At 39.1% G+C, this 72,089-nt stretch overlaps 1 protein-coding gene across 1 annotated transcript; it reads right to left on the reverse strand.

Moving 5' to 3' along the window:
* Positions 1–8,539: 8,539 nt before the first annotated feature.
* THBS2 (thrombospondin 2) lies at positions 8,540–58,021 on the reverse strand. Its single transcript, XM_032214808.1, has 22 exons — positions 57,721–58,021; positions 55,278–55,352; positions 50,211–50,767; positions 45,828–45,912; positions 39,614–39,810; positions 36,670–36,813; positions 34,372–34,468; positions 33,546–33,716; positions 32,587–32,763; positions 31,002–31,175; positions 29,595–29,722; positions 29,314–29,466; positions 27,595–27,813; positions 26,584–26,691; positions 25,615–25,774; positions 22,817–22,935; positions 20,060–20,294; positions 16,570–16,797; positions 14,702–14,973; positions 12,907–13,004; positions 11,401–11,540; positions 8,540–9,134 (listed from the first exon to the last, which is right to left on the reverse strand). The coding sequence occupies exons 2-22, from the start codon at positions 55,348–55,350 to the stop codon at positions 9,127–9,129; spliced, it is 3,543 nt and encodes a 1,180-aa protein (XP_032070699.1). The 5' UTR covers positions 55,351–55,352; positions 57,721–58,021; the 3' UTR covers positions 8,540–9,126.
* Between the last annotated feature and the right edge of the window lie 14,068 nt (positions 58,022–72,089).

Consider the following 72,089-nt stretch of genomic DNA (forward strand, 5'->3'; position numbering starts at 1 on the left):
TTAGCAGCGCCCTGAATTGAATACTTGGGAAAGGGAGTTGACTGCCACATGAAATTAGGTCTAGGACACAAGGCAACATGTGGCCTTATAGCTTAATACATAAGGATAACTTTGTGATCAGTTGGGATTCAGAGGGTAATTCTTATGTTTTTTAGGCATATATAATTCATATGTGGAATGTATGCATATGCTCACTCTCCCAATAGATTCCTTTATTAAAATATTGGCTTTTCTGTTGAAACCGAGTTCTCTTTCTGAGAATTTTTCAGGAATGTTCCCCGGTGGTTGTATTTACTATTAAGATGGAATGTGTCCTACATTTCAGTTATATCCTGCAGTCACTTCAGTTCCTGTGGGTTTGCTTTTGAATTATGGTGTGCCTTTGAAGTTAAGCTCTGGTTTGCCACCACTTCTAAAATAAGGTTGCCATGTGTGAAGCCCATATGGTAAATGTGCAGGACTCCAGTATAGAGAAAAAGCTGAAAATAATACAAGCGGAATTGTACTGGGCTGCAGGAGAACTTTCACTGCAATGCGTGCGATTTAAGAACAAAGTTTCTGTAATTTTCCACTTATTGAAAGGGAAATGTGTGATCCTATGAGGGATGGCTATGTTTATTGGCTCTAAACACCCTGCCACCTGAAATTGTGCCAGTAACTGGGCTGTCCAGTTGCTATAGATCTTATTGCCACCTTTATCTGTGTTTACAATAAGGCCAGTACATATAACCAGATATAGCAGTGCTTTGAAACAATGCTGCTCGAATCTCGAAGACCTCAGCATCTATGATATTGCTTTTTATTTTAGTCTATGCTGATTCTTAGTCATCCAGGTTATAATTGTCCCAAAGGTGCTTTTTTCAAGATGCAACTGGATTTCTGGACCAGAATATCCAGTTCCTTCTTGAAAAAAGCACCTTTGGGACAACTATGACTTGGATATCTGAGAATCTCCATAGACATTTAGCAAAAGACTTTGGGATGAACACCCTTCAAATGGTGCAGGATTTCCAGAAAAATTGCAAACTACAGGAACCATTTGCACTTCAGTTTGAGATGCAGACAGGGCAGACTCATCCACAATGTTTAGTCCTTGCACCTACGACTGACAGCCAGCAACAGCCAGGCCACACCTGATTGGCTAAGGCACGACATGACTGAGCGCGTGCTGTCAGACGTGTGTCCATTGGCCTCCCTCCTTGACAGCTCCGTATAAATAGCTGTCAAGCAGGGCGAAGTCCCGATCTACCACTAGCCTGTCTACTGTTCAGATCTGTTGAAAAAAGAGCTTACCTCAGGAGCCTCCTGCCTCATTCTTCTTTGGTCTACTTCACTGGCGACGAGGATGGGATCCACAGACCCTGATTAACAGCCTAGGACAGAGACAGATAATTTGTTTTTTATCTCTCTCACACTGCCGGGAAACCTTAACCGCTTGGGCCATGGCGGCTATGCCCCCGTTCGCTCCTTTTGGAATCGCTGGCGAGTCGTGGGCCGGGTTCCTGGAGCGCTTCGAGTTTTTCCTGATAGCGAACAACAGGCAGGGTTACTCACAGGCACGCAAGTACAGTTTTTTTCTTAGTGCCTGCGGTCCTGAAATGTTCGGCACGGCCCGCACTTTTGTGGCTCCAAGGCCAGTTTATGAGCTGGGCTGGGACGAGCTGATGGCCGAACCTGTGCTCAACAGTGAAGGGACACAGAGTAGCAAAACATCCTGCAGAAGGCACAGCTCTAACTCCTCAGTGAAAGAATTATTTTCCAGAGAGTCCAATTGCCTCTTGAAAAAAGCACTTTTCATTTTAGGTACTTCTTCTTATGGAATCAGTGATTGTACCACATGTAGCGCTCTCAGTTTAACTCTGAACAACCAAAATCCAGAATCTATATTTATTAAGCGAGTAAATAAGAAACATGACCAAGCCTAGAATACTAGTCCTTTTCATACTGCAGGCAGCAGGCACGATTGGGCAAAAAATAAGGAAGAGAACACATTCATGTTTTCTGTATATGTTTCAATGATTTAAGATGGCCAGAGAGGAGATTAAATTGATCGGATTGGAAAATGGTAATTCACACAGAATTCTATTAGGCAAAAAATATATTTGCCTGTTTACAATAGTTCCATTCCAGAAAGTGAAATTAAGATGGTTGAACATTTGGAAGATGATGTTTGAATCAAAATATTTTCTTTAAAAAAAAGATGGTTGAACATTTATTAACAGAATAACAGACTTGAAAGGGACCTTGGAAATCTTTTAGGCTCAGGTAGGAAACCCTATACTATTTCAACAAATGGTTGTCCAATCTCTTCTTAAAAACTTCCAGTGTTGGAGCATTCACAACTTCTGGATGCAAGTCATTCTTGTTCTGATTAATTGTTCTTAGAGGTATATTCCTACAGGGTCACATTGATGTACCCACCAGATCTGCATATTCATAAACAGGCCTTGACTTTGAACAAATCTTAATCTTGCAATCTTAATTCCCTGAATATAAATTAGTGATAATACCAACCAATTTAGAAATTCGTTATTGCTGTGATAATAAAACTGGTGAGAAGAATTACTTCATTTGCTTGCTGAAGAAATTTTGTAGGCTTACTAAATTACTTTCCTTTCATACCTTGGAGTTAAATTATGAGCTGGTCTGTATTTTCCCCCCACATTCCATTTGGCCTGCTGTATTACATTTCTTTTATAAATTAAAGTTTTGCACAATGAAATGAAAGCAGATGCTGTTAAAGATTTCTCTACCATTCAAATCTCTTATCAATTTCCAAGTTTATAATAATAAAGAATATATTGACCAAAGTGAAATGGGCTGTGAATGGATATTCTTTTCTATCATCAGATTTGATTTTCCTAAAAGATCTAGAATATATGTTTTCACAGTACATAATCTATGAAGCCAGGTTTGCTATCTCAAATAATCTTAATACTGTGGAAAGTAAAATAATTCATGTTCTATAATCACTGAATATGTAATCATGCTGAATATGTTATCATGCCTAACATTGGTTTGATATTGAGAACAGTATGACAGCACAGAACCTGTGCAATGAAAGGCTAAAAGGTGATTCGGATCCATGGTGACACAGTGGTTAGAATGCTGTATTGCAGGATAACTCTACCTACAGCCAAGAGTTTGATACTGACCAGCTCAGTCGACTCTTTCATCCTTCTGAAATTAGTAAAATGAGTACCCAGATTGTTGGGGGCAATATGCTGACATGTTGTAAACTGCTTAGATATTGCTGTAAAGCACTATGGAACAGTATATGTAAGTCTAAGTGCTATTGTTATTGCTATTCCTTCTCTTCTGGAGTCTCTATATCCTAATGCCAACTCATATTTTGGCATATAGTTTCACTGTTCTTTATGAAATTACCTTCCTTCCAAAGAACTACTTACCTGTTATCCTCTCCCCTAATCCAAATATATGAGAGACTGGGATCCCATACCATGTGCTACTTTCTGGCAATTTAAAAGGGGGGAGGGAAGTCAACTAAACCCTACTTTTGAATCCATCCTTTCCCAGGAAATTACATGGGAAAATCATACAGGGGGGAGGGGACACTCACTTAGGATAAGGGTTAGTGCCCATAAATTCAAAGTGGAAAACAGACGTTGCCAAGAGATTTATAATGCATCTGAATGTTTAGGAGAACATTGACTTTTGGAGTCCACCATTATTATGCATCCTGATAAAATACATGGGAAAATCCTGGGGGGGGGGGGTTGTCATCAAACTCACTTAAGTTAATATTAAGTCTGTATGAAGTTGGAGAGCAAAGTGGAGGTTGCCAGTGGCTTTGTTGTGCATAGGTATGTGTTGGGGCCCAGCAGGAGCCGGAGTCTGCCACCAGACTCCGACAGCAAGGGGCCCTATGAGTCAGCTCTGGAGGATAAGGAGGACCCTGGACAGGGTTCCGACTCCGAGTAGGGTGCAGAGAGGCTGGTTGGCCACCAGGAGGCACCTGAGCCTTGGACCAGTGGGGAGGAGACAAGGGAGAGTGAGCCGGTTACCAGTAGTGAGTTGTTCCTGGATGCACACCATCGAAGAGCTAGTAGGCGTCAGGAACAGTTGCGCAGGTATAGGAGATAATTGTACTCAGCTGATGGTCATTAAGCTCCTCTCTAGACTATAAAAAGACTCCTTGTGCACCCACCCCTCTTTGCAGAAGTCAACGCAGGATTGAATGTCGGAGGACATTACTGTGAGCTTGGCAGGCTGGATTGCTGCCAAGCCTTATCTGTGTTTATTGCTGCCCAAGCTTGTCTGTGTCTGTTTGCTGCCAAGGACCTGTCTGTCTGTTAATTAAATGCCGTAACTTATCTCTGGCTCAGAGTGTGTGTTGGTGTGGGATGGTGGGGGTCAGATCAGGTATGCTTAGGATGAATGTGCCTTGAGGAGAGAGCCCTAACTAGTTTCCTGTTAAAATGCATGGTAAAGTCCTAATGGGTTGGGGTTAGGTCTCCATGAATTCAGAGGGCAAAATGGAAATTACCAAGGTATGCTTAGCAGGGTTCTCACTTTTGCAGCTCATCTATACTTTTAAAATATATGGGATAATCCTATTGGGCAGCAAAACCAGTTAGAGTTAGGGGTAGGTTTCCATGAATTCTGAGAACAAAATGGAAGTCACCTATGGATTTGTACTGCGTCAGTATGCTTGAGAAAGCATTCCTTTTGTACACTGTTCTATCTTTATCTTTGCTTCCTGTTAAAATACATGAGAAATTTCCAACTGGGGGCAAAGTCACATAGGGTTAAGGTTAGATGTCCAAGAAGTCATAGAGGAAAATGGAGGTTGACTATAGATTCATAGTGCATTGGTCTGCTTAGGAGGATCCTGACTTTTGAATCCTGCTCTATCTACATTTCCTAGTAAAATGCATTGGAAAACCCCATGAGGGGGGACCCACTTAGAGTTAGGGTTATGTCTCCATGAATTCAGAAAGCAAAATGGATATCTCCAACAGACTCTTGGTGCATTAATATGCTTAGGAGGATCCTGACTTTCAGAGCCGGTCCAATCTTTGTTTCCTGTGAAATTACATGGAAAAATCCCACTGGATGGCCAACCCACTTAGGGTTAGAGTTAAATGTCCATGAATTCAGACAGCAAAATGGACATTGCCAATGGATTTGTAGCACATCAGTATGTAAAGGGGAGTTCTGACTTTTGGAACCTGTGCTATCTTTGTTTCCTGAAAAAATACATGGGAATGTCACTTTGGATACCTGTTTCTGATTGGCCTACTTAGTTTAGTTGGCTGTATTATTTTCTCTTAGATTGTTCCTGACTATTGTTTTGGGTCTCCTTTATCTGTATGTTGATTATTGATTATGTGATAAGGGACATGTGGTCTATGCCAGGGGTCTTCAACCTTAGCAACTTTAAGGAAAATGCTGGCTGAGGAATTCTGGGAGTTGAAATTCATAAGTCTTAAAGTTGCCCAGGCTGGATACCCCTGGTCTATGCAACTATTCATGAATGCTGCCCTAAAATCTGTAAAGAAACCCAAGTACTTGCATTAGTCTTGACAAGAAACAAATCTACTCTAAGCCTTGTTTAAAGGAACACAAAAAGTAGAGGCAGCCCCCTATGATAATCTCTACCCCAAGTCTCATCAAAATGAGTAGAAATTACAAGAGATGACCTTGCTACCCATCTAGATTAAATAAAATATGCAAGGTCCCATTCCGCTGCTAGCAATACAAATGGTACCAAACATTCAGTTTCAACAAAATGTGAATTCCACATTCCACAAGAGGGGCCGTTTGGGACCGTTGTCATTTTTATGACTTCAGATTAAACTATGCAAAAGTAAAGAGAACACTTTCAATGAAGCCTTTGTATAGTTTATTGTCTGCTGTTAAATGTATAAAAATGAATAAATGAGGGACATTAAATGGTGAGATTATGTCTGAGCAAACAATAAATAGTTATTTACAGTTTTCAGCAAAATAAAATGTAAGTCTTATTGATCCCCTCATGCACATAGACACACACATACACACACAAACTCCCTTCCTCAGATACAAGCACACCAGACAAAAGGAAAAGACAGACCATCATAAATAATTTACATAGCATAGGCAGTTATGATACAATCAAAATATTAACATCTTAGTCCCAGCACTGATGCCTTTTTTTTATTTAAAAGATACAAAAACATTATTACATTAACAAAGTTTCCCTCAATAATTCTTCTCTGGGACTTAACAGCAATACTTTCAATGCATTAAAAATATGATTTGCAAAAGACACCCTCAACAAACCTCATTAAAAACAACATTTAAATGTCTATTAATATGTCAAAAGAAAGAATGTGCAATAAAACCAGAAACCCCAGATTCTTGATAAAGTCAAAATCCATTGAAAACTGTAGTCAAAGCAGAGGAATGGAATGTGGCTTACTCTATCACACCCTTCAAGCAACTCAAGAGAGATTCTTGAACAGCCATTGAGATAGGGCAGCAACAGAGACACACACCCTTCCATCTCCCAGTGGCTGTTTTTCTACATTTTGATAGGAAAATATCAGATTTGCATCTACAAATTTGCTGTGACCATTCTTGGCTGCAGGCAAATTTGTGGATGATCTGAATCTTACAGTTCTTTGTTTGAATCACTTCTCTTAGTATGCCTTTGAATGGATATCAAACTCTGAGTAATTCCCAAGCCTGATCTAGCAGGGTTGGTTAAACCTGATCTTGTAGGGTTTGGTGTGCAGAAATGAACAAGAATATTAAACGTTTAAATTCTCAGTTAGCAGAAGTTTGTTCCTGGAGATGGCATCTGCCAGCTAAACATGCAATCCTCTAAACTCAGCACATTCACATGTCTACCAACACATTTTTGGTATACCATGATGACATTTTGGATTGAGACAGAAGTCCTTATATTTTTCTATATGTAAACCTCATCCATGAATCAAACCATACCAATTAAGTATATCTTCCAGAGAAAGCTTGTTCAGTTTTAAAACAACAAAAAATGAGAAATATAAGAATACTAAGTCTATAGCTGAATAACTTGTATCTGGTTAGACTAAAGGGGCCGATGGGCCTTTAGTACAGTTTTCTTGAAATGATCTATATACAGCACACATACAATAAAAATTACAAGCATTGAGGGCAATGGCAAATATCAAGGTTCCATTTTCAAGGTCTCAATGGTTATTTAATTGTTTGACAGTTCAGAGCAATTAAAAATTGTACATATGAGCAAGTACATCCATATTTTCCCATTATATCATCAAAGGCATTCATTAGCCATCTTCTTTGAGATCTTTCATTGTTAATGGACTTTCCGGTGAGTTTTGAAATAAGTTATTGGAGAATGTAGCTGTACACCACAATAATAAATAACATCAGTATCCTCATAATTGGAACTAAGTTACTAGATCTTGATAATGGCTGCATTTCTATCTTATCAGCATTTTGAAATCAAAGTGCAAGCATGTAGAAGAGATGGGAAAGTGGTTTGTGAGATGTGGCCACAAACTATTTTCACAGGAGCTTCATGCACAGAAGCAGTTGGCCTTCAAAAATTGCTTTCCTTCACATAAATATCAGTACGATGGCAATGCCTGCGTGATGTCACTGCATGCAATTCTTGCAAAGGCATACTTACCATTTAAAGCCTAGTTGGAATATTAATGTGATCCTGTTTGCCTCCTAAAATACTGGGCTGTCTCAACTCCAACTCATGAGAACTGTGGTAAAAATTCTGAAATAACCAACATTCTTCTGAATTTGTTTTGGTATAACAGAAACCAAGACATTATGTGAACTGTAGCTTCTTTCATGGAAACCAGCTGAAATATTAAATATTGATTATAAAAGAGGACTTGCTTTAATGCAAAACTCCAAGAAGATTGCTGATCTAAAAAGATGATAGGAAATTATTAATATTTGAAGAACATCTTCATGTGTTAGATGTACCATCTTCTTTTCTTGACTTAAATTCCCATAGCTTAAATTCCCATACTGCAATGTGCTCTACATGGGGCTGCCCTTGAGGAGTATTCGGCGACTTCAGCTAGTCCAGACTGCAGCCGCGCGAGCGAATGTGGGTGCACCTCGCTTCACCCACGTAACACCTATCCTCCACGAGCTGCGCTGGCTACCTGTTGATCTCCGGATACGCTTCAAGGTGCTACTTGCCACCTATAAAGCCCTTCATGGTAGTGGATCTGGGTACTTGAGAGACCGCCTACTGCTGATCACCTCCACACGACCCATTAGATCTCATCGTTTAGGCCTCCTCCGAGTTCCATCCGCTGGCCAATGCCGACTGGCCACCACACGGAGGAGAGCCTTCTCGGTGGTAGCCCCGACCCAATGGAACGATCTCCCCGTGGAGCTTCGTACCCTCACCACCCTCCAGACCTTCCACACAGCCCTTAGAATCTGGCTATCCCGTCAGGCCTGGGGCTAAAGATTGTAACCCGCTCGAATGGTATGAATGTTGCGTTTTAATCATGTACTGTCTTATATGTAAAAGTCTGTTCCCCCCTTCCTTTTGATTGTGAGCCGCGCTGAATCCCCCCAGGGAAAAGGGCAGCATATAAATAAACAATCCAATCCAATCCAATCCAGCTTCTCTCTGAGCAAATTTGGTAAAGATTGTCCTTCTGCTACAGTATATCTTTTGGACTTTGGGAAAGCAAAGCCTATCTCTCATCTGAACAAGTTACAAGGGTTTAAGAGGTGATCTTATATCTAGCCATTTCCTTCTGCTTGCTATATTGTCTGCTCCCCAAACCTTATTTCTGCCATATTTATATCTATATAATACATAATATAATTACACTTTTACATTTTATATGTAAACGTCATTAAAAAAAACTAAAACAAATTAACAAATATTTATGCCATGTTTTCAATCCACATGTCAATCTTTTTCTGCATCAGCAATGAGTTCAATGGTCACATTTAATCCAAACTCCTTGGAGGCACTTAGGTGTAGTGTTGGAGAGATCCCTCCTGGTAACAGGGTTGTATAAGGTCAAGGAAACGTAGGGGAAAAAAAGGGATTTGAAGTACTAGGATGTATAGAGGTGTCTAGGTTGAATGGCATCTACAGTACATTGCTTTTTACAGAGCTGCAATAATTCAGGCATCTGCATCAGAAAGAAGCAATTGGTTAGTACAGTGGCCACATTTGGACTATAGTACAGATAAACTATGGGTAAAGCTAAATTAACAGATAGGAATCTCATTTATTTCAATTGACCTAAAGTTCTACATAGATAATTGAGGGCTTAATTTCATTGAGACTATCCTAAAGAAGATAAAATTTGGGACACACATTTTAAACACAGTAGTTCAGAAATACGAAACATTTTGCAAGCTTTTTGTTGCCTCAACATCTTCCAAAGGAGACTTGGAGGACAAATAATCAGAATACAATAAAATGTGAAGAGTAAAAACAATTATATCTCAAGTATGTCAACAGATTAATATTTATCACATCTGCATCCTGACTTTGTCCAAGGCACTTAACGTAGGTTTTTCCTTTCAACAATATAAATTAATCTTGTCCAAGGCTGCTTAAATAAGGTTTTCCAAATCTATTACTCTATATCAGTCTATATGACCTAATATCTTCCAGATTTGTTGGAATGCAATTGTCATAATTTTTAGGCAGCATGGTCCTCAAAACTATCACTCTTGCTGTTTATACTTTTTGAAACCTATTTCTGCAACTGATTTAGAAACACATTTGACTTTAATCAACATCTGCACAATAATGAATCACACATCTTGATGTCCTCTGAAAAGCAGCCAAGCGTTATTTGCACTAGGGATAATTTTACCGCTCTATCCATAGCCTGATACATACATCTGACCTAATCGCATTTAATATATGGGAATACATGTTATAATACATAACTACATCTGCCAGTTATTACATGAAATCTGAGCCTAAATGTATATATTTATGTTATTCAACCATTAGAATATGTCTTTTCCAGGCCTCACAATGTACACAGTATATACTTTATTTTCTTTCCTCTCTAAATTGTCCTTTCTAGGGTGAGGTATCATTCAATTATATATCTTCACTCTAAGGTGGAGTTGAGGATCTGACTCTGCGCCTGGATATTGTAAGAGTTTGGGTGGGGAAAGACAAGCTTAAATTCAATCCAAGCAAGGCAGAGTGACTGATTGGAAGCTGACAGATTCCAATAGAATTTCATCTTTTGACTTGGATGGGGTTGTGTTACTGAATAAGTCTACAATTGGGAGGTTCTTTTGGACACTTGGTCCTCCTGTTAGAAGGAAGCATTAACAGGACAGCCTTTGCACATCTTTATGTCAGTTACAGCCAAATCCTGGATCCATAGGTGTGATGGCCTTGTCACATCTTATTTGGATTACACTAGTTTGTTCTACCTTGGGCTGATCTTTGAAGTCCATTTCAAAACTGCAGGTCATCCAGAGTGCAGCAGCCCAAATAATAACAGACTCAGAGCAGTTTGCCCATGATATACCTCTCCTATGGGAAAATCACTAGTTGCCTGTTGGTTTCCAGGTGTAACTGAAAGTGCTGGCCATCTTTTTTGTTTAGGTAAATAGGTAACTCCAAGACCTCTAAGACATAATTTAGTGAATTCTGCTTATACAGTGCGATCTAGAAAAAGAGCTTGTTGTGGCTGTCAACTCCTATGTTGTTGTGGCTGTCAACTTCTTTGTGGTGGCCTCTACTAGTTTTCCAGAAAACCTGACTCTTCACTTAAAATGGAGTTAATGGAAAGTTTTGAGGAACTGATCCCATGAAGGAGAGGGGTGGTGGTGATGCCAATTATAGCCATTTTTTAAAATAATTATTTAGTATAATGTCATACTGATTATTGCACTGGAGAATTCTAAGCCATTAAATAAGTTTGACTGGAATAGTATATAACACCAATTAATTAATTAATTGATGCCTACATAAATAAACCATTCCTACGTATTTATCCCATGTAGCCTATTAAGTTCTTAGAAGGCTTTGAACAGCAAAAAAGCATCCTCTCCTCCTGCATTACTAGCAGCCAATAAGAATTAGAATCAAAATCAGAATTTATCCTCAGTTGGAAAGGTGATCCAGAAATGAATAATCATTGTTGACCACAAATTAGGCAAACGTGTCACTGCAAAAGAGTCTTGACAAATCTAGCACTAAGGAATTCACATCAACTGTGTTACTGAACATGGTGGGGACTCTCTAAATATACATTTAGAAACCAAATAATGAGGATGTATATCAGAAGCAGACAATTCAACATTCTTCCTTCATATCCCCTCTCCAAGCTGTTTTCTTTCCAGAAATTGTCTAAGGAAACCGAAATGTTTGGAAACATATAATTACGATTGCAGTAATAATCTTAAATTTCAATTTACCTTTACATTCATATTTGAGGTCAGAGAAGTATACCATCTCTTGTGAAAAGACAAAAAGACCTAATCGTCCACCAGCATAAGTTGTATCATAGATCGGTCCAGAATCTGCCATTATCTGTTTTCCTTCATAGACTACAACCCTGTAAGGAGAAAAAAAACATAGTCTAAGTGAGATGCAATATTTGAGATGATAATTCATCTTTTTAGAAATGCAAAATGTTTTGAATTGAAAACATCCCATTTAAAATAGGCCCATTTCAAACTTGGAAGACTTCTAGTATGGTCAGAGTTGGAAATCCAACTTTTTCAGAAAAAGGGTGTTGAACATAGAAGACAATAATTTGAGCATGAAATATTTTGAAATCAAAATGCTTTGCACACCATTGTTATCTAGCAATTTTACTTATTTGTTTATTTAAACATTTATTTCTTCTTTGCTTTAATTACGATATCAGTTAAATTATGCAAAGATATTGTTAGTATTCTTTTATAGGAAAAAATTCTTGTGGCAAGCATTAGACACACTGTATTAATAGTTATCCAATGAATTGATTTTAATACAATGTAAGGATGACAAATGTCTTTTTTGTTTCTTTCTGGCAGATGTAATGAATGTACACTACATAATCACATATCAGACTCTATACAGTGTGTGTGCAGTATAGTATAATACACATTATAATGGATTTTGAATACTTTTTGCTTTTCAGTGGGAACAAGATTTGCAAAATTTGGGGGTGAAAAAACACGAAGCCCAGAAGGCATAGAGAAACACTAATTTACACAGGAGGTAAATTCATGTCATGATTTGCAAAGATTGAATTCTTTACATATCTGAAGACCAAAGGAATTTACACATAACTTAAACAAATACATGGGACAATAATTCCTGTGGCATAAATGTGTGAGAAATTGAATAGTGGGGACATGAGGAACAGATGGGGAACAGATGGGGAAATGCAGTAACAATTCCCAAGGGAATTAGTAGTAATAATAATAAATAGAACGTTTTTACATTTATATTTTATTAAAATATTTTTTCTGAATAAATGTTCTCCAGAGGATTTGATTACTTTAAAAAGCTATCTAAGGTTTCCTTAGTTACCCTATATTCATTTTAATTTTAAGAAAAGTGGAACCATCTTTTCTTTCAATCCTTTTTTTTTTACTTTTATCATTTTTTTCCTTCTTACCTTCTACCTAGAACAAGATTATTTTATAGTAAAACCATAACTTTCTAAGAGTTGGAGGAAAGTTATTTCTTTTCAACATTGTGATAATGTTTTCCTGTGTTTATATATGCCATTCAGAATAAATTGAACGTATCTGGTGAGATGGAAAAGTGAGAAAACAGGAATTCAAAATCCCCCAAAGACTTCGACTATAAAAAGAAATAGCCTGCCCCAAATGAAGTGATAACTTTGGCATTTGCTTACAAAGGATTATAAAATGCTTTTTATGTTCAGATGGAAAAGCAATAGAATACATCAGAAGAAAATGTCATACTTTATTAATCCTGTCTTAGGTCTGTGGATCAAATGCCACCTGTAGGCAGTGTAATCTTTCCAGCCAATATTTTTGGGATCATGCCACAAGGTTTGCACCTATAAAAAAGATAAAACACATAAAGCATACATTTGGAGAAAAAAGCTTTGCATGTATCATGCTATTGTTAATTGACGACATCTTATGGTATCTAAACTTTGATTAAGATGGGTTACATCCAATAAAGAACTGCCCATGCATAAATGAGGTTGGCTTTTATCCACTCATTATACTCTACTCATGAATAGCACATTACAACTCATACCACCACACTTAAATACATGAAAGAGTTTCATGTAGAAAGTCCCCTCCTCTTTCATCCCAGAGCGCAGGATATAAAATGATTCATACAAATGATGGGAAACAGATTCCAACTGAATGTTAGAAAATAAAAAAACTTTCACAATAAGATAGTTTGATAATAGAACCAGTCCTGCAGGAAGATGAGGGACTTCCCTACACTATATGTATTTAAGTGAAAGGTAGACAACCATTAGCTAGGGATGCTTTAATTTGAATTCCTGACCTCAGTTGGAAGTTGCATTTGATGGCCTCAATGATCCTTTCTGATTTTGTAATTCTATAGACCTATTCTATGTCTCTTGGAGTTTTTCACCTTTCTGATACTATTATAACTTAGCCAGGTGTTGCTGTGATAGAGAAAGGATGAGAGGAGGAGCTGATAGGAGGAGCTATAGGAGGAGACTAGCATAGCATATATATTCTAAAGAACTAAGTTCTATGTAGAGCAGGGGTGTCAAACTGGATTTCATTGAGGACCACATCAGCATTGTTTTTTACCTCAGGAGATGGGGTGGAGATGGCCAGCTATATGTAAGGGGTGCCTGTGGAGGCCCGAGAACTCTGCCAGCAAAAATGGGCTGTTTCCAGGGTGGCCTGCAGATCAGATCTAAGCCCCCTATGGGCCAGATCTGGGCCACGGGCCTTGAGTTTGACACCCCTGATGTAGCGCAATTGGCTGTGATTCACTGATATGAGAGGAGTAACCAGCTGTATGCAGGGACTGAGTACTGTGTAATTCTAATTGATATAAAAACTAAAACTGGGCCTAGTTTGGGTCTAGCAAACAAATACAACTTGGTTGGACAATGCATATCTTCAATACTGAATTGCCACAGCTTTAAGCGAAGCATCCCTCAGAAAGTGAAATGGAGATGTAACACTCCACTTCTGTTCAGCAGAGAAGTCACACTATTCTGACTGATGCTGTTAGCAAAACAGCTGCTCAAAGCAAATAAAGCTCACTTCAACGCTTTCTTAACTCCCCTCCCTAAAATGCCACCAATCTGCCCAGATCTAACCTCTGGAGTCCTTAATAATGAAAAATGAGCAATAAATTATAATCAGTCTGAACCCTATTCACAGCATTTTTAGCACTTTATTGCTTAAACCTTACATGAAGAGTTAGTCTTGACATGTGTGCTACCCTGACTTTTCAGTGTGAGTTTTAAACCCTGAGGCCGCTTATAATTAAAATAGACATGAGACAGGTTAGAATGATAATAAACAAGGTTAAAATAATATGGTCAATAACAGCTGCTGTAGAAGGGAAAGAAAAGTTCAATACATACCAGAATCTGTAACTCATTCTTAACATTTGTGCACTAATCATAGGATTTGAACATGGGAGGGTTCCGTTGAAATTAAATGGGGGCAGGGGAAGTTCAAGATACCATAAATCCATGATAACTTTGGGCTGACAACATATTGGCAAGGGGACTTTTCAACTAGTTACCTGTCCAGGTGTATTTCCTGTGTGCCAAAGAGCATTTCTCAAATGTTCACCAGTACCAGTTGTGGAATTCACCACCTTAAGGGACACCCCTGAGTATCCATAAGCTCTGGTTGGCTTATTTTCCCAGTATGTCTGAGTGACTTGCTTCCACATCAGGACATAGAAGCGACTGCTAGACTGGTAACCAAAGACAAATCCAGCATAATCATCATCTCGGTCTGTGTTGACATAGAATGTGCCACTGAAGTCAACAGAACTGAATTCATCATAGCCTGAAGCAGGATGGAAAAGAAATGCTTAGTCATCACAGGCATTGTTTTAATTTCACACATCTATTGTCAACATTATTTGGTTTGATACATTCATTTGTTTTGGAATTAAGTCAATATTATTTATCAAATTAATATAGCCATCCATTCATCTATTGAAGATGAGTCTGAGCAGTGCACAATAGATTTAAAAATATAAAAACACTGAACACAAATATAAAAAGCCATAGTAACGAATATTTAACAAAAAAAACCAAATAAAGAATTTAAAAAATGTTCCTTCAATAATGAAGTTATCTAGTCATGTTTTTGGCTCCATGGGTGGCCCAGGCCTGGTCACACAATGGGCGGGTTAGGGGGGAGGCTTCCAGAATATCAAAAGGAGCAATCTAATTTTGAGGGGGAAGGATGTTCCACAAAGCGGGCATCATGACAGAGGTAGGTACATCTTCTGGGACCCATCAAATGTAAACCCCTGGCTGATGGTACTTGTGCATGCCTATTCTGCAAGATCTAATAAAGCAGGCTGAAATGCAGCCCTTCGGATTATTAGTCTTTCATCTTAGTATTTTGGTTCTTGGCTTTCCTCATTACTTATCTTTTCTCTTGATTTAACTATCATATTTGCTTTTGTGTGAAATATCTAAGGCAACAACCTTCATATTTTGACCTACTGATGTATGCCATGTGCAATTGTCCTCAGAAATAGTTTGAGGAAACAGAATGGCTCAGGGTGGCACTGAATGAGGGCATTGATCTATAAATTCTGTCTGTCTGCAAGATACCAGTTCCTGTTGATATTGACATTAATCAATAAAGGCCCAAATGATTCTTCAGTATTTAAAGTATTACTGCCATAAATACAATTCAACCCATGGATTAAGATCAGTTGGGCAAATGCTATTTGTTGTTCTATCAATTCACAATATGTCTACTAGGAATTGTACAATTCGCTATAGACATATATAGACTTATGCATGTCTATAGGAAATTACTGTAGTAATTATGAATCTCGGGTAAATAGCTACATGATATTAGCCTTAAATTCTTTACCATTCTAATCTTGATTGAATAAATGAGATACAATCTGGGATGGAGTAATTTTTATTGCTTTTAATGTGAACACAGAATATCAATGCATGCATGGCCTCATGACTTTTAGAAGAAAAGTAATCAATACTAGGTAACTTTTAATTTTCTATCTTTGATTATTTAAAAAAAATGAAGAGATTGGGGAAGATGTTCCACAACCAGAAATACTAAATTTCAAACACATTATTAAATTGAATGTAAAATTTTCTTTCCTAGTTCACAGAGTTTGCAATGTATATTTGCTCTAATAATAAATGACATTACTTCAGAGAAATATGTCATAAATTATGTTGGCCTATTGGGATTCTGAATTTTGATTATGTAATCAATAGTTTCCAATTCTGATGAAATAATCCAGGGGAATCTCAAAAGCGCTTCTTCTTGATATAGCAATGAGAAACAAAATCTAAAAATATCACAGAATACTTGGAAAACCTTATGAATAAATAACAATTGCAATCAATATATTCTGAATATAGTTCACTCAGAAAGTATTCTGATACTCACCAACAGCTATGCCAGGATCTGAATTAGCAGTCTGAACCAATTCCTTGCCCTGATGGCGAATTACCCAATTTGGATCAATCTGAGCTGTTCCTTTAGGATCCAGGGGTACCATTTGAAACTTTCTGAAATCTGTTTCACTAATGGCATCATTTTCAGGACACGCATCAAAAATATCTGGGACACTATCATTGTCAAAATCATCTTTGCAGATGTCGCCTCGGCCATCACCTGAATTGTACAAATTTTTAAAAGATCACATAACAACAGCTTTTGTTTTCTATGTGTGAAGTTAGAAATGCTGATTAGTACTGAATAATACAGTGCAACAAATTCAACAGCTGTACTACTCCTAAAAAAATTAAAACAATTATTAGTGAATGTTTAACAATTACTGTTAAAATAATATCAAAATCATCTTTACACTCTAATAAGTGAAAGATTGGAGTGCAGTGGCCCACAATATTAGGACACTGATTTAGAGATGTAAGAAGCCCATGTTTAAGATCTGAGAATAATTGCAATACCACAAACACATATAAACTATAATATGAGCCGGTTGGGGGTGGGGGATGAATCATTTGTACCCTAAGAAATCCTCAGTACAACAGAACTTGATATTTAAAAAGTGCTTTGAGATTTATTTTAATTTTTTCTCTGTGTCATCAAATGCATTCAGCAATGTTTTGCTATGACTACTTAAAACTGTGGCGATGCATTTTTTCTCCCATCTGTATTAAATGAGGGAAGAAGGCAGTAAAGTAAATCATATAAAAATAGCTTTGGCCACTCTTTCTTTATGTGGGAAACTTGTTTATTTCATAAAAATAGCAGTGATAAGCTAAAAGTGAAATGGACATTCCTTAAAGCTTTGGATTATGACTATACTGAAATTGTGGTTGATGAATGGGGCATTCAAGGATAAACTCACTCAAGAGAATAGAGTCCACCACCATCCTCCCAAATCATGTATACACAAAGATTGACTAATGGCATTATGGTAAATAGTTGAAAAGCTCAGTCTCATAATGGAATACTTATAATGGTTTGAGTTAGTTTTTGAGGTTAAAAAACAATAAGCATTAAAATAAATGCCAAAATCCAAAACAAAAAAATATCAACAAGACTTCTGAGTTCCTGCACTGAAAAACAACTGATAAATTGTTCATCCATTCCACAAATCTATTATTATGAATGCACACCTATAGGTAGTTTAACTTTTTGTTCCAAAGCTGTGCTAACCATGTTAGATTTATATAAAGATTCCTTAACTCTCTGACTTCTGATGTTTCACCAAGTATCTTCAATAGATTAAACATGTTTGTTGCAATCATGGGAGCTAGTCCTCCCTGCAAGGGTGGGTTCTGGGTGCTGCTCTTGCCAGTTCGCTCAGGGACATGCTGTATACTGCATGCACAATACTAAAAAAAAATGCTTCTGCGCATATACAGAACCAAAAAACAAGATGGTAGCACCTATGGTGCCGCCGAGAGAACTGGTTCAGGGGTGTGGCAGGCTGAGTTACTACCTACTCTGCCAAACCGGGCCGAACCAATAGGAACCCATTTCCCTCTCTCCCTCTCTCCCTCTCTACCTCTCCCCCTCTCTCTAGCTATTTCTGAACTAATTATCACACATTTTTAGGAATATACATAAATATTTATCAGCAGGAACTTGGCCATGGAATATCAAAAAAGTTTTTTAAAAAGATATATATAGATAGATAGCAGGAATCAAGTTTTTCATAGTTCATTTTATGAGAAAATGGCCTCACAGTCCACTGACTGGCTGCTGTCCATGTTGAATTCCAAATACTGACCAGCTGTAAACCTGTTTATCTTAACACTTAAGGGGGTAAGTCTATGTCTCCAGTTTTATTCTCTCTGGTAACTTCAAAGAAATGACTTCTTTGTCCAAGTGAGGTTTTAATTATTTGGTTCATATGTTGCCTAAATTTTTTGCAGCACTGATTGCTGCTGACAAGACTACTAATCCTTCAGAAATTTACAAATGCATCTCATCCTGTTTTTCAACTAGGCCTGCTAGTTGAACAACAGTTCCTCGGGTGACAGAACAAACAGTTCTAACAGTAGGGGCCTTGGCAATCAAGTATTAATGATTCAGCTTACTCTGCAGGCGATCCTTGGTCATAGAACAGTTAACCACCTACCAGTTTGAATGATAGATGAAACCTGGATTTCTGGGTACTATAGCGACTTCTACGTAATGATTAGGATGGGGGTCTCCAAACTTGGCAACTTGAAGATCTGTGTGCATATCAACTTCCAGAATGGAGCTGAAGTCCACAAATCTTAAAGTGGCCAGGTTTGGAGATTCCTGGATTAGGATATCAGACTAGTATTACGGAGTACAAATTTTACCTCAGCTTCAATGGCTGGTAAATTTGAGTTGGCAAGGTAAACATTAAAAAATGTATTGTTTCTTTCTGCCTTAGTCCAGTTTGGGAACTGGCTTCATATGAATTAAAACCTTTATACAAAGATTGCCACAGTCAGAATTATCCTTCGAAAGTGAAGTATGATTCTTAGTCGCTTTTCTTTAGTGCAGACTTTGTCTCAAGATTCAGTTCTTTTCAGGTGGCAAATTCTGATTTTCTTTCTTTTTTCCCCTCAGGATAAGCAACATACGTATAAGATTCCCTATATCCACAACCCCAATAGAATACAATTATAATCTAGCAACAATAAAGCAATAATTGCAACATTATTTTTTATTGCCACTAAGTAAATGTACCAGTGTTAATGTTTTAAGCTTCAGGACATCTTTAGAAGGAGACCCCACATGAATTCTCCAAGCAGGTCAGTTGCAAAAATACTAAACAGATTCATTTCAAATATAACAACTCAACATTTGTAGAGTTTCCCTTCCTGACTAGGGGAATCTGGGAATTATAGCACAACCCATTTGGAGATCACTAGATTAAAGAAAGCCAGTGTCTAGTATTATTCAGACACCCAAAACAGAGACTCTATGTTTAAGATACTAGAAGTGACTATTATATATGTGAGGGGTGTCAAGCTCAAGGCCCTTGGGCTAGATCTGGCCTGCGGGGTGCTTAGATCTGGCCCACAAGGCTGCCCTGGAAACAACAAAGCACTGGCTCATGGTGCCTCTGCCAGCAAAAATGGAGCTCAGAAGGGCCACGTGCAACCTTCACGAGCTCCATTTTCACTGGCAAAGAGTTGCAGGAAGCCGTTGCAGCTGGCAGACTGCTCAGGCTGCCCTGACACAAGTGACGTTGAGTTGTCCACGTTCACTCCAGCCCCCCTGAGGTCAAACACAACCCTGATGTGACCCTCAATCAAATTGAGTTTGACACCCCTGGTGTATATATATGCACACTGGTTTGTGGTGTCAGGCCTGTAGTCATATTTTCTTGTGGATCTCTGATCTCTGATTTATTTTTGGATGCTATTTGGAACCCTGACATGTGGTTTGTTTTTTTAAATAGGTTTTGTTGCAATAATCTTACCATCAGAATCCTTCTGGTCAGGGTTGAAGGTAAGTCGACAATTGTCTCTGTCATCTGGGATACCATCATTATCATCGTCAGGATCGCAGGCATCCCCTTTGCCATCCTTGTCATGATCAGCCTGGTTAGCATTGGAAATGTAAGGGCAGTTGTCTTTATTATTCTGATGGCCATCATCATCGATGTCTTCATTGTTGTCACACTGGTCACCAACCAAATCATTGTCCACATCAGTCTAAGGAGGAAAATGGATAAAAAGTGTTTGCAATAAAAAATAAAAACAAAACAAAATCCATGGCATCAGAGAGCTAATAGCCTCCTTAAAAACATCTATTTATGGCAAGGCATACAGACAGACAGACAGACAGACAGACAGACATATCATGTATACATTCTAATTCGGAATACATGAGATACCACCAGATCATGAGGCAGAATGTAACAATTTGAAGTAGCTTTTCATTTACCTAATGCGGGATAGATTGATATGAACCTTCCTCATTCAAATTTTTGACCCCTGCAGAATTTGCAGAACCATAAGGTTCTTTGCTGAGAAATAACATGGATGCGTATATAACCATTAGCAATAGCACTTAAACTTATATGCTGCTTCATGGTACTTCACCATCCTGTCTGAGGGATTTACAGAATCAGCACATTGCTCCAGCCATCTAGGTCCTCATTTTACTGACCTTCGAAAGATGGAAGGCTGAGTCAACCTTGAGCCGGTCAGGATTGAACTCCTGGCAGTGGAAATGCAGAGTTTAGCCTGCAATACTGCATTCTAAACATTGTACCACCACATCTCCTTGACACCATTAGGAGTCAAGCTCAACTAAATATTTCCCTGTAATTGTCACCCGGTCCTAATTTTGCTAGCAACGAACCTTTCTTACATCTGCTATGATTAGGTAATCATTTGACATTTCCCCAAAGTATCTACTAAGAGCACTAGGAGCTGAAAAAGCATGTCAGTGAAACTGGAAAAGACTTTGCCTTCAACCATTCTGGATCTGGGCTTCATTCCCTTTGCAAGATCTTGCAAATGAGAGAAACTGTGCTGCATGCATGCTCCTGTGAACAATCTCTCTTGTCTGGGCAATGTTCTTAAGATATGAAAGGATATTGCTCTGAATAATGTTCCCTTGAAAGAAAAAATACAGGAAGCCTCGGGCAATAACTTTATACAATTAGAAATTCCAGCTCATATGCTGAAATCAAAGGTAGATATTCTGAGTCGGATCTTTGAAAACTTGAAAGCTGCTCTTTAATAATGCAGCCATTTAGCTCATCTCCAACATACCACTTGTTGATATTTGCTTTTAATATAGACCTGTGGCCTGTTATTGAAAAGAATAGTTTTAATTCTATATAAAATGAGCAATTTTCCTTTCCAAATAAAATCATGAATAAGTAGAACAAAGCACCATTGAGACAAGGTGATAAAGACCATTGTGCTCTGGCACCCATGTTACCAATTTTAAAATTCCTGGTGAGACAATTTTTTTTAAAAAAGCACATACTCACATATGGAGAAACTCTCCAGCTCCCTCCACATGCAATTAATTTCACTACTACTCATAGAAATGTCATAGTCTCCCCAGTCTTCCTTGTATTAACCCAGGTTTTGTTAAGAAGTTGCTCAAAGGAATACTGCACAGCCAAATGCTTGAGCAAATTGCCTGAACATCGTTTAAATTTGCCACCTTTTTATTTGCCACAGACATTTTATGTTCCTTGTGAACAAGCTTCTCTTCTGCCCCTAAAAGGAACAGTTGCCATCATGCAAATTAGACAGTATCATGAGCTTTGCCTCGACAGTTTCTGTAGCGAGATAAAAACAGCAGATGGCAGGAGAAACTTTAGGGGTACATAAACAGAACAGGGTCTGTTTAATGCTTAGGATTGTCTGGATGTCTCAAATGTTGCTTCAGGGTTCACAATAGCAGAAAGAAGGCATGTACGTGTGTGTGTGTATAAGTATGTATGTGTGTGTGTGTGTGTGGTATATATGTGTGTGTGTATCAGTGGTGGGATTCAAATAATTTTACAACCGGTTCTCTGCTCTAATAGTTTCTTCCAACAACCAGTTTACCAAACTGTTCAGAAAGTTAACAACCAGTTCTCCCGAAGTGGTGTGAACTGGCTGAATCCCACCACTGGTGTGTATGTATATACATATGTCTGTGTGTGCCTGTGTATACACAAACATACTATCTATTTATCTAGATCTATCGATCTAGATCTGTCTATTGATCTAGAGATAGAGATAGAGAGATACATACATACAGAGATAGAGAGATACATACATACATATTAGTGCAAGATCAGAAGATGTGGAGAGATCTGGCCCATAGAATCACCAAGATTTCGACACGACTAAATGGATAACATCATCATCATATAGATATATAAACAAACTTGAATTTATGATCATACCTTTATTGCCATAGAAATTAATCTCTAGTATGAAGATAGTTGTGGGTTTTTTTTTATTACCAACAAAATTTATTAATTCCCTTCAGTTGATTATTTTTCCTATTTCCTGAAAGAATTTTCTCCAGTATGTTGAAAAAGGGAAATGGGGGAATACAAGCACCTCTAAAACAACCAGCAATATTATCATGCTTTTGTCAGCAACTTGCAAATTTGGATTTAGGAAAAAATGCCAAAACAATGAAAAAGAAAGTATAATTCAAATTCCTAAAATCACGGTCACATCTTCCCTTTCTATGTTGAAGAAGTACATCATTTTACCTGATCTGGATTGTGTACCAGGGGACAATTATCACAATGATCACCAACTCCATCTCTATCTGTATCTCTCTGGTCTGTGTTATAGACATATGGGCAGTTATCACGATCATTGAAAACATCTGCCAGAATGAAAAAGCAATACAAATGAAGCCAGATGTTCTGATTCCAGTCAAAACAACACTTTTTTCAAGAGTTAGTACAGGAATGGAGGAATTTTTTTACCCCATTTTACTCTTTACCCTAAGTCTGAATGAAGGATGGTCAAAGGAGAGTGATTAGCCTGAGATTCTCCCATATGTTTCATAGCCCATGGGTCACTCTGGACTCAAGGCATGCAGAATATATTGAACAGATCTTGGTGCTGCATAAATAAATATGACTAAATTAAATGGTTCAGGCCAGGTCTTATCTTAGGTGTCAATTTGTTCTTCATAGTAGCCTGCAAGATGAAGATGCAGGTCCACCCTCTTGAACTGGTTTTCTGTTACAAATGTTATTTGAAGGCGTGTTGTGACTAGCCCAGATGTAACAGTGAACCTTCCAAACTTAGAGACATCTACCCCATCCAAATGTCTATGGGAGTGGTGAAATATGCACTGGGACATTGAGTTGCAAGAATGAAAAATCAATTTTTATCATTTTAGTCAATAGCATCTTCGTATACCTCCAGTTTTAAACTCTAGTAGCCATCATCTGTCTTGTAACATTGAAATCCACAGGTCAATTCAGATTCTGAACCAAACAGTTAAATATCTATTGCAGTCTCCTTTGTCTGGCAAAGAAGATGTGTTTGCTTTGTCATGCTTTCCCTAAATTACAGCCCTTTTTCAAAACAAAACATTACATCATACATATCACCTATAGGATTGTGTTTTCTGGTTCCAAGCTGATCAAATATCTTCAAGATATCACATCACTGAGTCATCTTTTGGGTTAGTCCTAAAATGTTCTATTTCTCCTACACATAATATTTGCATGTTATACTACTTAAGAACAGAGCCAAATAATTTTGTGTCAATGGCATTGATCAATTCAAGGTACCAATTTTGAAAAGACTCTCTATGTTTTCATGAGGGATCAAAACTCAGTGGTAGCAAATCATCAGGTATCTTCCAAAATTCCTACCGGGCCAGTTTTTGATGAAAACAAGATGTAAAACAGATTTGCATGATCTACATTAGGGTTTGGGGGTGGTTTTTTTGTGACAACCATCATTTGTAAACTCAGGAATCTGAACCAGAATCTGAACCTGAAAATAAATCCTTTTATATACACTGTTCTATTTTTACCAGAAACATATTTTATTTCAGCAGATAATTTATAAAAGACTCATTGTAAAACTATTGAGTCTGAAATCCTTCCTGATTTACTACGAATCAGATATGCCCATTCTTGAATGTTAAAGTATTCCTTGAAAAGGGAATTATGAGATATATTTCCAGAAAAATAATGAGAGTTGATAGGTTTTTCCTGTATACTTCAGTTATATTTCAATTTCTGTTTGTTTGTTTTTTCTTGCAACTCTGCCAGAACATCAACCAAGAAATAAGCCCAATCATTAAGGTAAACATTAAGCTATGGGAAGCTTTCAAATTTCTGCTGATATACATATCCAATATGCATATAAGACACGTTCACTGAATCAAATCCAAGGCTTAACAGGTTATCTCCTCTGCTCCCTAATCTTGCCCAAACTGAAAACTGAGATTCAGCTGCCAAGAAATGCTACAACAACATCCTTAGGACATTAATGTTTCAGGCTGCGAGTCAGGCCAAAATGCATAAACCCAAAGGCATTGAAAAACTATCAAAGCTATTTGGGTTGGTAGATTTTTCAAGGCTGGGCTACTGTTCAGGTTATATTTGCCAGTTTAATAATGTTAAATATCACCATTGACTTTTCTCTCCCTTTCAGCCAAACATGTAATTTACGATCCTTATTATTCTAAGATTTAAAATAATTTCCTTTCTTTTCTCCAGGCATTTTGGCAAGCACTTCAGCTGAAGACATTTATTTGACTGGCACATCAAATATGGCTTTTCATGCAAGTGTATTCTGCATAAATATTTTAATTTCTTTAATTTCTTGTGAACTGCCACAGAATATTATTGGATGACCTACAAAAACATATGAAATAACTTAAAAAAATATTAATTATACTTTCTTTTCTTATTAAGTTTAGATATCAAGCGAGTGTGATAGTATTAGAAAATATATTTTTGTACATAGCTTTTGTCCACAAGGAGTTGCTTAACTGACCTATTTAGCCTATATTATTTCAGAGTATCTTGGAAAACCTGATGAAGTGTCATCAAGTATTATATAATCATTGGTCCAATAAATATCACCATTACCCATTGTTTCTGGGGATATTGCCAAAAGATCTTACCTCATCGATTCATGGAAACTTTGATCGAAAATATAGCCTTCCATAGATATACAGTCCTTCACCACCACCACCCCAATTGATAAAACCAATATGAATTTATCATGATTTTGGTTAGTTCCAGCCAAAGCATTTATTGTTGCTGGCAATATTTGTCCTTTCAGTTAGAAAAAGGATGGGCAAAAACCAAAGATAGAAGGATGTTAGCATATGAACAGTGAATAAAATAAATGTGAATATAATTCATTTCTGGATTGCAGCCATTCGTTGCACATTGGCTCTACAATCAGAAATGGATGGGTATAAGTACTTGAATTACAGATGTTTCCAGAAATATATCTTTATATGGAATGCGAGTTAATCTAGACTACTTTCTAGAAAGAAAACGGAAGAGAGTAAATAGGAGCATACCATCTCCATCAATATCTACTGCACACGCATCTCCCTCTCCATTATGATCGGTGTCAATCTGAGCAGGATTGTGCACATATGGACAGTTATCACAACGATCACCAACTTCATCCTTATCATAATCAGATTGCCGGGGATTAAACAGAAGTGGGCAATTGTCCTAAAAGAAGAAGCAAGATTATAGAATAAGCATGGGAGTTCAGATCAAGTTTGGAAGAAATATTTCATTTTTCTCTGAACCAAATAATATGCCCTAACATATTACACTCCAATGGTTAAAAAAAATAATTGTGAAAACTCTTTTCTAGATGGCACCATCCTCCATGAAATTACAAACGGCTACTTTATTTACTTTTGTAATTAAAAGAGATACAGGACTTCTCTAAATGTCCCTGCTCCCTTCCCATCCATGAAATAGCCTTTCTTGAAAGATCTGACAATTTTGTTGCATATACCTGTTGGTTGACATGTGATAGAACTTTTATACCTAGCTTTTAAGGATTTTCCATTTATAATAATTAGAAAACATTCCTAGGCCTATGTCAGTTTGGTGTATATGAAATTAATGAATGATTAATTTGCAAGAGATCTCATTCTATGCTATATTTATGACAAGAACTGTATCTATTATACTTCTTATAGAAATAAATCTATTAAATTGTCCTAGGTGACATTAGCCAACTGTCATTGTCCACCAAGAATCACTTTGATAGTGAGATAGGTGTCATATAAATTTAACAAATAAATAAATAAATCATTTTAATAGTCCCAGATGTAATATGCATGAAATAATCAAAAAATGGCAGAAATTGATTATGAATTAGGACAATTGTATTACATATGGAATATGTAAATTCATTAATATCAATAAAGAAAAAATATCATAGAAAACTCAGAGAAACTAAACATGTATTGATAGTTTCCACATTTATTTTTCCTGAAAGAAAAATGAAGTTTAATGTAGCTTACTTTATCATCCTCTACACCATCATTGTCATCATCTTCATCACAAGCATCACCTTTTCCATCCTTGTCAAAATCTTCTTGTCCAGAATTTGGCAGGAAAGGACAATTATCCTGTATAAACAAAGATCTTGGATTAGTACATATTTTAATTTCAGAGACAGATAATAATCCCACACTGTGGACAATAAAAGACTTGGATGTTCAACCAGAAGTTCTGAACACATTTCTAAAGTTATAACAGTTAAAGAGATATAAGTATTTAGTCTTTTTGTAAACTTTCAAGCACTAAGAAAAAACAGCCATGGTTGCGTTAAATAATATTGCTAAATTGTCATATCAAATGACGTCTACCACCTGATCTTTCTGGTAGATTGTCAAAGGGAAGCCATTTAAATTTTGGTTAAATCTAGTTATGGACTGAGCTGTTCGGAAGGATATCTTCTTAAATAATTTAGACATTACATTTATGTCTTCCAAATAGACTATCCTAATTAGCTAAACTATGCTAATGAAAAAAACTGCTCCCCCAACCTGCAGCCAAGAAGGCTCCACACCCAACTGCACTATGTGACACAGATAAATCTCCAAGTGTTTTAACAGCTCTCTAAGAGGATACAAATGACCAGCTGTCTGCAAGGAATATAAATCCTTCCATTCCCCACCATTCAATCAGAGAAGCTTCTTGGATGAGAAGTAAAACATCTTCAAAGAAAAAACAAGACAGTCCAGTTACCTCCTGAAAAAGCACCTTTGGGAAAACCATGACCTGGATGACTGAGAGTCTCCATACACATTAGAGAAATATATCATTTATGTACTTTCTATCCATGGTGGCCTAACAAATAGTAAAAGAGTAATAATTCCAAATTCAGAACTGGAGTGAAATGATAACTGAAGCTTTAATAAAGCTTGATAAAGTCACCGTGATAAAGCCAGGTGTCTGGAAGACCATTTAAAAATATAACATCCCATTTTCAGCTTAGACATTGAGAACCTCTCTACTTCATGTTTTACCTTCATGCAGTGATAAGTAGCATTGGCAGCACAGACCAGGTTACTGTTGGGCCATCCATCCAAGTCAGAGTCCTCCCCACAGATGAATCCATCACCAGCATAGCCTGTCCTACATTCACACTTGTACACAGGGTCGGTGAAATGTCCCAGGTAGATGCACTCAGCTGAACTGTGGCAACTGTGTGTCTTATCTTTGCAAGGGTTGGAGGGCTCACATACCTGAAAAGCATATCATTATGCAAATAGGTCACCCAAAGCTCCTGATTAACAGAACAGCAAAGAAACAGACGCTTTAATTTCCCACCAGTTGTTGAGCCCTGAGCACATGTTTTGTAGCTGGATCCAGATATAATCATCTTTCATTAAAAACTTGGGAAAGACCCAAGCAACATTTGATTGTGGAGTTAGTAAGCTAAGTGCTGCTGTCAATGTAGCAATTAAGAATAAGCCTTTCTTTAAGTAAAGCATAGCCTTAAGTCGAATGACATTCTTTCACAAGATTATCTCTCACATCTGCAGACTTCTGGATGTAATTAAACAATATAAAATTTACTGTGAGGCAAGAACATTCAGCCCTATCTACTTCCTTTGTAATTTCAGGAAGATAAAGAAAAAAAAGAAAGAAATTCTGGAAGGGGGAATGGCAAGCTCTTTCCAAGCCATTGCCAAAAGTGTTGCTTAGGCATGTCCATGAAGTCACCAGAACTGATGGTGACATTCACTTTTTTTTAGCAGGCAACGAACAAATAAATTCCTTTTTAAAGATCCCATAGACACAGCTAATAGACAGCAATTTCCTTTGAATGAGTCACAGCTGCTGTTTCTACTTTGTTATTGGCTTTCAATATAACTTTGATATCATACTTTTAATTTTACTTTTACATTTAGACTCCATAAACTATATAAGTCAGAAAATGGAAAATGACTGAATAAAATCCAAGGTAACAAAAATCTGAAAAAAGTCTGGCTTTTTAGAAAATGGAGAGATCTTTCATAAAAGTATCTGGCTATGTCAAACAGCTTCACAAAATGGGCCTTAGAAGACAGGATAATTCTTGACAAAAATATATAATGTATACTCTAATGGCGAGAAACCAGAGCTTTTACTTTTTTCTTTAGTCAATTTGGCATATTGCTACTTTTGGATATGTTTGTGCAGGCACCAGGAACCAAGCTCGGCCGAATGGAAACTATTTTCTTTAATTCAGTATTTCTCAACTTTAGTAAATTTAAGTTGTAATGGCTTCAACTCTCAGAATTCTTTAAAAAGTGGCTAAGGTAGAGAAACATTGCTTTAATCTACTTCTAAGACCCAATATTTTAATCCATCCTTTCTATATGAATGCTTGTGGGAACTGGGTAAATTTAATTGAACAAAGAGAGGGACTGTGTGTGTGTGTGACATGATAGGAGCCTTCCAAAATATTGGGTCTTGGGAAGGCTGTCACAAAGAAGAGAGGGTTGACTTATTCTCTAGAGGACAGGAGAAGAAGTAACAAATGGAAGCTTATCAAAGAGAAAGCCAACCTAAAATTAAGAAGAAAGGATGGAAAAGGTGATGCTTGTCAATTAACCTGTGGGAGAGCTTGCCTCCAGAAGTGCTCCACTCTCCACCACTGGATATTTTTAAGAACAGATTTGTCAGCCATTCTTTTAATTCTTTTCTAGAACAACAAGACTTCTAGAATGAATACCTGTTCCCTATCTTCTAACACTTACTTGTTTTTCTGTTCTGGCAGCCTCTAGGCCCACCCCGTAGGGTTGAGTTCCTCTGTAGCGGGGAGGGCACGGTAAGCAGTGGAATCCTGGATTGGTGTTTACACATCGATGGTTCTGATTGAACTTAAAGCAAACATCTGGCACTACAGCACACTGCCCCAGGGGGAGAAAAGTGCAAAAAGAAGTGGTAAGTTTTTTTGAGCAGACAAATAACAATAATGAAAATCTGTGTTCCCTAGGTGGAATCCAAGTAATTCACACACACACTGAAACTCATGTACCTCATCAAGGTCCTCACAGAATGTTCCATTTCCCAGATAACCAGCCGGACATGCACCGCAGGACCATGAGCCATCTGGATAGCTGTTGCATTCTGCTCCAGGAAAGCAAGGATTGGATAAACAGCCATCTGTCAAAAAAAACAATAAAAAGCATTGCTATGACAGAAGTAAAAGGGAATTCAAAAATAATGCTTCTGAAGAAGTAGCTTCCCCTCCTCTCTGCAATATCTGAGGTAACCTCAAAGCCTCAGAATAGCCTCTAAATCTCTTTTGCATTCTATATTAGCCGCAGCATTGATTCCTACTGGTATGTGAAAAAAGTTTTACATTTTAAATGTTTTGAGTTCAACAAAAAGGTTGATCTGACCTTGTGAGAAGTATGTGGACATTAATAACTATATTCCAAACATTATTGAAGTCAAAACAGATGTTTTAAAGCTGGAAAATAGGCTGATTCAAGCTTAGAACATTTCTGGGGTGGTCAAGATAGTCATGGAACACTTCCACTAAAGTCAGAACAGCTGCTACAAGCTCAAATATTTTGAATCTGGAAATTGAATTAGATTAGATTCTATTCTAAATTTGCCTGGATGAAGCAGAAAAAAAATTGGGAGAAAAATAACAGTTTGGCCTTTTCTTTTATTTCCCTTTAGGTTTCATAATTACAAATAGTAGGTTGCCTTAAAAAGAAAATCAAAATACCTACTAAGTTCAAATGAATCAATGTCATTATAAATCTCAAGATTTGATTGTTTATTTAAAAACAAATTGTTCAGTCATTTAAAAATTGATATTATGTACTTGCTGTGGTCTACAAATATGCCAAACTTCAGCCAATATGATAAAATTTAAATATGCTGAAAATGTTAATATTTTTACTCTAATTTTTTTATAATTTTCCACTGATGTACTCTTACTTGTCAAAGAAAATGTTTCTTTGTTAATCCAATAAAGCTGTATGAACAGTTCATAGATTACTTGGTTTTTCTTTTTCTACTAAGATCCAGGGCAGCAATGCTAAACACTGCATATACTGTACAGTGTAAAAGGAATCATTTAGATTCAGGTCAGGGGTGGGTTTTGGCCGGCTTTACTGCTGGTTCGCTGGATGCATGCTTCGTGTGCATGCGCAGTTCAACAAGATGGCAGCAATGATGACAGCAACCAGAATCACTTTGGAGGCATGGCAGGCCTGGGTCGCTGCCAATTCCCGTGACCCAGCCCACCATACCACTACCAGTTTGGCCGAACCGGGCCGAACTGGTAGGAATCCACCTCTGATTCACGTGCCTTCTACATTTAAATCAGCTAAGGTATCAACGAGCTACAGCTCCTCCTACACATCTCGCATGGATACAGTATATTGGTTTAGAACTCATGTGACATTCCAGTGCATTCCATATTCACCTATCGGACAATCCTGTTTATTGCACATATCACGTTGAATGACATCGCCTGCGCATGACTTTCCACCATACTGAGGTTCTGGACTATTGCAGAGACGAGATCGCTCACGAATGCCTCCACCACAGGAAACTGTGCATATAGACCAAGGAGACCAAGGACCCCATCGACCATTGACTGGAAGAAGTTAGACAACAACATTTTAGCATAAGGAACCAAAATCTCAATCGATAAGTGATTGCAGTAACCACACTTATTTTAACTGGTCATTTCATTAGTGTGATTAATATAAAACTTCTTTGTTTTTGGTCTTATCAATATTCCAAAACACAATTTGCATACTCAAAGCAACTCACTAATATTATACCCTAATTTACCTATCCCAATGGATAAAGTGAGTTTGGGCTGCATTTGATGCAGGTCTCTGCAAACAATGTAGCTGTAGTTAAAACACCTACAGTTTAATGGTATGACAGAAGATAAATGTAATGAAGGAAAAAATGCACATTTTCTATTAAATTAAATGAGCCGTACTAGATGACACTGAATTGTATTCAAAATTTATCCTTAATTATTGTTGTTACTGGGATATGTTTCTATAACACTGTACACTAGGACTATGCACACTTCAATAGTGATGCAAAAATATGCTCAGCACCTCACATAAACACAGTATCGCACTGCTATTCATTAGGCAACTCTTTTTCAGACTTCCATGTGAACCTAAAAAAAGCAAGGCTGGTGCACAAGAATGAGTTTATTAGCTCTGATGCCATGGGCCACCTTAAAAAAAAAGACTATTTTATCTGTGGAAGCATTCTATGCATTTTGAGACTCTGGTAAATCTATACTCTAATGCAGAGCTTCTATGATAAGAAGATGCTGTTCTGACTTAGGCTTCCCAAGAGCATGAAGCAAATTCCTTGTCCCAACAAAAAACCCTTTTATTAATTTACTGTGAATTCTGCTCATTCACATCCAGCAAATCCAGCAAAGTCTTTCAAGGGAGGATTTACAGTCAGAGACCTTATCTGGCTTGGAGAGCTGACAGACGATGTCTGCAAAACTTGGCAAGCAGTCTTGGAGAGTCACGAACCAATTAAGCAAACCAATTGTCTCCTGCAAACTCCACTCTCCTTTCGCTCCTCTTTTATTTCCTCTGGGAGGGGCCATTCATCGTCCACCTGTGGTCGTACTCCGAAGTCGACCCCTTTTCTTTAGCTGTTCCCATCATCTGGCAACTCTGCACATGTGCACACTGGGAACAGGCTCCATCTGTTCATCTGCTTCACTGATGTCTGACTGTGAAGGCAGCTGATAACTGGCATATGGCTCTGGCCCATTCTCTGCCTCCGACACAGAGCCCTCATCAGAGCCTTCCCCAGACTCCAGGACTGGCCTATGTTCCTCCCAACCTCCTCACTGTCCAAATCTGCTGCCAGCTCTGCTGGCCACTGGTGGGCCACAACAGATGCTTTCTACTATAGAAGATGTAGACTTTGAACTCTTTCATTATACACATGGAAGGCTTTTCGTGCATATGCATATAGTCCTATTACAAGACAGAGATTCCAGTCAACAAACTCACTTGGACATGGCTCCCTTTCGCATTCTTCAGTTTCACGTCCACCTCCTTTGCAGCTTTTCCCACCCATTTGTGGCATTGGGGAATTGCAGAGTCGTATGCGAGTGATATTGCCTACTCCACATGTTACGGAACAGGAAGACCAAGGAGACCAGTGACTCCAACCACCATCTTGACGTACTGAACAAGAGAAAGAAAAAATAATGATGATTTTGCTTCTTCAGTCTCAAAGACTCTAAAGGAAATTCCAGTTTATCTCTAGGGATACTGTATAAATCTCTCTTGGATTATAATTCAAAATATAATTATATCTCTGATGGTTCCTGCTACCTCTTCATCACACCTTCAGTCATGTCAACAAATTGCACACATAGTTATATAAACACCCATCTGGGTCAGACAGAGCAGTATCTTCACCAATCAATTGTTACTTGAGCAATTCCCTCTTGGGGAAAAATAAAAGTAAAGATAAAGGTTTCCCCTGTCCAGTCATATCCAGCCTTAGGAGACAGTACTCACTTCCATTTCTTAGCTGAGTGAGCCAGCATTGTCTGCAGAGATTTCCATGGTCATGAAGCCAGCATGATTATATGCGGAGGTACATGGAACGCTGTTACCTTCCCACCAAAGTGGTATCTAATTATCTACTCGCATTTTCATGCTTTAGAACTGCTAGGTGGGCAGGAGATGGGGCAAGTAATGGGAGTTCACCCACTGCATGGAGATCAGGTCTTGAACCCAAGCTTTCCAGCTGACAAGCACAGTGTCTTTAACAGCTGAGCTATTGTACCCCTAAAAATACTGCAAAAAATAAGATAACTATAAAGGTGTTTAGAAAAGACCATGTCTTAAAAAAGCGATTAATCTCATGGTACCTCATTTTTATCCTTCTTTTAAGATTAATCCTAGATTTACTGTCCTTTTACTGGATGCAAAGTAAAATAATGTGATATAACACTCACTGCGATTGTCACATTTGCCAAGAGAGCAAGTCCTGGTCTGAATGGATGGGCCTCGGCAAGTATTGCTGGTGACATCACATGATCTTCCTCGCTGCTGGGTTCCAGCTCCACATGTGACTGAGCATTCTGTCCACTCTGACCAGGGAGACCAGCCTTCCTCCTGATCGTCAGCTGAAATCAGGAGACACAAATATTCTGAGATGGTCCAGTTATTTACAAATATTAGCTGGTCATCATTTACAGATAAGTTAAGAATCAGAAGGACAGAAGATCCAAACAATCAGAAGGACAGGAGATGCAAACAAAGCTCTGTAAAGTGCTAACTTTCCAAAATGATATGCAGCTCGAAATCCAATGAATATGGTTATTTTAGTACAGCAAGTTGGGTGATTTCGTTTATCTCATCTCTATTTAGTGTTAGGTTCATAGAGAATGCTGTTATTTTTTTAATGGTGACCTTTGTAAGCATCACAGTTTCCAAAACATCCCTTTGTTTTGGTTTTGAATTAGAGTATGAATCTCACATGGAGGAATTTTCAAATAAACAACACCCCTACTAAAAAGTGAAATAGAAAATCCCAGTATGAAATTCCTGTTTAAAGGGCTATACCATTTCAAATTGCAGGATTTAATTGAATATTAGCAAAGATCCTTGTTCTTCATACGGGGAATTGTCATTTTATTTCAATCTGTGCTCAATTTCCCTGTGCAACCACATTTTTTTCTTTGGTTACTGAATAGGTGTTTTTGGCTTACCTTAAATACAGTGGTATTTAATATGATGGGAGGCCGCATCATACAAATTGGGAAAATGTAGTATACTTACTGTGAGAGCAGATAGGACAGCACTCGCCATCAATAAAAGTTGGACGGACACAATGCACGAACGGGCATGTGATTTTATTGCACACGGTTTTAGAGTTCTACATGCAAAAAAACAACAACAACCAATCCCAGGGTCAGAGTATAATACAGAAATGAAGTCAACTAAAGACATCTCTTAAAAAAATTAGAAACATGCAAATCACTGGAACTTAATTGGATAAGCTGATTTTCTTTTTGATAAAAAAGATATACCAAGTGATAAAAAGTAGAATTTTCTATTGCTTTTTGTGCAATAGCATCCATATCTCCAATGAGATACCACTCAAAACTCATGGGTAAATAACCTTGATCAAGAGAATAATAATATGTATAATATCTCCAATCCGGTCCTTCTGTTATACTTAATTTCTCAGTCACAATCTTGGTTGCTTGGTTTCTATATCCAGAATATCCAGGGGGTGTGAAGGTATGGGTTAATAAAAATAGCCAAGTTGGCAAGATACACCTTCTGTTCATGTATGACTAATCAACAGATGTCTAAAAGAGGTAGGCCTACAATTGCATCTACCATCTTGCTTTTTTTACATTCTCCTCATTCATGTTGGATACGTTTGACGGGGAACAGAGAAAGAGATTCAGGATAGCCATACCCTGGTATCCCTCAGGATGCATATAGTAGGTTATAAGATTATAGCTTTAATTTGGCAAGATTCTGTTCATTAGGTGCAAGCAAATAAAAGATGAAACTTGATTGGATCTCATTGTCTCATCTCTGAGCTTGGGACTGACATATACACACTCTTCTTCATATCAGCTTTCAAAGTACCATTTTCCCTAGTGGATGTTCTACAGATGAAGATCCTGTTGCACACTAGGTGATTGAAGATGGCAAACAAAAATTCACCGCCTGCCCACTAGAAGCTTTGAAGACAAAATGTTTCATTTCATCTCCACTTTGGAGCTTCTGAGCAATGGAATCTACTTCTATATCTACTACCGTAGTATGGGGACATAAAACTATAATGCTATGTAATTCCAGTGGCTAAGACTGGAATCTATTGCAATTATTTTTCAAAGAATTTCACATGGTCTGGATTATAAACTCATCACCATTTTAAAATTAAATATTTTCGTCCCTGTGACAAATTCCTACTTTTTGTTTGCTGAGTTCAATTTATATGACTGATTATCGCACCGTAGTGACTCTGGATGACTAATAAATTAAAAACACAACCAACAATGAAAATAAAATACATGACCAGCAATCACAGTTTTAAAAGACAATCAGACTATGATTTGCATAACCATCTCATGAGTCATGACAACCGAACCTCTAAATCCATGAACACAGCAATTGTTGGGGCCAACCTGAGTTACAGGTGAATGGTGTTCCGTATGGCAGGTGCAATAAAAGGAAAGGTTCTCTATGGGCCCCATAACATGCCCCTTCTGCTTAATTTAATAAGATGGGTAGGAATAATTGGGAGAGGTAGTCCCATAAATAAATTCCTATTCATGGTACCCTAGTGTTTGTTTGGTTAAGGTTTGAAAGGACAATGTATCACACGATCAGCTAAATATCAAATTTAGAATTGGCTACATTTGATGCAATGGGATTTAGAGCATGGTTAGCATATTTAGGATTACAGACTATCTTTACCCAATTAACAATTGTTGTTCAAAATCCAACATAGCACAGTGGAATGGTTTGTTTTGTTATTTTTTTTAAAATACTCCCTTATCATTCCTTCTACATTCCTTTGTCTGTGCATGGAAATAACAGTCTAAACCAGGGGTGTCAAACTTAAAGCCCCGGAGCCAGATCCGGCCCATGGGATGCTTAGATCTGGCTGGTGGACCACTCTGGAAACAGCGAAGGATTGTCCTGCAGTGTCTCTGCCAATGAAAACGGAGCTCAGGAAGGCTGCTGAGCTCCATTTCCACTGGCAGAGGGTTGCAAGAGGCCGTCACAGCCAAAAACAGAGCTTATAAGCTGACAGAGCGCTCAGACCACTAAAGGTGCCCCCGACATGAATGACATTGAGCTGGCCATGCCCACCCCAGCCATACCCACCATGACCTCCTGAGGTTAAACACAACCCTGATGCTGCCCTCAATAAAATTGTTTTTGACACCCCACTCTAGACCAAAATCCAATCTTACAAGCAACAGAAATGGAAGGTTATTGTCCATTGGTGTTTTTTTCACTCATCCTGGACATCAATGCAGACTTTAAAAACATATCCTGACTGAGATAAGGAAACAGTCTATAGTATGAAGAGAGTCTTAAAAGGCTCACCTGGCAGCTACATTTTGTACAGCTGTCCACCACCCAGTGTGAGTTATTTGCAAATTCACGGCCATCTTGCCAGCAAGCAGTCTGGTTCTTGAGTGTTTTGTTGGGACCAAGCAACTCTGATACAATTTTGTTATTCTCCTCTGACTGTACAATAAAAGAATGAGCCATTACAAATGAATATATCATGAACAAATAAATATGAAACTTGATCTGCAGATAATTTAGAAATGCAGAATACTTAGAAAGGACATTATTTGTACCCAGCTAATGTGTCAGTCAAAAAAGAAGCAAATAATTAAATTGCTATATTTTGGGGGTACAAATATCAACTCATATTACAATTCATGTCTGTCAAGCTTATGCAGATAGCAATACATTCTGTGGAAAAACTATTCCTCCAATAGAATTTTATTTAATATTGGATTCCACTCATCTAGCACACATTAGACCACTTCAGACTATAGGTGGTATTCAGCAGGTTCTGACCAGTTCTGGAGAACCAGTAGTAGAAATTTTGAGTAGTTTGGAAAACCGGTAAATACTACCCCTGACTGTCCCCGCCCCCATCTATTCTCTGTCTCCTGAGTCCCAGCTGATCAAGAGGAAATGGAGATTTTGCAGTAACCTTCCCCTGGAGTGGGGAGGGAATGGAGATTTTACAGTATCCTTTCCCTGCCATGCCCACAAAGTCATACCCACCAAGTCATGCCACACCCACAGAACCAGTAATAAAAAAAAAAGTTGAATCCCACCACTGCTTCAAATCTATTTCAAGTGTGTGGTGAGAGTCAATGTGGTGTTGTTCTTCAGGTCCTGGAAGATGACTAGGGAGGTTCAAATGGAAGTCCTCTTTCAGCCACAAAAAGTAACAGGATTACCTGAGTCATTTTCTCTCAACCGCATCTACTTCAAAGAGCTACTATTAGAGGAATATGAAAAGAGAGAGCCCCATGCAAGACAGTTTCTGATATGAAAGGATAAGAAAAAAGAAGTCAATGAGCAAGGAAATAAAAATATGCAGATTTGATTCATACTGCAGAGTTGGCTATAATCTTAACTAGAAAGATTGAAGCATTTTGGGACTGGTATACATTTGCCAGCTGAAATACCTTCCTATCAACTGTTTCCAAAGTATATGCCAAATGAATAGAGAAATAGGCCAGCAGAAGAGCCAAAAAAAAAAAAGAACAGATAAGAATCAAGGCAGAGAGGGACTAAACCACCTCTCATCAAATTCTAACTCCAATGAGAATCCCTCTTCCATTCATCTTTCTTTCTTACCCCGTAACCCCATTACACACACACACAAACTCACATTCAATTGAGCCGCCCTAATGTTAGCTTGAAAGCCAATTTGGTGTAGTGGTTAAGGCATCAGGCTAGAAACTAGAAGTCTGTGAGCTCTACTCCTGCCTCAGGCATGAAAGCAGCTAGATGACCTTGGGTCAATCACTTTCTCTCAGCCCTAAGAATTAAGTAAAGGCAAACCACTTCTGAAAAAATCTTGCCAAGGAAACTGCAGAGATTAGGCAAGACAGCTTCTTAGACTTGGACATGGTTGGATGAAAGACAGGGGAAAAATGGTACTTCAGTCTGGGTATTTTGGCTATTTAATTTACATGCTGCTAAACTCATAGGAAATTATGGAGTAAATTATTCTGTTGATTTCAGGGAATTGAATTCAAATATGACCAAGTCTGGAACCAGCCTACAATGAAAAGCACGATGCATTCATTATACAATATGTTACATAGTCTACTGCTTAGAATCAGCAAAGAGCGACCTCTTAGGCATTATGCATTTTGGCTTAAGAATAGGAAAGAAACTGCTTTGGAATTCTAATCACGAATGCTAGTTGAATATCAAGCACAAAAGTCAGGATATTCCCAGTGATCCTTATCAGTGTTTTAAATAAATAAGTGCACATGTATGAGAGAGAAAGAGAGACAGACAGAACCAGGGGTGGGCTGCTGGGGGTTCACAGAGTTCAGGCGATCCTCTAGCTAGGATTCTGCCCAGTTCGGCGAACCCCCAAATTCCATTCCTGGGTGGCCACACCCATCCCTCCCCGTCCATCCCACCCCTCCTCGCCTTTACCTTGAGTCTCCATGCAGCCCATTCATTATGCCAGGTAAGTGCAAGGCCCACACGGAGGCTCGCGAAGGACAAAAAATGGGCCTACCAGAAGTTCTGGAAGTCTGGAAATGGGCCTGTTTTCAACCTCCAGAGGGCCTCCAGAACCCGGGGGAAGTGGGTTTCGCCCTCCCAGAGGCTCGAGGAAAGCCTCTGGAGCCTGGGGAGGGCAAAAAATGGGCCTACTGGAAGTTCTGGAAGGATGGAAATGGGCCCATTTCTGGCCTGCAGGGGGGCCTCCAGAGCCCGGGGGAAGAGGAGCCCTCCCAGACTCGAGGAAAGCCTCCAAAGCCTGGGGAGGATGAAAAATGCTCCCACCACTATAGTGAAGGAGGCCAACTGGGCCACGCCCACCATGGCCCCATCCACCCAGTAATAGGCAGCGAACCCATTGCTGCAATTTTTGTAGCCCACCCCTGGACAGAACCCTCATAATTACTGAAAGTTTTTAGTCATGTGAACCCAGAAGGTAGACTAGAATTTCCATCACCCATTCCTGGAAACAATGGTCAATGTAATCCAACTATATCCTGGGAACTCAAGGCTGAAAACCAGTTTAACTGTTTAACTGTTTATTAAATTTATAGGCCGCCCAATCCCGGAGGACTCCGGGCGGCTTACAGCAACAGAAATTAAAAGAAATTAAAAACAGATAAATCACGACAAATTTAAAAAGACACAACATGCACCCAATCTAAGCGGGGCTGGACTTCAATCCAGAGGTCAACAGCCCCAGGCCTGCCGGAATAGCCAGGTCTTAATAGCTTTTTGGAAGGCTCCAGTTAGAGCCGGAATGACTGGAGTTACCTACCACACTTTTCAATTTGTCAGACAAGCCGTTGATAACAACTCGTAATCCATGGAGCTCAGCAAACATAGATCCAAGCTCTTCACAAGAGCGATCACAGAATTCTGCTTTCTTCTCTGTGTTTTCTCCAACATACTCTGTCATGATTGAAGGACTGAGATGCAGGATCTCTGTGTTCTCATTAATAGTGTTCACTTCAGCTGCAAAGAAAGAAAACCAAATGAGAATGCACACATACACCAAACTATGTTCCACTAGTTGTACCCTTTGATTAAAATTATACATTGATGCATTAGAATGATTTCAAAAGGATCTCTTCTGGAACAGGTTCAATTCAAATTATATGAAGGGGAGAAAAGAGGTTGGATCCCAACTCTTGTCAATTATTGCTTTCCACAGTTTAAATCCCAAATCTAAAGAAGTATCCTCTCCTTATCTCAGAAGGCAATGGAAAAGTTCTTTAGAAATGCTGTAGAAAGCTGTTAAACCTGTCCAATTCAGTTATAATCATAACATGCATCCTATACAACATTGTCCTTCTGAAATAACTCCTGACGTCTTTTCAACATTCTAGTTCCTGCAGAATTTGACTTTTAAAAAGGGAGCAAAAAATAATGTAGTTAAAATAAATGTTTGAGTCTTAATTATTTCCCTTCAGAAATGACTGCACAGGAGCAATGCAAAGGTACAGACATTAAAGATACCATAATCATTCTTTTTAAGGACTTTTAAAAGTCCAAACAGAGGACACAGTGGCTCAGTGGCTAAGATGTTGAGCTTGTCAATCAGAAAGGTCGGCAGTTCAGTGGTTTGAATCCCTAGCACCACATAACAGAGTTATGAGAGTGAGCTCCCAACCTAGCAGTTCGAAAGCATGTAAAAATGCAAGTAGAAAAATAAGAACCACCTTTGGTGGGAAGGTAACAGCGCTCCATGCGCCTTCGGTGTTTAGTCATGCCAGCCACATGACAATGGAGACATCTTCAGACAGCACTGGCTCTTTGGCTTTGAAACAGTGATGAGCACCGCCCCCCTAGAGTCGGGAACGACTAACACATGTGTGTGAGGGGAACCTTTACCTTTACTTTAAAAGTCCAAGCAACTTGCTTGAACAAACTTAGAAATTTGTTAAATATTGGATACACTTCTTCACTGAACAAAGATGAGCAGCGGACATGTGGCTTTAGAAAAATAATTCTGCATTGGCCAATAGTACCCCCTTTTGTAGTGAAAAGAAAGGAGCCAGGTGTCCACATGGTGTGGTCAAAGCCATCATCTTGTCTTTGATTATATCCTGCAGACACCGTTGGAAAGGGGATAAAGTAATTATGATACCACCAATGAGATTAATGTGATATGGAAAGTTGGCCCCAATTTTGAACTTGGCATTATTACCAAGGAAGTGCAATCATTTGAGTTGGATTCCAAAATCTTTTGATGTTCCAGCCAGGAACATCAAATACAGCTTTGGGCTATGGAGAAGAGCAGACTCTCCATAGCCCAAAACTGTATTCAATAATCAAATCCAAAGCACTGTGCAGCCCTAATAAAAATTCTGCTGTTTCAGAAGGAGAACAGGATTATATGGAAATCAGGATCTTCATTCACTCTTGGCATTGATTTTCTTCTGGGATACTGCTGTGATGGCATTACATGTGCCACAATTAGTTGGTCTGGTTAGGAGAATGGAAGATAAATGGGATGGACAGTGGGGCTCCCCATTCTCTTCCTGCAGTTTACTAGGCATTCTGAAAATCAAATGGATGGGAGACAGGATGAAGAGCCTGCTGAAACATATTTTGAGGGCTTGAAAGAGTACCTTCCATCATGAGAAAAGAAATCTGTTCCCACATTTTGCCCTAAGTGATCTTTGCCTTCTTTGGCTCTTTCGAGGCACCAAAAATAAGATTAAGGGTGGGGAGTGTTAAGTGTACTGAAAACCCCACTAACAAAAGGAGGGGGTAATCTTGACAGAACAGGTCTAGGATGGCATTGTATGGATTTTCCGCCTTTCTTTTATCCTATAAACCCTATTTTCCACTCCACAAAATTGAAGAAATGAAGATTCCCTAAGTGTTACTATTTCAATGTATGTTTCACTCCATTTGGATAGACAACAGTCTTTCTAAACTGAGTTGGCAGAAAACTGCACATTTCTGTCAGAGCATGCCTAATGCTGGTACAATGCTTCTTGGCAGCCCTTTTGCTGAAAGAACAAATCCACTTTAAAAAAAAAGATAAATTCAGAGACACAAGTCCTAAACTCCAGATTCTTGGCATAAGTTTGAGAACTACAAGGGAAGAGGCTTGCTCTCAATATGACTAAGATTCAAGAATTTGAGACTTGGGAACAGCCTTTGTGGTCACCTAGCCAATCTCCTGCTCCATGCAGATTGTTGCAACCATAGTATTCCTAACTTTAGTATGGCCCATACCAGGTTCTCGGCATAAAAACATAAGCAGTGACCTGGCCCATTTTGTCTAGCTACCAGTTCTCACAGTGGTCAACTAATGCCATAAGGAAGCCCATTAGTCTCTCAGCAGATCAACTTCAGAGCAGTGGTGAAATTCAAAGTTTTTTACTACTGGTTCTGTAGGTGTGGCTTGATGGGCATTGCAGGGGAAGGATACTTCAAAATCTCAATTCCCACCCCACTCTAGTGCCAGCCAGCATTGATATTTGTGGTTCTCCGAACTACTCAAAATTTCAACTACCAGTTCTCCAGAACCTGTCAGAACCTGCTGAATTTCACCTCTGCTTCAGAGGTAGCCACCTTGCCATTAAGGCTAACAGACATTGATCCCCATGTCTTCCTTGAATTGGTCAAACCTAGTAAACAACAATCCACTGTGCAATCCATTCTTCAGATGATCTTCTCTTCCTACAGAATTTTTTTTCAAACATTTAGTTGAAAATTGTTTCCTTGCCATTGTATCCCGTTCTAAAAAAAATTCTATACTCTGCAAAATCACTTCTTATGAAAACAATTTGGAAGCCCATTGTTTGTCTTGTATAAATTTAATTCTTGGAATGATCTGAAAAATTGAACACTTATGAAACATGTACATTCCATTAGATTTTAGCATTACATACCAATAAATGGTTTTCCCAGTTGCAATATATGGCTGTGAAAGTTGGACCATAAGAAAGGCTGAGCATCAAAGAATTGAGGTCTTTGAACTATGGTGCTGGAGAAGACTCCTGTGAGTCCCTTGGACTACAAGGGGATCAAACCAGTCAGTCCTAGAGGAGATCAATCCTGACTGCTCTTTAGAAGGCCATATCCTGAAGATAAAACTCAAATACTTCGACCACTTAATGGGAAGAAAGGACTCCCTGGAGAAGAGCCTAATGCTGGGAACGATTGAGGGCAAAAGAAGAAGGGGGCGACAGAAAATGAGATGGCTGGATGGAGTCACTGAAGCAGTAGGCATGAGCTTAAATGGACTCCAGAGGATGGTAGAGGACAGTAAGGCCTGGAGGAACAGTGCCTTCCATTGGGTGCAATGGGTCTGACTTCACAACTAACAACAACCAATAAAGAGAAATTAAAATAGCATTCCTAGAATTCTTGTTTCAGAATATTTTAATTAATTATTTTTTATTTCATAAACTTTTAAGCCATGTCACATATTCAGACATTTAGTGGTACCTTTCTTAAGCAAAGTGCAAATTATAAAAAACAAGGCAATAACAAAGGTTATTGCTATTGTCCTCTAGAAATTGTTATTTTAAATGTTCAGAAACCCTCTGGTATTACTTCAATTGCCTTACTAGTGACTGTAGAGAAAGGGCAACAGACTGACATCACCATGTTATGCTTAGTTATACTAGTGAAAATCAGTAGGTATATCAGAATGGAAATATAATGATAGCACAGTGTCAATGTAGCTAAATAGGAGGAAAGTGGATATTCGATCTGTGACTAATCCAAAATACAACTTTCATCAAAGAAAGACTGTTTGGCAGGGGGAAAGCTTACTGCTAATGATACTAATCAATTTAATTGTGATGTCAACAGCTAACTAAATCCTTTTCCAAAGTCTATAATTAATTCTTTCCAGCACTGAGAAATTTGAATGACTTGGCTGTTTTAAGACATCAGAGTAGAAACCCTAAATATGCACCACTGCATGGAAAATTGATCATGAAGTGGAATATCAACTTAAGCGTCAATTTGCTGGAATAAAATGACGTCTTCCTACTATGTGGACACAAAAGTATAATAGGCTGCCCACATGCAACGTAATTAATGTGAGATTGTAACATCAACCTCAACCGGGTTTTGACCCAGCATATTAAGATTGCAATCATCATAATGGATCTAGAGGCAGTCCAAACAGTAACAAAAAAAAATCCTGTTGCCAATTGACATCCAGCAAAAAACAGTATTGAGGCCTCCTTCTGGTCATTTACATAAAATAATTCTAAACAGTCCTTTTAATAAGATTTTTATATGTACTTAGATAAGGCTGTTTCATCTTTCTTTGTCTTTGGCTCTTAATGCAAAAATATATCCCAAATAAATGACATCTTTGTGAAATGTCATATCTATTCAATTTTGTTTTAATGATACTAAACACAAAATCTAAACTTTTAACGATGTCAGATGCACCCTAGATCTCATGCCAATTTATTGCCTTGTGAGTGGACGTGCACTGATTTTAAAGTACATTTTAATATTTAGGCAATTGTCTTGTCAGTTCTATTATAAATGGGATAATAGCTTATGTCTTTTCAAGTATTTTCATTTCTTGACATGCTAGCTTTGGCGGATAGGAATTATAATCCAACAACATTTAGAAAGGCATAGATTACCCAATCCCACTTACCTCTTTGGAAAAAAATAACATTTGGGAGATAGGATTGACTAAAATAAACCAATCAATGAAATACCAAGTTGGAAAACAAGGTTTCTAAAACCTGCAGTTCATTCTTCATGAGGTATGTGGTATTATACTTAGGAGGTATAAATTTTAATTTTTGTGACGCTCCACTTTACAATTTACATAATTATAACCCAAAAGAAAGGAAGTACCGTATATACTCGAGTATAGGCCGTCCCGAATATAAGCCGAGGCACCTAATTTTACCACAAAAAACTGGAAAAGTTATTGACCCGAGTATAAGCCTAGGGTGGGAAATGCAGCAGCTACCGGTAAATTTCAAAAATAAAAATAGATACCAATAATGTTTTTGAATATTTATTTCAAAGAAAAACAGTAAACTAGCGGTGTATTCAATGAAATACTTCACTCACCTCATGATGCTGATGTCCCGCTGTGATGATGATGTCCCGTGCAGCCGCGGGAGCGATGTCCCGCCTCCTATGACACACGGCACAGTGATTCCTATCATTGGATCACTGTACCAGAGGAGGTGGGACATCGCTATGTGGCTGCTTGCCATAACAAGGAGGAGGTGGGACATCGTTGCAGAGCGGCAGGAGGGGGAGGAAGGGGAATCGTAAGACAGCCCTGCATTACATTAGAACGTGAGGAGGGGGGATGGTGCGGTGCGCGCTGCGCGGCAAACTGACACAGAGGGAGGGGAAACTCACAGGGGCACTGGGCCATTCACGAGTGTCACCCAGTGGCATGGCCCCGCCCCTTTTTCTCCTCCATTTCGGGCAAATTTTTCACTGACTCGAGTATAAGCCGAGGCGGCTTTTTTCAGCCCAAAAAGTGGGCTGAAAAACTAGGCTTATACTCGAGTATATACAGTAGTCCTCCTTTTTCATAAAACTATTGAAAAGTTTTTAAAGTCCTTGCTTCCTTCCTTCCTTCCTTCCTTCCTTCCTTCCTTCATTCATTCATTCATTTATTCATTCATTCATTCATTCATTCTTCTTTATAGGTGTGAAATCTGACTGGGAGACTTTGGACCAGTCAAACTCAGCCAGGTATTTATTGGGGAAAACTGGAAGGAGGAAGGTGTAATAGTCTTGAGTTATTAATTGTCTTGAGTTATTTATAAAAATAATAAAGGTAAGATAATTAATAAATTTGGTAGGAGTTGTATTGAGAAGTACAGCAAACAGAACAACTCATGCTTAATTTTATTATCAATTATACTAAACTTTTCATTCTATTCATTCACACTTCCATTCTTTTCTTTCCCCCTTTCCCACTCATTACATTCCCTTTTGGATTCAGCCTAACAGAGAAGGAACATGTGCATAAATTCTGGATTAACAATGCCACATCTTCTTCTTACCTGATTGACTTCTCTGGCATCCTTTATTGCGCAAAATATCCTCTACTGTAGTTCCAAAAACCAGATAAAGATTTTGTATGAGACCCTGAAAACAGACAGAAGTATTTTTTTCATTTTTCTCATATATTTTAGGGATATCTTGTTGTTGCCTGTTTTTTTAAACTGAATTTAACAATGAATAGATTAACAAATGCAACTTTTATTATGATAAAAATGTTTCTCCAATATATTGCTTCATGCATAAAGAGGCATTTCTTTGACACAGAGTTAATATTCCACCAGCTGTCTTTGTAACACATTTTCAAAAGTTATAATATTCAATGTGATGATACATAAACACAATAATAAAAGAGAAATAAACAATTAGAAGACTATAATTTAAAACTTTCTTAGAATGGACTTCATCAGATGATTTTGGTCAAATGATTATTTCTCAGTGTAATCTATATCACTGGATCGCAAACAAATCATGATAAGATGATGGAATCCCATGGAGGAAAGATGATAAAAAGTACAATAACTCTATACTATAGAGTAATCTGACAATGTTCATAATATATTAACTGGCTCATATTGGCTTCTAACACCCAAATCCTGGGATGATGCAGAATATTTTCTAATAACAATCTGATAACAGTCTTTACCAATCTTATGAAATTATAGTTTCCAGAATTACTTTGGAAGAGGTTAGTAAGAAGTTAATCTTTGATGGTTTTAGTCATACTTTCTTCTAGATGGATTTGCAATCTAAATTGTAAATTAATAATGTGTGTTTACCCAATTACATTCTATTATTGGTGAATAGTTGAGATCTAAGTCCGTTAACTACTTTTCAATCAGTTTATAGAGCTAAGAAAAGACAGGAAAAAATAGAAATGGAAAATTCACTCCAATCTACACTCTTCATTAGTGCAATAAAGTATTTACAGCCCAATCAGTGGTCTGCATAATAAAAGTTTAAATCTGAGGACATCTGGAAGGCTACAGATTCCTTACTCATGTTCTAGACAGTAGGAAAGAAATTTCTAATTTTCCTTTCCCCCCTTTCAGATGCAGACTAAAGAAAAAAGATATACATGTTTCCTCCACAGTGTGACTAACATGGAATGAATGTGTAATTCAACATCTTTTGAAAGCTTGGATAAATCTACTGTTGTTGTGGGAAAAAATACAGCTGTTAGCATCTGTATTCAACAATTGTTGCTAATCCATCAATTAGTACATCCCAAGGGGAGATATTCTATAGACCAATTCCCACACTCTAGAAATCCTATGAATGACTAAGATTACAATCCTTTAGGTAAACTTTTTTGCATTCTATTCAACTCATTAGGACTTGCTTCTGAAAAATGTGACCCACTGGACTGTTATTAGGTGCCCAGAATCATGTGTATGAGAAGGATGGCCTATAAATTTATTAAATAAATATTATTACCCCCCCCCCCAATTTTAGAGTCCAACTAACTGTTTCTTATTTAAAATCAAATTAATATGCTCAATTAGTTACAAGTAAATCCTGGTCCCCCCAAAAAATGCCATGGATTGAAAGGCAGAATAAGATTTCAATTTTTCATTAGATTGCAACCTCTCAATCTGGAGCAGCATCTGCTTCCACAAAAAAATGCCTACTAGGTCCTTTAACTGCTCTTTTCAGCACAGGCAGTTTTGTCTTGGTTTTTTTTAAAAAAAATAGTGTCTTGACCAGTAGTGGGATTCAAATAATTTAACAACCAGTTCTCTGCCCTAATGACCATCTGGGTAGGTGTGGCTCAGTGGTCATGTGACTGGGTGGGCATGGCCAACTCAAGGTCACTCAGGTCGATGGACGCTTCACCTTAGCTGTTACAATGTAATAAGAGTTAACCGGAGAGGCAGTTTCTGTAAGCAGGTCAATAAAGATTAGGCTAGAAACAACACTAGAATGTTTCCTTCCTGCCTTCCTTACAGGATTAGCCCTGTAAAGTGGGGGGAAAAATAAAATAAGATTTCTTCCAACAACCAGTTCTCCGAACTACTTAGAAAGTTACCAACTGGTTCTGCTGAATAGGCATGAACTGGCTGAATCCCACCACTGGTCTTGACTATGGATATGTGCTGTTAAATCCTATGTATGTATGACTTAATTTCTTTGTTTATATTGCCCCAAGTTCTTGATAAGCAAAGTTATTAAATCAGAAATAGACAAATTACAAATGGGTATACTGCACTCATGTTTTTCAAAAGAGAATCCCTAGTTGAGCAGCCCTTATTTTATTTATTGATTGATTGATTAAATGTATATGCCACCCATTGCCCCAATAAGAAGACTCTGTCTTAAGTGCTTTCTTAAGATGATACCTGGGGTGAAATCCACTTACCTGTGCTACCAGTTTGGTAGCAATGTGAGGACCTTCCATGCATGTGCAGAGCATCATGATGATATCTGAGCAGATGGGCGGAGCCCACTAACGAGTGTGCCCGGCAAGCAAGTAAGTGAACAGCCAGGTAAGCAAACAGCGAGAGGGGGGAATCTGCTGTGTCACGCGGTTTAGATTAGCTAGAAAGCAGGAAATCCTGCTTTCTAACTAATATAAATTGCATGGCACACTGATCGTCAGAAAAACCTGTTCGTCCAAACTGGTAGCATTTTTCTTACTACTGGTTCAGGCAAACAGCTGGCATCTTTACTACTGGTTTGGGTGAACTGGTCCGAACTAGTAATGTTTCATCCCTGGATGATATCATAATTCAAAGAAAAAAAGTAATCCTCGCAAGGTGTTGCTCTAATAGCTCCTACTTAGGCATCTGAATTCTATAATTGCCTTTTTCACCCTTCCTGATGTCATGCAACACGTGATCAGCAACCCTCAAGGGTTTTTAAATAGCTATTTTATGTTCACTAAAGACATTCTATACATCCTAATGGATTTTCAGAAATTCATCTGGTTGACATTTTAGTTAATTACATGAGGAGTATTTCAAAATATTGTGCAGTTAAAGTGTAAGCTTGCAGGAAATGGAGCTCATTAAGTTCTCAGTGCTGGAGAAACTGCCTAATTTAGGTTTAATTAAGGAATTTAAGACCTTTGAGATGGGAATATATTAAGTCTCCTTAGCATGAATCAGCATCAGACTATAAGAATGGAAGTCTAGTTATATTTGGATAGCCATTACGTCTCTGATGTTGGTACAGAGAAAGAAAGACAACTCTGGAACTTTCTGAACAAGTAGTTCTTGCTGATCAACTGACTTGTTTACCAACCATTTCAATTTGTGATGGTTGAAAAAAATAGCTTTGCGAAAAATCCTCACATAGTTCATTGCAGCATCCTGCAGTCACATGATTGATATTTGCAAGCTTCACAACCAGTTCCAACAAGTGGAATTCATAGAGAACACAGAACTAAAATTGCAAGTCGTGGTTATGTAATGTCTTGTTTTATGACCACAGTGATTTATTTAAGTACGGAAATGTAAATGACATTCAGGCACAGTCATGTTTTGTTTTGTTTTACTTAGCAATAGAGTTGCTGATCCCAATTGTGGTAGGTGAGGACTACCTGGAAATGGTGAACTTACACCTGATGGTGCTTCAAAAGATCAGACATGGAGGACTGGAAGAAGAAATCATACAGACCAGGAAACTGTTGGCCAAAATGGTCTCTCTTACCTTATTTCCTTGCTCACCTGATAAGGTACAGTTTTGAAATACTGAACATGTTATTTCCTATTTTATATGCTACTTCAGAAAATGTAACAGAGTTGGAATTGTTTTCCCCCGTTATGCAAACTGTGAATTCTGGAAGTTTAGTTCAGGACACTAGTTTGGAGAAGGTTGAACTGAAGCAATGAACAATGGATATGCTCCTTCTTCCTTCTCTTCTAGTCTTTTCTCCCCAAAGTGCTAGCTCACTAGTAACCTTGAGACAGTTGCTGTGGCTTCCCTACCAGTTCTAAAATTTGAGTGCGTGCCTCCGTGCATGCGCTATGCCTTCTGCACATGTGCTTTTTGCTTTAAAAGGATCTAAATGGGATGCCATAGAGCTGGGGCAGGTAGGCAGGGCCACCAATGATTTCCACTACTGGTTCGGGCAAAGTGGTCGAAACCGGTAGAATACCATTTCTGGTTTTGCTCATGGGAGGAAGAGGAGGAGGAGGAGGAGGAGGAGGAGGAGGAGGAGGAGGAGGAGGAGGAGATTGCAGCTTTCAGTGGACACTATGCCATGAACTGATTTAAATAATTACGACTTCCAGCATACTTACCATACTTTTCAGATTCCAAGTAAACTTTCTATACCACCTCCCCTGGGAGAAAGACTTGATGGATTCAGTAGTAGTTGACATAAATAACATTCAACTGCAAGCTTTTTACTTTGTAGACCATCTGGCTTGTAGGATACCTACCCGAAAGTGGCTCTCTCGTGTAGCTCCCCTGACCACATACATGTTACTCTTCTCTGCTTTCAGGTATTCATAGAAAGGTTCTTCCAGGGTCAAACTGTCAACGAGGTCGCAACCAACGTAGATACTGAAGTTTTCTCCTGTGACTTGTACCGTGATATTCTTCCACTGCACATCAGCTAATTCCACGTCTTCCAAAGAATGCCGTTTCCAGGCGCCATCAATCCAATAGGAAAGGTCAAGCGTGTTTTCTTGACCATTGGAGACAATCTCAAACTGTCGTTGAAAGATGCCAGGGCCTTCCAATGCAAGGATGGTCCCTTTGGAACTCCTATCCTGCCTCATGGTGAGGGTAAGTATGAAGCCCTCATTTTGCTGCATCAGTTTAATAATCTGTCTTAATTTCTCTGAATTAACTGGAGGAATGCGATCGAACCGGATGAAGCGATACGCTGGGACATTAGAAATGTTGCCCCGAAATAGTTTTGCTCCGATCGTCTTTCGGTTTATGTTGCTGATTTTCAGTAAGTCAAAAGAGGTCCCATCCTCTCTCTCGCCATCTGCAAAGCCACCGCCAAACAGTGACAAAGGTTACAACAAAGGAATGACCAATGGAATCGACTATCATCTGCCCAATACGTCTTTCATGCTCATACAGTTTTAGCATGGCTACTTATCATTGCACTTAAAAGTTACACAGGCCTTGACTCACAGCCACAATTGAGCTGTGATGGCACAGTGGTTAGAGTGCAGTATTGCAGGCTACTTCTGCTGCCTGCTGGCTGCCTGCAATTTGGCAATTCAAATCTCACCAGGCTCAAGGTTGACTCAGCCTTCCATCCTTCCAAGGTCGGTAAAAGGAGGACCCAGTTTGTTGGGGGCAATAGGCTGACTCTGTAAGCAGCTTAGAGGGGCTATAAAGTACTGTACATTGGTATATACGACTAAGTGCTATTGCTATTAAGCCCTAAAATTCCATTGCTTGGGCAAGAGAGTTGTTAACTGAGTTTTGCCTCATTTTACGATCTTTTGCCACAGTTGTTAAGTGAATCTTTTTTTTGAGACAGAACTTTTTTATTTTTTCTTTTAAAAAAAAAACACAAATATGTCATCATTTGTCAATCATTAAGACATTGAAGTACAATTTTTTTTGTGTGTGTGTGTACCCCTCCCTCCCTCCACCCCCCCACCCCCTTCCTCCTTCCCCCCCCCCCCCGACTTCCCAGAACCCGTACCCGGTATGGATTTTTAACTAACACAGTCTAAAATCTATTGAGAAAAAAGAAATAAAGAAATTAATGACATTCTAGATTGACCTTAGCTTCTTCTTACTGAACTGACTTTTAACAGTTTAAATCATTTCTGATCTTAAGCATAGGCTAACTGGAATTTCTTAGTCCCATATTTATTTTGTATATAGTCAATCCATTTTTTCCAGTCTCGTTTATATCTCTCATTTGAATGATCTTTGAGATATGCCGATATTTTAGCCATTTCAGCTAAGTTTGTTGCTTTCAATGTCCATTCTTGGATTGTAGGCAAGTCTTCCTTCTTCCAATATTGCGCCACCAACAGTCTTGCTGCAGTTATCAGGTGCAGAATCAAATTGGTCTCTACCACTGTAAAGTCAGTACATATACCTAGTAAAAATAACTGAGGACTAAACTTTATCCTTCTTTTAAAAACATTTTGCATGACCCACCATATTTTTATCCAAAATGCCTTAACCTTTTGGCAGGTCCACCATATATGATAATATGTAGCATCGAGAGAACCACACCTCCAACATTTAGGCTGTACATTCGGATACATAGAAGCCAACTTTTTAGGATCTAAATGCCATCTATAGAACATCTTGTAAAAATTTTCTCTCAGATTTTGAGCTTGTGTAAATTTCACATTTCTTACCCAAATTCTTTCCCATGTATCCAACATTATTGGTTCCTCAATATTTTGAGCCCATTTTATCATACAATCTTTAACTAATTCTGTTTCCGAATCCATCTGTATTAATACATTATATATCCTCTTTATATGCATCAAGCTTTGATCTCTTATTTGTTTAAACAGATTATCCTCAACTTGAATAAAACCAATTTTTTGATCTATTTTCCACCTAGCCTGTAATTGCCCATACTGGAACCATGTTTGAACTACCTTCTCCTCTTTTAATACCTCTAAAGATTTTAATTGTAATACCCCCCTTTCCGAGGTAAGAAGCTGTCTGTAGGTAATTGTTAAGTGAATCTTAACAGTTATTAATTTGCTAAATTAGTAACACAGTTGTTAAGCGAATCTGGCTTCTCCATTGACTTTGCATGTCGGAAGGTCACAAAAGGTGATCAGATGACCCTGAAACCATCCTAAATATGAACCTGTTTCCAAGCATCCAAATTTTGATGATGCGACTCTGGGGATGCTGCAGTGGTTATAAGTGTGAAAAACAATCATGAGTCACCTTTTTTCAGTGCTGTTGTAACTTTGAATGGTTACTGAAGGGATGGTTGTAAGTCAAGGACTACCTCTAGTGCAATTTCTAGCCATTTTCTCACTCATTCATGCACAAAAACCTAGAAGGTAGGACATATGTATCTCAGGGGTGAATTCCGGCAGTCACTACTGCCGCTTTGCTTGTGGGCATGTCACACGCATGTGCGCGCATGCACAGAGCAATAAAAATTGCTCTGCACATGCATAGAAGCAAAAAAACAAGATGGGCATCGCCAGGAGAACTGGTTCAGGGGTGTGGCAGGCCTGGGTCACTGCCGGTTCCAGCGACCAGGCCACAAAACTACTACCGGTTCGGCCAAACCAGTCCGAACCTGTAAGAACCCACCACTCAACATTATAGACTGGATATAGACTGGCCCATATTGGATAAATACTTAGTGAATTAATCAGTGGATATAATTTAAATTAATCTCATGCTCAAATATACTGCATCGCAAGCTCTAGGCTTTAAAACACATTAAAACACACACTAAACTATAGTTTGTCTACTGAATAGTCCAGAAGTAGATGGTTCGACATATGGTTAAGATACTGTGTGAACCTTCCCAGTATGTTAAAAAGGAACTTTGCATCCATGCCCAAGTTGGCTGAGGCTGCTGGGAGTTGTAGTTCGGCAAGCTGTTTATAAAAATCCTCCCCCCTTCATCATGAGCTTTAGGCGATCTTGTAAATAATCTCAGCTGGAATTAGTAGATTCAAATGCATAATAATATTGCCATCATAAAGACCCTGTTGATGAGAAATTTCAGGTGGAATTTTACCTCCAGGCTATTTCCATGGAAATGACAATTCTTACATGATTATGTTCTCCTGTGAATCGAGTGATTTAAATGTCTCATTCATGTCATGATATCATCATATCATTTCTACCATCTGTATGGTAACCATCAAGACATGTGTGACATCATTGCATTGAATGCTTACATATTTAGTATGAATAATTACATACTTAGGGTGAATAATTGCTGCTCTTTGGCATGAAATGGTTTTGTCTAGCTGCTACTGTCTCTCGCTAAAATACACGAAAGAGATGTGCTTATTGAAACTGAATAAAAATGCAAGCCAAATCTACTGGCCTGCCAGGAAAGATGCAACACTGCAGCATCTGTTGAAGCCAAGGACATCCCTGGGAGCTTCTCAAAGAAGAGCAGCACATCAGCAAAGCCTAATAACCCCAGTAGATTTAGAGGTTTTTTTTAAAAAAACAATTGGCTGAGTCTTAATTCTCAGAGAGAATCAAATTATAGATGTACATGTACTAGCCAAATAATCCAAGAGAAAGAAGAGGTGCTTTTAGTCACAAATTAATGGGATGTCCAAAGCCTCACATGGACCTAAGTTTGTTCCCTGTTTTAAACAATTTGGCCTTTGCTCACTGCTGAGTTGAAGTGCCCTCTGCCAGTTTTTCAGCGGGCAGAAAATGCATCCGCCTAACATCAATCAGTCTCTATTTTGCCTCTATGGACTCTTTTCAAGCCACTGCAGCAACCTGATTTCCCTCCAAAGTTAGGAAGAGAAGCTAAGCAGGTTTTATAGACTTTGAGGCTGGTCTTGGAAGAAGAGGAAAAACCCAAATTAGACACCAGATTAGTTAAGGCTGCATGTCCGATTACAAGTCTAGTGAATTATAGGTCGTCCTCGATTTATAACCATTCATTTAAGTAACCATTTGAAGTTGCAGTGGCCCTGAAAAAAGTGACTTATGACCATTTTTTTTACAATTGGGACCATTGCATCATCCCCAGGAACAAAATTCAGGCGCTTGGCAACTGGCATGTATTTATGACAGTTGCAGTGTCCTGTGGTCATGTGATCATCTTTTGCGACCTTCTGACAAGCAAAGTCAATGGAGAAGCCAGATTCACTTAACAACCATGTTACTAACTGAACAGCTGCTGCAATTCTCTTAATAACTGGGGCGAGAGAGGTCATAAAATCGGGCAAAATTTGCTTCACAACTTAGCAACAGAAAGTTTGGGCTCAAACGTGGTCATAAATTGAGGACTGTGTTGTTATTATTATTATTATGGCCAGCCAGTTGTTTAGGACTGGATTTGGCATTTTTTTGTCCTCCTATCAAATCTTTCCCCAAGGACCTGGAATAAGCAGATATTATTATTATTATTATTATTATTATTATTATTATTATTATTATTATTTACACAAAATGTGCTATGGTTTATAGATATAATTACTCTGCTTTGTTTATCAGCTGGTTATCAGATGAAGGCATTGTCATGGAGACATGGCAGATTTTCCTTTGGATTACATCGTGCCTGTACTTTGGTTAGGTAAGAGTGAGTCTCCATCTCTTTGACCCCACCCCTCCTCTGCCTCCACAGCTTTTGAGACAGACCTATTCCAATTTCATATTTTAGGCACGCAGTGGAAAAACATACTTGAGTAAGTCTTCTTAAGGGCAAGCCAAAGTCACATGCACACAACTGCAGCCTCTGTTTCATTAGACATCCTTATAATTACTAAAGTTTCTAAAGCCACTTTTAAATTGTTCAGACAATGGAGAAATTCCATACAGAATACGGAAATTCAAAGACCTACCTTGAGCCTGCGATGAAAGCCACAAAGCTAGACAGGCCATTAGCCCCAGTAACCAACTCCTCTGTAACTTCATGCCTAGGAATAAACCAAGATGCATCCATTATTGAGGCTTCTTTACCCACTTTGATTTTAACCACTTAACTCATCTCCCCCTCCTCCCCCCCAAAAATACTCAGCTAAGAAAATTCCTCTGTGTGGCAGACTATTACATTTCTCATTTTTGTATATAGAGAATATACAATACTATGCTACTGCGTGGGATCAATATGTTTACTTTGGCCATGCATGCACAATTAATCACTTGATCTGGGGTTGATTATGACATTAGTCAAAAGGCTCATTTGAAATGCAGGGAAAGTAGTCAGGAAAAAAACCCTCCCTAATATATTCAAGGAAGCAGATATATGATATGGGCAGAATTCCTTCAAAGGTTTTCTGTGAGACGTCTGGGTGCTGGATTGTCTATTAGGGATTGAATCTCTGAAAGCCATTATTGGCCAGCTGCAGAGTTACATTCTTAGAAGATAATGATATTTCCAGCAGGGTTCCATATATATAGCATGTGCTAATGCTTCAGCAACAAATCCTCATTTCTCTCACCTACACCAAACAGTTATGTGTGTACACACACACACACACACACACACACACACTGACCACTGGAGAAATAGCAGACAGCTTATTTCTCTGTATCTATTGTTGTATCAGCATAAAAACAACACTTCATTTTGATCTTATTCTATGTTAACAGCCTTTTTTATTCATAAAAATATTTAGATTTCATGTTCTAACCATAAATATAAGTTTTCAACCGCAGTTCCTGTATGGAGTTCGTGGAAGTCCCATTGAATAATTAATTGCTAACAGAATGTTTCACTACTGAACTGTTAACTCCAGTGTTGAAAATTTAATATGATCTGCAGTTTTCTTTTCTTTTTTTAAAGTATAACATAAATTGACTACTTCTATTTAAATTGTAGGCATTTATTCTATATCAAAGCAGTAGAATGCATAGCCAGTTTTAAAAAAAATTCCCAAGTCAACCATGTTAATAGGACAAACGTGGAAAGCTACACAAAGTAGTTATTGACAGAGAAAACTGCATATTAACACACACACACACACACTACAAGTACAATCCCCATACAAGATAAAGTTAAGCACTATTCCAACCCACCAAGAAGATTTAATGTTTTTATATCTATATGCAGTACAGCATAGATACATGTTCTTGCAAAGGCTACACTTTACATTGTAGCCAGATTATACACTTTGAGAGGAAGGTTTGTGGACTATGGATCTGTCCTTAGGAACCCAGCAGTTAAGTAGAAAGGTTGTGCTGAATATCCATCTGAATGCTATCAACTTTGCTAATGTTTCAGCAGCAATTCCTGAAAAGTCCATCGGAAAAGTATCAAGCCCTCTTCCCAGATAGAAACGACAGTCTCCCCAGCTCTAAACTCAATCCAGTAAATGGAAACTCTTGAACCGAACTTGTGCAGGGGAATTTGTGTGTGTGTGTTTGTGTTTGTGTGTGTGTGTGTGTGTGTGTGTGTGTGTGTGTCAGAGGATACGACCCGAAGATGCTCTTGTGGCTTGTGTTGGGCGGAGAACTCCGCTTTCTTCCCTTCATAAACACTCTTCGGACTGGAGAGAAAGACACGTATAGCCTTGCCTACTTGCCTTGCGTACTTCTTCTGCACACACAGCACTAGACAACTGGACAGTTCTGACCAAAGATTTAGTGCGTCAGTTTTGGGGTAGGAGACCTCCCCTCCCCCTGCATACAGCTCCCATTTCCTCCCATTTAACAATAACAGAGTTGGAAGGGATCTTGGAGGTCATCTAGTCCAACCCCTTGCACACTCAGGAGACCTGTACTAGGGATTCGAAACGCCAAAACGCCCCAGCGCTGGGTTGTGCTTTTTATGACTTCTAAAGATAAGGTTTTCTTTAAAAAAAAAAAAAAGACAGTTTTTTTTTTTAATCTCCATTGAAAACCTCGCTCGTTTTTACAAGAGAGTGTTAGGGAACGCATGAATTCTTACTCACAAGCCAAGTGTCTGAGCTAATAGCAATAGAAAGTCGGCGCACTAGGTGTGGGAGGGAGAAAAGGGATCTGAACGCAGACTGAAACTTTTAATTCTGGCCCAATATCCCTGGGACAGGTCCCGCAGAATTGCATCGGAATAGTCAGGAAAACAGTTGCCCCGGGAATTAGATGCAGGAGATGCCTATCGGAACTCGAGCTCTCTTTGTCCTCCTACCACCGCGTTAGCACCTCAATTTCGCTCCCGGAGTTTCGTTGGGGGCAGAGGAAGGACGAGGCTCCTCTCAGCCACGCGTCAGCGTTTCCCAACGACGAGGAAAACTTTCTGAAGTTTTTTTCCCCTCCTCCCTCCTTTGCGCCTCTCCGAGAAGCAAATGGGCTTCAAAGTCCTACCTGCCAGGAGCCTTCCCGCGAACCTGCGGGGTGAATTGCTGTCAAATCCAAGACCCGGAGGAGACCCAAGTGTCCGGCCGTTGCACGGAAGCGCGAAGCCCGGTTCCCTCCAAGCGCTGTCCTTCGGGCCGGGTGCGCTGGAACAAGCGCCCGCTGGGATGCTTTTTGAAGCGACTCCCCAGTCTTTTGCTCGCCCGCTTTATATAGCCCGGCGCGGGCTGTCAATCAGCCAACAGAGGAAACGCGGCCGCGACCTACAATTCCAAGCAGACAATTTGTAGCCGTCTACCTGGAAGGCGATCCCCAGTCCAGCCACACGCTCAACCGCAAGCACTCCTCCTCCCAGCCCCCCCTCCCCGCGCATTGGCAGCCCTTCCTTCGGGGGGAGGGGTGGAGCCAGGCGGGAAAAGGAGAGACCCGTTCCCAGCCGTTGCTCCTGTCGCGCACGGCTTGCATTAAAGTCCCCATTCCTTAATTCTGGGAAAGCCCGGGAGCCGGTCAGCTGTTCTGCTAGATCAGGCCGAAGCTACCCCAATAGGGATGGAAAGGATTGGAATAGGGCATTCAACTTGTGGTCGCCATGTGGAGACTCTAGAAAGAGTGCAGAGTGCAGAGAAGAGCAACAAAGGTTATTAGGGGACTGGAGGCTAAGAATGGTTGTTGGAATTAGGTATGTCTAGTTTAATTTTCATTAGGACTAGGGGTGGCATGATGGCAGTGTCCCGATATTTGAAAGGCTGCCACAAAAAAGAGGGTGGGGGGTCAACTTATTCTCCAAAGCACCAAGATGCTATGGATGGAAACTAATCAAGGAGAGAACCAATCTAGAACGAAGGATAAAATTCCTGACAGAACAATCAGGGGAATAACTTGCCTCCAGAAGTTGTGAATGCTCCAACACTGGAAGTTTTTAAGAAGAGATTGGATAACCTTTTCTAGATATAGGAGTTTCCTGCCTGAGCAGGGGGTTGGACTAGAAGACCTCCAAGGTCCCTATTATTCTGTTCTGTCCTGAAGGTAGAGAAAGGGGCAGTTTACTGGGCCTTCGATTCCATGACTTTGGGGATCAATGGTGGTGTGTACTGAATCCTGCATTAAAAGATAACCTCTCCAGCCAAATTCCGGCTGTCAGTTTTCTTGTCACTGTTCCACAGAGGTTCCAGAATTTCATTCAACTTCCCAGTTTAATCTACAGACCATGGATTTCCAAATGGTCTCCCATCCAAGTATGAGTTAGATTGAACTGACCATGCTTAGTTTATCACACAAGGCTGATACTAGGCCTTTCAGAGGCTGTGTGCCTCACCCCAGTAACCACATTGATGGGACTATAGGAAAGTGCTGTCCCATGGCTGCTTTCAAGATGTTGATTCTAATTTCTCATTTTATCTACAGCCCTTGGATTTCTTGATGTCTGCTCTCCAACTATTAACCAGGTTTATCTCTACTTCGCTTTGAGCTAAGTGCTATCACTTGCTGAGAAACCATGGTCCCTAGAGAAAGAAGTTCCCAGAAAAAAATGAGGAATTTCAGCATAGTCTCTTGGCTTATGCAGCATTTCCACAAACCCTTCTACAAATGAAAAGGAGAAAAATAGAGGAGGCATTATTTTCATCACTGTTTTCTGCTTTCTCTTGGGAAAAAGTCTAAAGAGCTCCACAAGATAGACAGATATCAGTTGTGGGTAAGAATTAAACCTTTCCTAGAAAGCTAAAAGAGGAAAGGGTGCCAACAACCACTGACAGCTATATTCCAACAGAAACCTACACACCATTGTGAAAGCCCTACAAAACAGCCATGTTTTAATGTGAGAAGTGTCCCGTGTTCAAAGTAAGAAGATCTCATGAATCTCCTCAAAAGCATAGCTCAGGTGTATTGGAGGAAACTCATGTAAACATTTTGGCTGGAATTATTTTAAAGGTAAAGGTAAATGATTCCCTTGCCTGTCATGTCTGACTCTAGGGGAGCGATGCTCATCTCCCACTAGCTGAGGGAGCCAGTGCTATCTAAAGACATTTCCATGATCATGTGGCCAGCACAACCATATACTGAGGCTCACAGAATGCTGTTACTGTACCTTCTCATCAAATGGCACCTATTTATCTACTTACATTTGCATGCTTTTGAACTGCTAGGTGGACAAGAGCTGAGGCAAGTAACGAGAGCTCACTCATGCCGCACTCTTGAACCAGGCTGTCAGCCTTCCAGCTGACAAAAGCTTAGTGTGCCCCCTGCGGAACTCTTTTAGGACACCAATGTTATGAATACCTTGAAATAAGCCCAGTAACACATTATGGTTTATATTTATATGCTATTCTTTTTCAAAGGAACACTTGCTGAATAACCTCACTTTGTTTGCCCATTAATCTTCCCAGCAATCTCTTAGGCTAAGTTAGTTAGTCTAAGAAGCATTAAATGAATAAAGTCAATTGGTTCCACAAGGCATTGCTAACTCTTTTCATACCAAGGAAACACGACAATATAATCAAGGAAGTAGGAAAGAAACTGATATCTGACCAATATTTATTTCAGAGAAGGAACGCAAGTAAAAAGTTCAAAGGCCCACAATCTCTTACTTCCCAGTTCCTTCCAGCTGCATCTCTTGGGTTGGAATTGGAGCAGCTGCTGCTTCTTAACAGAAGCAGCTTAGGGACTAGCCATTGGAAGTTTGCTAAGGAAAATAGAAACAAAATCACCTGCTCAATCATCCTGGAAAAAATTAGGGGGAGAAAGATGTGTGTGTGTGTGTGTTTGTTTGTTTGTTTGTTTGTTTGTATCCCACTTTTATTATTCTTACAGATAAGGCAGTGAATATATCCAAAACTATTTACTACTACTAGTAGTAGTAGTACTTCCTTCACAACAACAATTCTGAGAGGTGGGTTAGACTCAGTGGTGGTATTCAGCAGGTTCTGACCAGTTCTGGAGAACCAGTAGCAGAAATTTTGAGTAGTTCGGACAACTGGTAAATACCACCTCTGGCTGGCCCCGCCCCCATCTGTTCTCTGTCTTCCGAGTCCCAGCTGATCAGGAGGAAATGGGGATTTTGCAGTAACCTTCCCCTGGAATGGGGAGGGAATGGAGATTTTACAGTATCCTTCCCCTACAGTGCCCACCAAGCCACGCCCACCAAATCATATCATGCCTACCAAGCCATGCCCACAGAACCGGTAGTAAACATTTTTGAATCCCACCACTAGTTAGGCTGGCTCAAAATCACCCAGCTGGCTTTCATGGCTAAGGTGACACTTGAACTCGCAGACTTCCACTTTGCAGACTTGTCCCTTAACCACTAGACCAAATTGGATTCCCTCATGGCAACACATTGGAGTTGCTCATATTATGTCTGGAATTATTCTCATTTGGCCTTGGAGAATAACTCCATGAGGGAAAGTAGTGCTGGGGATTGGTGAGCTGCAAAGGCCACTGAGCAGGAATTCCTTAAACCCGGGTCACTAAGTTTTCTAAAGCCCGACAACAACTCCCTATTGGCTCACAGAATTGGCTCATCTGTTATCTCTGACCTCTGCTGAGCAGTTTCCTTCTCTCTAAATGTCTTTCTACCAGATGTTGGTCTTCATCTTCCAAAGTTTATGCGGTAAGAAATCTATTCTTAAAGTGCACAAGAGTCTTTTTTACTTTTGTTATTCCTTTTGAAAAGATTTTTTTTATTAAAAAGTGTTCTTAATCCTCCACAGTTTCCCTGAACTGGGAAAAATGAAAATATTCCATGTGAAAGACAGAGGGAGGGAGGGAGGGAGGGGGGAGGAGGAAAGAGAGAGAGACCCCCGGGCTGCTTCCTAACCTTTTCTAATGGTGACTAAGACTGGGAAACATGTAAATGGCCTCTACAGCCAGGATAGTGTGCATTAAGCCTAAAACTCAGTTTCACAGCAAATTATGACCAATCTTGGAAAGCTATTTTTTAAAGGACAGCAGATGATCCAGAGAAATGGGGCGCAAATGGACGTGATTCACATACTTCCCTACCATTACTTGCTGAACTTAAAAGGCAGGGGAAGTCGTGCCTGACGTGGATTTCTTTTCCCATCTTGTAGTAAGGATGTCTTCTTGGCAATGGCTGTAGGCTTGGAAATAAACCTGGCCCTCATTAGTGGGTCGGTTCAAGGCTTCAGGCCAGATAGCAGCAGCCGCTGCCGACTTCTCTGCCTCTCCAGCATCAGAATATAGCAATGGGAGGCGTGGAGAAAGAATTGGAGGAGAGGGGCTGCATATTTTCCTTCTGGTGACGCTGCCTTTGGGGAGCAAACAGCAGAGAGCACAGAGCAACAGATTTTGCAAGACGGCATGAGAGTGAAGGACTGGAAAGTTCACGTATGGAAATGCAAGACGGCTGGGTCAACCTACACAGCAATAGGAGGACAAAGTCTAGCTGAGCATTCAGGAGGCATCAGGCTGCCCAGGAAAAAGTATAAGGGAAAAAAATATTTTTTCACATAACCTTGTTGTTATGTGTTGTTAAGCATGATAACCTTAGAGCAGTGGTTCCCAAACTTGGTAACTTTAAGACTTGTGGACTTCAACTCCCAGAATTCTCCAGCCAGCTCTAAAGTTGCCAAGTTTGGGAACCACTGCCTTAGAGCTCCAGACATGATATTCCTCATCTTGTTTGGCTCGAGATCGTAGGGTAGAGATGATTTTTATGAAGTACAACAATCTTCTCCAACCTGAATATGAGAAGGACACTCTGCAGAAGGAGATCAAAGTGGAGCAAACCTTGAATAGTGACTGATGAATCAAGACATTGCATTGAACTTTTCGATTTAAAACATACGATCCCTGAAACACAAAACTAAAAATATAATGGGGAGGTTTAGGATTATAGAATAATGTTCCCCACAATACCGTTTTCGTTGTCATGTGCAGGGAGATGCTTGTTTGTCTTTGAACTGATAAGAAGCAGAACAGGACCAAGGCTTTGGGATGTTTGAGAATGCTGTCTCCTTCCCACCAGCAATTGACAACTAAAGGCAGAGTTTATTTCCATACTGGTGATAGGACCACACTCTCTACCCTCCTGAGAAAAGGGGATGATTTTAATGGTTCAAGATAAGTCATCTGTTGAACTTTTTGTGGTCATTCCTTGTCCCATAATGCTATGACTTACTGTCATTCTTTACCACACAGCAGAGCCACTTCAGTTATCTAATTATTGTTGTGCCCAGTGGTGGTATTCAGCCAGTTTGGACCGGTTTGGATGAAATGGTAGTGACGATCTGTGGGAGGAGGTAGGCCCTTCTCCGCCTCCCAACCCCACCCCCCAGTGCTATGCCATCTTATTTAGCAACATTTTCTAAGCCGCATGCGCTAGCAAAATGCTCACTTTTTTTTTGCGCAGAGAACCGGTGGTAAAATTCTGTGAAATCCACCTTTGGTTGTACCCAAATAACAGCAACAAGGCCAGGCTTCTACAATGTTAGGAAGGTGCTATGAAGACACTATTAGTCACTAAGCTGAGAAATTGTTTCCTAGGAGTTTCACAGCACAAAGACACATGGACACACAGAACATTGCAACCCGAAATGGTACATTCCAGAATCAACTAGGTTTTAGAAATCAGGAGGGGATTATTATTGTCATGTGGATTTCAAACTGAGCTTAGCAACTGTAGATGGTATCATATTTCCAATGATGTAATCAGAGCTTAAAATGTCAACCCAAATCTTTTTTTCAGGACTTCTGAAGTGTAGACAGTGATGGCAAGATTAATGTTTTTCTGGGATTATGCTATTTCACTTTGAAGTGTCTCCCTCAAGAAATTTGACTTCCCTCTAAGGAAACTTTCAGTACTAGACAAGCTTCAATTGGGTACTTTATGTGTTTTAACATTTCTATATTAATTTACGACCACTATCACATTTCCTGTGAGTTTTTTACATTCTTGAGTCTAAAACTGATTTTGAAAATTTCTAAAGACTATGTTGTTCTGTGTTAGTTTGGAACATAGATAATGAGCTGGAATTTAAGCTTTTTATTAATTTGAATATGGCATAGAAGTCAATGGAATATTAACAAATTTAATAAATCATGTAACACTCCTTGCATGACTAAGGCTAATCAGTATTAATAGTTCTGCTTTGATTATCCTTTCCATTGGTTTCTGAGTCCAGTTCAAAGAACTAGGTTGCCCAGCCTTGCCTTAGATGCTTGGGAGTATTTGACTTTCCCTATATTAACTTTATTCTCATTGTCTGTCTGTCTGTCTGTCTGTCTGTCTGTCTGTCTGTCTGTCTGTCTGTCTGTCTGTCTCTCTCTCTCTCCCTCTCCCTCTCCCTCCCTCCCTCTCCCTCCCTCTCTCCCGCTCTCTCTTTTTTCAGGCCTCCTGTTTCAGAAGCCAAACTTCATTTTCCCACATGTCCTTTTCTTATAGATGCCACTCAAGATCTTGCAGGCCAAGGTAGATATTTAAAAAAATTAAAAATGCTGGCAGCTCGACTTTTCTTACAAATTAGAGCAACAGACTGACTTAAAGGACATAAGGAAGAGAGTGCAGTTCAGTACCATTCTATGGCATTCGGTGCTTCAGGAACATCATCCTGTTGTCAGAGTCCATTTCTGAATCATGCTGGATCTTTTAAAAACTTTTCTGAGCTGCCTAATTATTAATTGGTATTCTGAGTTTTATTTGAGGACTGTGTTTCACATTATCTTTCACATTATCTCTGATATAAACAAACTCGGACATATAAGTGGAAAAGCCTAGAATAGATATATTTCAAATAAACAAAATAAATATTGACTTAGTCATGGAGAAATGTAAAGTAGATTTGCTAGGGTACTATGAACATTGAATTCCTCTTGTAATCAGAGGAAAGAAAATAGAACTATCACAAGTTTTTTTCCCTTTTCTGACATAGCAACAATAGCATTCTATTGCTAACATCCTGAGGAGTTTCATGCAATTTGTCAGGCACTAATCTGAATTCTTGTAAAGCCTCCGATTCCCAAATCTCAACATAGTTAGAAAATGTTAGTTCATCACCCAGTAACAGCACCATAAAAACTAATACCTCCTACTATTTCTACATGATAACATGTTGAAGGAGTGACTCTCAGCTAGAATTCTGGAAACCAGAAATATTAGAAAAATGCTAAGTGTTAGCAATGGTTAGCATAATTATTACCGTGTCAAGTTAGTTTCCATAACAAATGTGGTAGACTTTTAATGGCCGGGGGGGGGGGCATTAAAGTAAAGATTCCCCTCACACATACTGTATGTGCTAGTTGTTCCTGAATCTAGGAAGCAGTTCTATCTTTGTTTCAAAGCCAAAGAGCCAGTGCTGTCCGAAGACATCTCCATGGTCATGTGGCCGGCATGGCTAAATACCAAAGGCACACTGAACACTGTTACCTTCCCACCAAAGGTCGTTCCTATTTTTCTACTTGCATTTTTATATATTTTTGAACTGCTAGTTTAGCAGAAGCTGGGACAAGTAACAGGAGCTCACTCCATTACGCGACACTAGGGATTCAAACCGCCAAAGTGCTGACCTTTCTGATCAACAAGCTCAGCGTCTTAGCCATTGAGCCACTACATCCCAGGAGGGCCATTATATAATCAAAATACCAAGATGGCTGGGTGGGGCAATAATTTTTCATTTTTCTCTTCTGTATATTTTTCCCATTAAAAAAGTAGGATGTATGGGTTGGAAAGGAACTTGGAAATCCTTTAGTTGAACCCCTGTCCAAGAGAGGAATCCATTACTAGATCATCCCTGACAGCTGGAGAACCAGCCTCTGTTTACACACCTCTGGTGAACTCTTTCCTGGTACAATGTTTTCCACTTTTGAATAGCTCCTACCATTAGAAAATTGTTCTTGTAGCTAAGTCATATAATTTAAATTCATTGTTTATTGTCCTTTGATCTGGAACAACTCTGAATAATTCTGCTCCACCATTTACAAAATAACTCTTTGGGTATTTGAAGACATCTGTCATGTCTGTCTACAGTCTTCCCTTCTCCAGTCTAACATCTTCACCCTTTCCCCATAAACCTTCTATCCAGGCCAGTTATCATCTTGGCTGGTGTCCTACTAAAATGGGCATGCTATCAATGCCCATTCTAAAATAATTGGCATACAGATTATTTTTATATGTAATACTACACAATACAATCCTGACCTGTCATTCATCACCTTGATTTTTAATATCCAAATGTTGGACATTGCAGTTCTTCCTATAAATTTAACTTTGTTCCATTATTTCCTGTTATTCCAGCTTCTTAAGAGCCTTTTGGACCTCTATACTAATGTGTTTACAAGCTCTCGATCTTATTGTTAAAAAGACATTTTACCCATCATCCAATTTATATATAAATATGGGTCTAGGGTGGAACCATGCAGTATGTCACTCAACACTTATTTCCAGTGTCTTGGAAAGGCATTGATGTACATTTGTGGGGACACAATTATTCAAGTAACTTTACATGTATCGAATGATAGCATAGTCCAGACCACATTTTATCATCTTCTCTACTAAAATACTTTCCAAGATACACTATGTCAAGATGCACTATGACTACCACATTCATGTGGTCTCTAATCTGGTCACTCAATCAAAAAAAATCCCTTTGGTTTGGCATAATTTATGCTTGATAAATCCATGCTGACTCCTGCCAAGCAATGCATTTTTTTTTAGTATGCTCACAGAGTGACTGCATGATTATCTCTTACAGAGTTTTGCCTGGCATCAATGTCAAACTGACTGCTAATTAACATGACCCTCCCTCCCCCCATTTTTAAAGACAGGAATATGTGCTCTTCCTCAATTCTCTGGCACCAATCCTTCATGGTTTTTCAAAGCTCAATTCTTCATGATTTTTTTAAAAAAGAGGCTCTGAGATGACATCCTCAAGGTTCATCAAAACTCTCAGGTATGACTGGTGTGGTTCTGGAGACTTACATTTATTCATGGTAACCAGGTGCTTCTTAACTATCTCTTTGCGTAACTTGAATTGCTCTTCTCTAGTTTGTTACTTGTTACACTCAGATCTTTTTGAACAGTTCTCCTTTGGGCAAAAGTCAAAATGTTGTGTTAGCCTTGCCACCTAAATTTCTTTTCTGCTTTAGCCTTTCTAATTATCTTTTTAGAACTATCAGCTACATGTGGAAACATCTCCTTGTTGTCACTTGTCCACCATACAAGTAGCTTTTAGTACAGTCAAAATTAGCTATGCATGGTTTCCTAAGGTGATCCCAATTATCAGAATGATATATGACTGTATTTCCAGTATCTTATTTTTCAAAAATTCCCAATCCTCCTGCACTCCATTTGATATGAAGATTTTGAGAACCTGAGCATTGTGGGACTGGATGTCCATCTTTACCTACTGTAGCTCCTGCATGCCCAACAATTCAAAAGCATGCAGATGCGACTATATAAATATGTACCACTTCAGTTGGAAGGAAACAGTGCTCCATGATGTCATGTTGGCCACATGACTGCAGAAATGTCTTTAGACATCACTTGCTCATGGCCTCAAAATCACAATGAGTGCTGCCCCCTGTAGTCAGCAATCACTAGGGAAGTAAAATCCACAGGAACTCCTTTCCTTCTCCCTAAATATTCTGTGATCTGGTCCAGGAGGACACTAACCAGGTTGTGAAGCATCTATGTTTCTATATTTTCAGTGGAGAAAACAAGCAGAAAGAGCTGGAATGAGTCTGCCTTTGCTACATCTCCATCATCTACTGACTGAGGCTTGAGAATAGACGTGGCAATGTATCATGCATTCCTAATCGGAATAACAATATACTGTATGCAATATTGCCAGATGTCATTTTAAACTCAGTTGAAATATCAAGGAACTTTTGAACCAGGGAGGGAGGGAGGGAAAGAAGGGAGGAGACAGAATATTTGACTATCCCAGACCTGCCAAAAAGAAGGTGGAGGAGGACCAATCCATTCCATATATGTGGTTAATCTAAGACCAGACATAAGACAATGAGGAATAATACAATGACAATGGTTGTGGAACTTTGTGTAGTTAAATTATTGACTAAAGCATAATAGTGTTATTGATGTTGCTTGTACATTGTAATGTGGATAATAAAAAGGTGGTATATTTCAAAAAGTGTCACCTTTCTTAGACACGCACACACATACACATACACAAACTTACACTGCCCAGAAAGCTTAATTTTACATCCCAAATGAAATGTTGTGTGATCATTGCATTTGGCTTGGACCTCAAGAATAAAGGTGTTTCAAGCCATCCAACACCATTTTCTTCACCACCTGTTTAGCATATTTGGGGAATCTGTCAGACATTTTCCCCCAAATATGTTCCACTGAATAGTTCAAAACCTGAAGTATTTCAAAATATTTAGAACATCATAAAAATGGCCTCCTGCTATGAAAGCTTGCACTGCATGTGAGCATGGAAAATGTTGGAATGGAATCTGTATTGTAACTGAAAGTTCCAAGCTATATTTTAAGTTTCATCTGGAGAATTTTCATCAGTCAAGACCTTACGTTCACGATGCCTTTGTTACATGGTTTTGCCTCTGCTAAGTTGAGACAACAGGCTGCATTCAGTTATACAATAATTGATACCTTCTTCCACCATAACTTAGCAGAAAGTAGGATCATTTTTTTCTGCAGCTGCGTCATTTTCTAATCTCAGGGCAGTGGCGGGTTTCAAAAATTGTTTGAACCTACTCTGTGGGTGTGGCCTCCTTTGTGGGAGTGGCTTGCCACCCATGTGACCGGATGGGAGTGGCTTGCCGCCCATGTGACCGAATATGAAAATGCCAACGACACTTGTCAGTACCACCTTAAATTACCTCACACAAGCACTGGCATGCATAAGACTATGATGTAAACTTGTTTTTTAAAAGGCATCTTTGGTTTGCGTTAAAACAACTTCAACACACACAGGGACGTGCTGTCATTAGAAGCAGGGGAGGCGTGGCCTCACCAATCATGAGGAAAAGGAAGGAATTTTAAAGAATTTTTAAAAAATAATTAAAGCCAAGGTAGTTGCTACCAGATTCTAAGTCATAGTGACTTGGAATAGTGCTTAGTGTTAACTATAGGAGGAGGCCAGAGAACTAGGGGTCTCTTTTGCATAAGGAATTTTTCGCCTTTTAAGAGTTAACCAAGGGTTAAAAAGCGAAGAATTCCTTATGCAAATGAGGCACGTGTTCTCTCACCTCCTGTAGAGAGCATTTTAGAGGCTTTTTAGAGTTCTCTGGGAGCAACTAGCTCAGTCTGACTCAGAGCTCTGGCCTTTCATGAGGGCAGAGTTGAAACCCTTTCTGAAACAGCTGGAAAAGGTGCATGTGTGGAGAGGGGGAGGAATTCAAAAAGTTTGATTGCATGCAGAACCCATGTTGCCTTTTCAAACACACACAAACACAGCTGGATAAAAGTATCTAAGCCCAGCTTCACTGAAAAGGCAACGTGATTCACCTGCAATCAAAGGCTCCGACCGGAAGGCAGCAGGGGAAGGGGGGGTATGTCAGAGGAGCTGCTTTCAAGCCTTTGGAAAATATATCCAATCAAACTTCTGTGTTTGTGTTTGTTTGAGAATGAGTGAGTGAGAGAGGGATCCAATGTGTGCATGTGTCTGTTTGAGAGAGGGGGGAGGGAGGGAGGGAGAGAGGGAGGGAGGAAGGAGGGAGAGGGAGAAGAAAAAGAATGGGAAAACTTATTTTGCAAGGGGGAAAATGCTGTCACTTTAAATTGGAACTGAGCATGCCTGGCTGTGGAATTCTGGGAGTTGAAGGCCACAAGTCTAAAAAGCTGCCTCACCAGCCATAAAACTCACCGCACGTCACTGAACACACGCAATGTTCTGATTGCACCACAAACACAGTAGTGATCCTTACCTTTCACAGAGGCACTGAGTTTTATAAATATGAGCATGATAGTGTAGAATAATCATATCCAAGGACCAGTGGTGGGTTTCAAAAATTTTTGGAACCTCTTCTGTAGGTGTGGCCTGCTTTCAGGGTCCACTGGTGGAACCTCTTCTAACCGGTTCAGTAGATTTGACGAACCGGTTCTACCGAATAGGTGCGAACTGGTAGGAACCCACCTCTGTCTCAGGGGATAGAAATTCTGCCCTATCTGGTCATGTTTACAAAAGTAAGAATCTTTTAACTGGAATGAAAGATCCGAGACACATTATAAAAATGATAAGGTGGGAAGGGGGCATGCCAGGTTCAGTTAACTTCTATAGCAAGTATTTTTTTCCTTCGGTGGGACCAGTCTATCAGGGCAACCTACCTGATTATGGGACGGAGTATACTGCTTCTGTTTTCATCTTCATCAACCCCAATCCAGGCCTTTCACAGGCAGTCGTTTTTGCGACAAACTATTTTTGTGTTAAACATACCAACAAAGAAATAAAGGGAAACTAGCATAGATCTATTTCAATTTACCAAGGTATGGCTGGCTGATGAGAGCTAATAGCTTGAAATAGATCTACACTAGTCTCCCCTTATTTCTTTGTCAGTAAAACATAAATTTAACAAGGATGATTGCATGTAAAGGTCAAAGACTGTTTTGATTATGGAACAAATGTTTTCATTTCTTTTTCCTGGAATTCATAGTAGGTAAACAGTTAGTCAAGGATTAGAAACTTAACAACAGAATAACAGAGATGGAAGGGACAATGGAGGTCTTCTAGTCCAACCCACTGCTGAAGCAGAAGACCATATGCCCATGATGGCAAACCTATGGCACATGTGCCACAGGTGGCACACAGAGCCATATTTGCTGGCATGCAAAACTGAATCAGTTCTGGGGCATATGTACATGGTGGCCAGCTGAATTTTGGCCTTCTGGAGGGTCAGGAAGGCCATTTTCACCCTCCCTAGGCTTCAGGAAAGCCTCCGAACCTGGGGAGGGGTTGTGCATGCATGCGAGGGGAGGGTTTCATGTGCGCATGCACAGGTGGGCGTAGAGGAATTGAATTGATGTGGGCACGTGTGTTCGCGCACAATTTTGGCATGCCATTAAAAAAAAGGTTCGTCATCACTTCCCTATACCATTTCAGACAAGTAGTTGTCTAATTTCTTCTTAAAACCCTCTAGTGATGGAACTCCCATAATTCTGGAGGCAAATCATTCCATTAATCAATTGTTCTAACTGTCAGGAAACGTATCCTTGGTTCTAAATTGGTTTTTCTTCTTGATTAGTTTTCATCCATTGCTTTTTGCGCTGCCTTTAGGAGCTTTAGTGAATAGGTTGCCCCTTTCTTCTTTGTGGCAGGCTCTTAGATTTTGGTACACTGTTGTCACTGCTATTGGAACACTGCAACAGGAAGCTCTATAACAGTGTTTCTCAACCTTGGCAACTTGAAGATGTCTGGACTTCAACTCCCAGAATTCCCCAGCCAGCATTCGCTCTATAAGCTTGTGATGCTCTATCCTATTAGCACTGGCATTTTACTTCCTGAGTCATCCAATCCTTATCCCAAAAAGAAGGTGCCCAATTCCCATTTTACATGCTGAATTGAAACTTACTTCAACATTTGTGATGGAATCATATTTTAAAACTTGCCCAAGGCAACAGTTAGTCTAGGACAGAAATTGGAATCTGGAATCAGGAGTGGGTTGGGTGGGGCATAATTTCAGAGAATGTATGCACTTACATAAATGTGCCTTTTCATTCAATAATGAACGTAGGTAATAAAATAATTATGGCTTCTAGAAATATTTGCTGACATTTTTAAAAAAATTCTATCTATATCACTGTATTATATCCTTAAAAAGCAACTCCAGTCTTAAACCCTGGAAAGGTCCTGGACAGAGAATCGACACAACAGTTGGCGAGAGAGGAAAGACCATTTTGTTACTGGAAAGATACTGGTTAATAATGCTAGTTCAGTGTTTCTCAACCTTCGCAACTTGAAGATGTCCGAATGCTGGCTGGGGAATTCTGGGAGTTGAAGTCCAGACATCTTCAAGTTGCCAAGGTTGAGAAACACTGTGCTAGTTGATTGAAAAAAGCTAGTTAATTTTTGATGATTATTAAGTAGAGATTTTAATACCTTATAGACTGTTTTAGATTACCATTTAATGTTTATCCATTAACATAAATTTACTAAGATACTAATAGAGAAATAATAACCTTAGTTAGGATAAATAACCAGGCCATAGAAATGCTAATGTATATTTTGGGTGATTGTCAAGTAGAAATGTTGATATCTCTTAGATTGTCTTAGGTGTTTAATGTTTATTTTCTTAGCACGTAATTAACTAATTTGGGATTGAGGGGAAAGTCCTATAAATTTTATTAATAAATCATTGTTTAAAGACGGCTATAAAGTTATAACATTGTGTGGGCCTGGAGAGGAGAGATGAGATAAACAGTAAATAACCTTTAGTTAACTAAAATA

Source organism: Thamnophis elegans, chromosome 4, assembly GCF_009769535.1.
Source record: "Thamnophis elegans isolate rThaEle1 chromosome 4, rThaEle1.pri, whole genome shotgun sequence".
Classification (NCBI taxonomy): Eukaryota; Metazoa; Chordata; class Lepidosauria; order Squamata; family Colubridae; genus Thamnophis; species Thamnophis elegans.

Bases quoted from the DNA above. Each gene is read 5' to 3' on its own strand.
- THBS2 (XM_032214808.1), bottom strand. From the start codon at position 55,350: ATGAAGTTACAGAGGAGTTGGTTACTGGGGCTAATGGCCTGTCTAGCT. The intron at 29,467-29,594 runs GTACATGAGTTT...CCCCTGGGGCAG, and splicing joins TCTGTGAGGACCTTGATGAG to TGTGCTGTAGTGCCAGATGT. The intron at 14,974-16,569 runs GTGAGTATCAGA...ATCCTGCTTCAG, and splicing joins AGATCCTGGCATAGCTGTTG to GCTATGATGAATTCAGTTCT.